A 67,523-nucleotide genomic window follows, 5' to 3' on the forward strand; every position below is an offset into this window, starting at 1 on the left:
GTCCTGTTACATAGACATACAAGCGACCTAACTGCACGTGGATGGATTTGCACGTGCATTGCTGTGGTATGCATCAGGTGGTGAGTCCCTGCTCCTAAGTGTCTACAGAACGTGGCTATAAGGCATGAACAGTCCTGCTAGGAAATCCTACAGAGAGCTCCTCCTTCCTCAAGAATTACTGGCACTTCTAGAAAGACAGGAAGATTTTCATTACATAGACTGTTGCCAGCTATACTTTCAGCCTAAGCCCATCCCCTTTCTGTTACTGTTATGTCAGGGGAGGACAGTGAAAGAAAGCAGCTCTTGGGATGATACATGGGAGGCACTGCTTCATTTATAACCCCACACAAATGCTGGAAAATGTTCAACTTTAAAAAGCATTAGGTTGGTTACCTTATGGGCCCCTGTGGACCAAGAAGTGAAATCGCATGAACACAAGGCATCTATTAATCACCGCAGTGATTCCACAGCGAGAAACAACCCCGATGGCTTACACAACTGGGAAGAGTTGAGAAAACCACCTACTAGTAGTAAGGCACCTCAAAAACATCTTGGTAGCACCTTTCTGTAGGGCTCCTCTCTTGACTCCTCAATGAATTCCAGTGTTTAGCTTGGATTAAAGCCCAGTCAAAACAAATATACAGTGGAGAATAACAATGGCATTGCTACCTAAACATGTGTACATCCTCTCGGCCACACTTGCAAACAGGAGACACGCAGGTGACCATCAGTTTTATAGTCAATGTTTACAAGGTAAAGAATTTGAAAAACTCAGCTTTCTGCGTTAAGGGAGATTCTAGGTCAATTCAAATGGTCTGGGATAATACACATCGCATATTTTCATTTCATATTCTGCCAAAAGCTGGAATGACAGCTCTACTACTTGCACGTGCCAGCCAGACCTTTGGCAGGGGGCTTTGCAGAACAGAGAGTACTAGAAGCTGCAACTGTGCTGAAAGATGACTTTTAGAGAATCAGAATTAAGGAATAGTTTATCTGGACTAATTAAAATATCCCCTCATTCATATGAGTCCTGTTTATGTTAAAGAATTAAATAACTTCAGAATGAAAAAAAAAAAAACATCTTTGCTGATTGATTTAGGTACTACTTCAGAGAATGGCGTAGGCTACAGCAAGCTTCTTCCATCAGGATTTAAAAACTAGAATAATTTATGACACCTTTCAGAGAAGCCATCGAGGTCACAGCTTGCATCAATCTTTCACAAAGATCAGCGTAGATTAAGCATGTAAAACCTCCCTATTTATTATGGATAACTGTATGCGTATATCTGTGAAATGTATGAAGATGGGCAACTTGTGCTCAGAGTTAGCATTTATCCACAAGCCCGTGCTATTTTTGCCACTTCCACATTTTAAGACGCCTTGTCTAACACGAGGCTGCTTCCTCAGTACTGAGCAGCAGACCTGAATGTTAAAGAGTTGACATTTTCTCTAATGGGGGAAGAGTGGAAATGGAGGTCACACCAATTACCTCAAAGCACTTGGCTGCCACAGCTATCTGTTCACCTCTGCAGTAAACAGACCCTCGTGGCTGGTCCATATGTGAAGTAATTCCTTTGAAGAGTGCTCCACACCTCAGTTCTCTTCAGGACTTGATATCAACAATGATAGTACTTTTTCTTTGGACTAACACTTGAAAGTTCAGGTCTCCCAACGAGACTCCCGTGCAGATACCACAATCACTTTTGGCAGTTTCAGAAATCATCCTGCCTTTCAAGGCAAAGGGATTTGAAAGACAAAAGATGTACAATTAAATCTAAAGAAATAACAATATGAAATAGAGGAGCTTATACCACAATTTCCTTGCGTAGCACAAGCTTACAGGACACAGAAGAAACAAATCTTTCTTTGTACACTATAATCTGTATTAAAACAGAAGCTTACAAATTCAACGAAACTCAATGTGTTAAGAAGTAACATTTTAATAAAGAAAGCAGAGCCATACTTTGCTCTTAACAAATATTTTGAAAAAGGCTTACAAAATTAAATCTAAGCCAGTTATCTGGTGCGTCTGCAGCTGAGAAAGAAGTGTCAATGCTCAAAACATCTGCTCAATTTGTGTTCTCTCATTTCTCACAGAGGAAGTATTAGCTTCCTGTTGTACAAGCGATTAAGAGAGCAATGAGATTATTGCTCAACAAAAGCTATTTTCATAGATGACTACAGACGCCAAGGCCGAAGAAGAAATTCATACAGAAAGCACCATTACCAACATGGAAGCCTGTGAAAGACACCGGTTTGAAGAGCACCTTTCTTTGTTGCCTCCCCACCTCGGTGTCAGCTAACCATGCCCAGCTGGTGCTGGCAGGGACACTTGTGGGAACAATGAAACCGAAGCGTTGTGGAAAGGATGCTCCGGTCAAACTGGAGCCAGCCAATGCCACAGACTGGGCAGCACGAGGACCTCGGTGTTTTCCATAGCGAAGGGTAAAAGGACAGTCCCAAAGAACTGGAAAAAAAAACAAACAGATCACAGCAATAAATGAATTCAAGTTCAAAAACTAATTTCCTTTCATAGGCTCAAGATATGAGCAAAGAAAACCTCTATCTTATAGTGTGTTGCTGCAGAGAAGTGTCTGACTTTAAAACCAAGACCAAAAAAAGAGAACCCTCTTCAGGAAGCTGCAGCTCTGAGCACAACTCACCTCAGGGACGTCCAGGGCTCAGCCGGAGGCCAGCACGCTGGGAGCACTCACAGGCCAAATCACTCGCAGCACCTAGGCAGAAGCAGGACACGTTAGGATGGTGTTTCTGTGCTGCCACCCTGCCAGTGCCCCGTGCTCACAGCATCAGTAACCAGACGGGGAGGAGGGCAGTGCATTGCCTTGCGTATTCAGGCACAGATTTTTTACAGGTCATCGATCCAAACGTGGAAAAACTGAACAGACAACCCGGCGAGACCAGCCCATTCTTCCAGACAGGATCCATATTCTAGATGCCATCTAAACAGTTCCAGAAATAAAGATTAAGCTAAAACAAATGGCGCACGCTCCCCTGCACCTTCTCAACCCATCCCCCCGGGCCTCGTCTTATCCTCACACAAACCCTCTTTTCATGAGGCAGCAGTGACAGGACTCATTTACTTTGAGGGTTTTACTTTGGCCCTCCTGGCTTCTATCATAACCTCAAATATTACATTAAAAAGGCTTTTAAAACATAACATTCACAACAGCGCAGGAGCTTTTCCTCGCAGCTAGCTTCTTCCCTGCCTGCGTGCGTGTGGCACCTTCACATTAAGTGCATGAGTTAAGATGTAGATTAGCAAGGCAAGAAACCTTTGCCCTTGGCATCGACACTCAGCTGTGACAGGAAACTTCAGGCTTTTTTTCTATGAAGTGTAGAACCACTCATTACACATTGGCAGGGAAGTGCACATCTCCAAACTATACACATTTTCTCTTAGATAAGCAAAAGACTCAAGTGTTTATAAATATGAAAAGTTCAGCAGCTGGCTAAAAAGTTAATTCTCCAGTCTCACTTAATGAGCTTTGGGGAAAGTGGTAGGGGGATTTGTTCAGAAAGTAAAGCAGATTGTCACAGAAAATAGGACTTGCCAGACTGGGCTCTGTTTAGTCCTATATTCTGTCTCTAGCTGCCTGCTATCAGGAGAAGGGCAAGGAATCCTCTAATGGGGAGCTACAGCACAACCAGGATGAAATATGTTTTCTCCTTATCTTGCAATCATAAAAATTAGCCAATTTTTAATTTAAGTCCCATGACTTCTTTCTTTGTTGTGAAAATATCAAGCAACCCATATCAAAATACTTTGGAACACGAATTGTCTTAGGATTTTGTCCAATTCCCTGCACAAGAACGTGTTTTCAGTAGGATACTGGAACACTGCTGTATTTTTTCAGTGCTTCAAAATGAACTAATACCAGTCTATTCCAGTAGCGTATATCGGAAAAAAGGTTAGGACTTAAAAAAAAAAAAAAATGGGACTGACTTGTCCTTAAGTTAAGCACGTTAGTTGTTTTCGGGAACTTCTGAGCAGACTTTTTACGGTGCCTTCTGTCTGCTGCGTCTGCAGTATTCACAGCAGACTTCTCAGTGCCTTTGTCACGGTTCGTAACAAGGAACTTTGCAAAAAGGACCTTTGCAACATCACCTTTGCAAGATCCTAGACAGCTACCCAGCCCTCCACCTACACAATTATTAAAAAAATAAAAATTCATACTGCATGGCAACAAGATCCGTTCGTCTCGTTTTGACAGAAGGTGTTTTTCAGCTTGCTCAGTGCGCTGGACGTACTGCTGTCATCCATTCCTGTACCTCCTCCCCTCTGTCACTTACCAAGGGAATTCCCAACAGCCACCGACCTGTCTCAGGCTGTCAGTAACGGTGTCTCTGAGATCACAAATTTAGCTGAACCAAACAGCAAGGCTGAGCCCTTCCCCACAGCACCCTCTGAAGCCCCTGCAGCCTTTTTGCAGATCATGGGTTCTCTGCCCCCTCATCACCTGAGTGCCTCCCGTGGCACATCTTCCCCTCCTCCTACAGCTGACCCATCTTAAAACTTGAGTTGCAAGAGAACTAATAAAGCCACAGTGGGCTCTAACTAGATGAGTAAATGCTCAGCACTTTGCAAGCATCAGTCCCTAGTGCCTGCAAACCCTTCCACCTGCACAAAACACCCAAATCCCACCGGCGCCTGCTCCCAGGGCCAGCAACTACGACGGAAGGGCTGCCATCAGTTTCAGAGGGAGCTGAACTGAGTAGGTGCCAGTGCTAAAGTCTTTTGTTGATGGCGTATTAGGTTGTATACATTGGAACTAGCAAATGCTTCATTGTGATTTTTGGCCACTTGGAATATTTTTAGCAATTTGCCAAGGTTTACCCTGTGATTTATTACGGAGGAAACAAACTCAAGCACTAACAAATGAAAATATGTAAACTCAGACTTTTAAAGTCAATAGAAAGGTATTCAACTTCTTAAAGCTGTTTAGAGGCATGCAGTTCACTAGATTCAATTGTTGGAAACAACAGTTTAAGAAGCAACTGAAATATAATTTAAGCAGTCGTATTTAAATCAGTTATAGTGAAAACATCCACATGCACAATACTTTTCAATTGTCATTCTTAAAACCATGCGTTAGATTTGCTTGAAATTCAACAACTCCAGCAATTTGCTAGAAATCCGTTTTGTACCACTTTTTCACTAAGGCCAAAGCGTTCCAAGTATCTACCGTCCAGAACTTTATCATCTCAAATGATTATATTTAATAAGTTACAACATAATGTTATGAAATAGTACTTGAAATCATGAAAAACACGGGGGTTTTATTTTCATTTAGAAAGTTTAAAGCCCTGAAGTTACCTGCAGGTATAACACTAGATACAGCACAGATTTTTATCCCAGTACTCTTGGGTGGAGCAGGGTGTCATTAAACAGAAGTTTCCATTTTCAGTACAAAATTCTTTTTAGGAAGAATTTCTTCAGAGACTGGTTAACATTGGAAGGGACTGCCCAGAGAAGTGATGGAGTCCCCATCCCTGGAGGTATTAAAGAGACGTGGATGTGGCACTCAGGGACACAATTTAGTGATGGGATTCAGTAAGTCAGGATGATGGCTGCACCTCTTGATCTAGGTCTTTTCCAACCTAGAAGATTCTATCAGAATTCATCTAGGTGCCACATACCTCCAAAGCACAAGACCTAATGTTTTATGAAGTGTTAGCATTCACCACAGCACTATCTATAGCTAAAATACAGAAACAATTTACAAAGGATCTGAGACAATCCAGGAATAAAATTGAAAGTGTGAGTTTGCTACTGAATATTGTTTCTTACAAGTTTTATGAATGGTTCTGAAAACAACAAGAATAGAATCAAGAGTACAATAACCTAATAATTAAGGTAAGGAAGACTATTAGTCAGAGCATGAACAAAATTTAACATTAATTCTTTCTAAAATAGCAGAATACCGGAAGACAATGTCCTTCTCAGCAGCCAATCTCAATGGATCAATACAGAATTCACTCCTTTTCTGTTTACCTAACAATGTAATTTCCACTTTTGCCAGTATGAAACTAGAACAGTGAGTGGCAAGAACCCCTTCACCTGTCAATTACTTGGTGGAATTATGCAGCAACATGCATGCTTCTTGATCATCTTTCCTGCTGAGCAAGCACTCTCCATCCTTTCCTACAGAACGTTAAATAAATACACTGCCAAATGACCAAACCTTGTGATTTTTTCCCCACATTTGGGCACGTCAATTGACATTCAAAATACCGTTATATAAAGCCAACTAACTTGTACAAAGTCTTTTTTTGGTGCAAGAAACCTAGCAGAGAGAACTTCACCAAGCAATTCTTTGTTAGCATAACATTTGACCTTGTATCTCTTTGGAAATCATACAACTTTGCTAATGCAGTCCTTACAGAATTAATCAAGCAGATAGTTAGACCCTAGTTACTAGGGATCCAGCCAATTATGAGCAGCACTGAAATTTGTCACTGGCATGTCCAACTACATTTTCTAACATAAAGATCAACAGAAACGTGGAGACGGGGCCCCACTCTCAGACCTGCATGATTTGGATGTTGTAGACTGGAATTACTAGCAAAGCTAGTAGCTGTCCAAGCAGCTTTTTTTTTTTTTTTTTTTTTAAAAAACCAACAGTAATACTGCAGAAGGAAGCAGGAAGCATGCTAAAAAGCCCTATACCAAGCCCTGAGCAGATGTAGTAAAACATGGCAAATGTCTGCGATATGGAAGCTGGCATCTTTGATTTTTAAAATACAAACACATGGGAAACGTTGGTAACATAGAAATGACAGAGCCAATACTTACAGCTTTAGCAAAAATGACCATCAGCTCAGGAAACTGGTGTGTAAGGAGTGCAAGCATTGCTGAAAAGGAGCACAGGCCTGCTGTGAAGTGGATGAAAAAGGGAAGTTCTTTCTGTGGGTAAACGGAGACTTCATGAAATGCTGAAAAGGGGAAAAAAAAAATATATTGACATTTGATAATCAAAGACAGTTTTCTGAATTATTTGCATAGTCTTACGTTCAATTCCAGACTTACGGAATGCATAAATTCAGCGTCAGGACTACTCTGCAGCACCCCATATTAAGTCCCAGGACTTTATTCAAACTTCTCAAAAATCTTCCCCTCATATCAAAGGCTCATCTTACTTATCGATAGTACACTTCCCAACCTTCTTTTTCACTTGCACGGGTTTTATTTCTGAAGCATTTCAGCCTTAGATTTTGGTACTCTTTTAACAGGACAGAGGGAAGAGTTACAAAATCCACAGGCTGTCAAAATCACCAAGATCATTTTAAACAATTCAGGTGTTTTCAACCACCTGAAGCATTAACTCTGTTATCTGCCCTTCCTGTGAGATCAAATGCACAGCGTGTACAGAACCACCACCACGTTATATATACATGCAAAGTAGCTCCTTAATACTTTTCAAAGATTTCTGGTTGGTAGACTACAGTAAATTTTTCAGAGCAGCTGACAGAGCAGACCTCAAAGCAAACAGTACCAGGACGAGGTTATAAATTCTCCACATAGCAGTTCCTTGCAATTTCCAATCTACGGTAACAAAATCACAAGAAGGTGATTAGAAAGGCTAAGGGGCTGGCATATGGAGCTTTCAGCACTCAAGACACTACAACTGCTTGCTAGCTGAGGACCTGCTTGGTGAATTTGCAATTACTTACCGGCCATGAATACCTGCAGCTCTAACTTTTACCCAGTGATTTTGAATGGTTTTTAAATGAAGAAAAACCTTTCCACAGACATAAGTAATTATGAAAGGGCTGCATATTTCTTCACAAGCTGGTTTTAAATCTAACAAAAGCTTCAAACTTTAAGTATATCTTTTTGAAAAATACAAAAACACAATTGCACTAATTCTCACTGTATTCGTTTTACATTTTGTACTTGTAGGGTTTTGATACACAACAGACTGAAGTCTGAAGACGAAACCTCAGTTACTGGTTCTGAATGTTGGCACATAAGGGAAGTTATCATTATAAAAGCAAGCCCAACAAAAGTGACTTGTGCTATTGCAATTCATAAGTGGCAGAGTATTGGGGTTCTGTTTTGCTTTTAAGTGTATGATTTTGGAGCACAACTAGGCAGAGCATTTGGAGTTCCATCTAGTCAGAGATGTTTAATGATATCCCAGAGATTATCAGTTCACTCATTAACAGACAATCAGCCCTGCTATGCCACGATACAGTACGACAGCAACACAGTCTTTACTTGAAAAATCAAAGAAATTACTTTGTCTACTAAGGAATAAGTGTCATGCTCTCATAGAATGTAGAATCTCACCTGATTTTTAAAACACAGATATACAATGTAAAGAAAGCCATAACCTAAGCTGGAAGGATTCCTTTTGCGCTAGTTTTTCCTACATTTGTTAGCTACAATCAAATCCAAAATAGGTAAGGACAACAAAAGGCAACTCCATACGTTCACAGCCATTTGGGAACTGTCACTAGTCAGATCAATCCAGGATTTTTGCATTATTAATATGGCCAACATAATGTTTTAAATTTATCTATTTAAAGTAAAGTATCAAGATTTCTTGAGGAAGTACTGCAATAAAAGTGTTAAGATGATTTTATTTATGGGTAGTTTTATATTTAAAACATAACAGGAATGCGTGAATGATCGTGTTGAAATATCTGCATGTGTTGGTGTTTAATTATGCTGAGAAGTCTACAAGTTAGGGTTAGTCACTAACCGAGGAATTCCTTCTGCAATATCCTGCGTAAGTGAGAAACGAGTAATTTAAAGCAGTCTGGGGGCAAATTTAAATTACACATTTTAAATATAACTTCAGGTTTGTTAAATAGAAACACGTATGTGCAGTTTTGCTTTCCACAGCTGTGGTCTCAGTGGGTCTGATGGTGCTTTTGCAGTAGCTCTTTCCAGTCCTGCGGGACTTGTGTTTCTTCACAAAAGGAATTCTATTAGCATGTACGATAAAGGGTCCAATTCTAATTTATATTAATGCTATTTTTCTAAGTATGATGAGCATAGGCATTAATGGTTTATTTTCAGGTTGCCTTACCAAAGCAATAAAACTTGCAGGTTCATACTTCCATGAAGTAATCTCAAAGTACTGGACATTTGGAGAAGACTTACTTTTCAGTGTTAGTATAAATCTATAAAATGATCTAAATGGATAAAAATTTCCAAGAAGCGTAGTGTCCAACAGATTAGTACGTATCACTGAATTAGTGACAGAAAACAAAATAACATCCTGTGAAGATTCTCTGAAGGATCACAAACACATTCTGCAAGATACTTGAATGAAGGACTGAAAACAAGCATTCCATCCTTGCTAAAAGGAAACAACTTCTCTACAACAGTTTTAAAAGAAGTCATGGATTTCATAAGTAATTTAAAGAACTGGTCCGATTAGTTGCTGTCAAAAATTGCCAAATGTAGGCTGATGGTACCACACGCAGACTTTATCTTTGAAGCAGCCATGATGTTTTTACAGAATCGAGCTAATGTTTGGCCTACACACCTGTGATATGCTTAAGAACCGTTTGGGAGGGACATCAACAAATAGCTGAATGCCCTTCAAGGGAAGCTCTTAACTAAAAAACATTGTAAAGTAAATAAAGAACAGCACAAATTGAACACGTCCTTCAGTTATGTTTTATTATCGTTACCGCTTATAAACCACTTACTTGGCAACAGTTCTCTGTCTGCTGTTTCTGTGCAACTTGGATAGGGATAGAAAAGATGACCTTTCTCTAGTGGGTACGGGATCATCCTAAATGCTGAAAAAGAGCGAATGACATTAGATCTGTATCTGAATCGAGCGATCAGATTCTCACAAACAAAACCAATTGTGATTGAGGTGAATAAAAGGCAGAGATTAGCCTATTGTACAGAAAAAAAAGGAGAGATACTTACTGCCCTCCCATGTACAGTGCAGCAGATTTAGAGCCCCTTCTATTCTCTTCCAGTGCTGGAGATGAAAAAAGGCATATGCTACTGCCTCACTGTCCCCTCGTTTCAGGATATGCTCTGGAGGTAGAACCAAACTTTTCATTTCTAGTAAGTACTGAAAGTAAAAAAATAAATAAATAAATAAATAAAAAGGAAAGCACACCTGGTTACATAGGATATTCCAAAATCCTTACTAATTGTGAAACAGGATCGCTTGAGGCATAGGTGAGCACCACACAAAGACCAGCTTCTACCTGCTGGTAACGCAGCTCAATCCTGACACCAGTCAGGCAGCATTTTCACAGCAAGTGAAAAGCAGCAAGTCACATCAGCATAGGCTCAAACCGGGGCTTTCACACATACAGTATCAGAAAAAAGCACCTATGTCAAGGCAAAAAAAATTCTTGTGGAATATACACAAAGTATAATGATACATGTACAATAGCAATGAACTACAAGTTTAGGCTAATAAAAAATCGTATTTGTGCTGATCATTTTAGCAGTGCAAGTTTCAATGTAGGAGGATAAATATTTGTTAGCTCCCAAGTATCAGCAGCAAATCAGAAAGCATCAGTATGCTAACCAAAGGAAGAATAAAAAGCTAAACCCAAAGTCTTATTTTAATGTGTTTTTTCAGTGCAATCACAAAGAATCTCTGCTTTCAGTTTTTAGTTCCAACTTTTTCCCTACATCAGCAGAACGTGATGCACAGAAGGGTTAAAGAACACAAGGATTTTCCATTTTCCTTGAAGCATAGGACATGCAATTTTGCTTCTTCACGTTACATTAAAAAAGAGAGTTATTCCTTTTGAACTTCACTTTAAAAAGCAGATGAGTATTTTTAAATGAATTGATGGTTTCAGCTCTAGTATGTACCTGTGGGTTGGTCTCTCCCAGCATACAGTGTCTCATTCAGTAACAGCCAAAGCTAATCCACATCTTTGATCAATGTAGCTGGCAATTCCTTTGACTGTCTCCCAAAGTGTAAGAATGCAGCTAACTCACCGATTTATTTCAGCAGATGCCACAAACTATGAGATTATTTACTAATCCATTTTGAGGACTTAACTTTTCCCATTCAGATTCTTGAAGGAATGTAGTAGGGGTTGTGCCCCGGCCAAATAAAGCACATTTACTGCCTGGCTAGGTTTTTCTCTTAGTGCCTTGGGCCCACACTCTGGAGGGTAATATTCTTGCTAATCCCCTCTAATCTTCTTCATTTTTTTTTTTTTAACACAGTAAAGGATCACTCACACAGGGCTGCTGTGGGAAAATGGTCTCAAATATCTGCCCTTTGACCTGACTCCTCATCTCTCCCCAGTGCCCAGTTTTCAATAGCCCTAACCACTTTAAGGGAATACAAAGTCGTGATGAAGCCCCACTGCAAGTATTGCCACAACATCCCAATGCTAAACTCTATGTTTGGGTGGTCATCTATAACACCCATACGTTACTACATAACCAGCAAAATTCCAGAATCTGGAAGGTTTCAATGTCCATACTTAACCATAAAACAGGCAAGGTATTAGCACTGAAAATGTTTTTTTTTTGTTTTGTTTTTTCAGATTTCAGAAAGTCATTCTACCCAATAAAAATTTAGAAGATACTCAGAAGATGATTGGAAATGAGTATTTCATACATTATCATAATGCAGTTACAGATCTCTAATTGGAAATGGCTTTAGAGCACCATTTTTCTAGCACTACAAAATGCTTTCCTTACTTTCCAAACAAAACCCATCCTTGTAAAAGCATAACTGAGAGCAAAGAGAAAAAGACATCTTTTTCCTTATGCAAAATGTTATGTGTAAAGAAAACCACTTTCATTGGATACAGAAGCAAAGGGATTTCTACTTTCTAAATTCGTTTATTTTCAGCCTATGGATCAGAACAGATTGCAAATTCAAAAACCAGTTTTTCTTCCCTGATAGTTCACTGCAATCTACTAGGCACGCTATTACACTTGTTTGTAACCTTCCCCTCTGCCTTTTTATTATTTGACTGTGAGAATTTCAGAACTCCGTGGAGTTCTCAATAAAATTCTGCCATGCAGTCTAATAAAGTAGTGTTTCAAGGTAACATTGTAATAAAAAACTCACCAAGAAAACCGGACAGATACAATTAGAAGGGAAGATCAAATTACTGGAACCTGGATTCAGTTTCCGCAATTGTTTGTAAAACTACTGAGCATATTTTGCAAACAGCCTGTCTGAAATTATATCTAACTTCTTTAAAAAGGTGTATGAGACTCCTGAAATAACTGAAGGACAAACAAAACTTAAAAAAAACTTTTAGACGATGATAATGCGTTATAATCTTCTTCCCCTAAAGGCAGAGGCAAAAGAAAAATCTGTCTGAGACTGTCTGAAATGAACTTGCTACGCTCTTGATCAGTCATGCAAACAAGCAGCAATTTCTCCCAGCAATTAGCTTCCCCAGTGCACATTCTATTGGATTGGACAGGCAGACAGAACAGAGTGGTTGGATAATTCGAGCCTTCATAGCAATAGTCATCCGGACTCCACCATCATTTGCAGAGGATTAGGTCCAGAACTAAGCCAACCTTCTGCATTCAAGGTTTCAAACTGAACACATCGATATTGCTCGTCCAGTAAAAAGCCACAAAGAATTTTATTTTCACACCATGCTCAGTGGAATCCACACCTTGGCCACTTCACATAATGACAGACGTTAAATGTAGAAGTACTGATTCTTATTGTTTAAAAACAAAGAGTAAGTGACAGATCTATCACTAACCAGAGTACCACAGCCTTACTTCTAAGCATAACATCTAAGTATTTTGAAATACTATGAGTGGTCATTGTTTGGTGAACTTAGCTTGGCTCAGGGATTTTACATGTCTAAATTTGTATTTGTTAATACTTGCCCTTACAAACAGCAACCCTCAGTAACACATTACTGGATTTTCCAACAAGTTAGACAATTTTAATTTATTTGTTTTTTGTAACAACACTACCAGAACATAAGCTATTACAAAAAACTAATTCTGGCAACCAAACCTTTATGATATAAATACTAGACGGTTTAATAACTCAAGCGCCAAAGTTATAATCAACTTCAGGGAAACATGAGGCTAAAAAGGCTCAAACAAGACGTTAACATAATATGACTTCTTTTAGAAAACAATAACGTGGTCCAATAGCAAATAAAATACTCTTACCTTTGGAACATGAGGGTTAAATTCCACAGCCCTGTGAATTGCTTCCACGGCATTTATTTCTGCTGTACTAAGCCCTCTTTTGGAGGCAGTTTCTGGGGAGAACCTAAAGAGGAAAATTCATATTGAACAAAAGTAATAAATAATAAAAGCCATCCAGATGTTTATTTTCTTTATAAGCTTGGAGTTCATTAAAAATTGACTGATTCATCAAGATAGATAAATGCTTCTAGGAGACAAACATTCATGCTAATTTAGGTATCTTGACTGTCATCCAAGCCCATATGACAAAGATATGTTAAACTTCGTGAAATTTCATGTCAATTACCCAAGTGATTGAGTGCCCAAGTCTTTCATAAGACTGATAGAATATCAGCTAGCAGGACTTAAAGCCGAAATCAGCTGCATAAATGGATCAGAATGAAAGTGAAATGCCATAAAACCCACCACAATTACCTATCACCCAGTCCACAAATTAAAGAACTGATGAATGCCACAAGCAAGATACTGAAAACAAGACTTATACAAAGGCACACATGCACATTGGTCTTCAAAAAATACATTGAACTGTATTAACTCTATGGATGCTTAAAATAAACCTTAAATTATGCTTAACTATACAGCTAATTATTATACATAACTACATGCATATTAAAATATGCACAAATTGATCTTAGAAATATAAATGTTACGTATTGGATTTCGACCTTTTAAATTCGTATTTTGCAGCATGACCCAAGATTAGCAACAAACCACTGTTTTCACCGTTGTGCTTGCTTACCTTTCTGAAACAGCTCTGGCTTTTAACAGGGCTGCTGTGTAACATATGGCTGCTGATTTTGGAAGACTAATATCTACGATAAAATAAAACAATTAGGCTGTAAGATTTTAAGGCAAGACAAACATTTGCAAACCCATTTCCTCTGAGCTTAGGGATTTTTATTTTGGTACACCATACAATAAATGTAACATCTGAAACATTTCAGCTTTGATTAGAAACTTTGAATTGCTGTGCACAAGTCTTCTTTCTGGTCACCAGTCAGATTAAAAACCCAGAGTTGTAGTTAGATGGTAAAGAGACTAAAACAAAGCAAAACACTGAAACTGAATTCAAAGAGAAATGTGTGTATAAATATACGCTTAAGAACAGCGTGCTTGTCCTGTATTAACCCACAAAGGTTTAAAATAAGCCTCCAATCTTTACCTAATTTTGCAACATTAACACAGAGTTTTACAAAATACTGAGAGACTGACTAGAAGCCGACCAAAAAAAATATTACATTACAGACAGGTAGACAAATTTTAATGAGAACACAATTTCCATTCTTTTCCAGTTGCATAGGAAAAAATTCTATTAGTTGTAGGTTTTATAGAACATCTGAGGCCAAGTTTGAGTTGACAATTATAGATTAGAATGTTAGCACTCCACGGTACAAGTTTACTTTAAAAGCAGACAAAGTCTGGGGTCTAATTCCCAAGTACCATGTTGTGTATAGTCAGATGGCTCTTGCTTTTTTTGTAAATCCCATCCTGGGCTTGTCCATCACTTACTAGAAGTCTGGCTGTCGTGTCAAGCAAAACACAGGGAGGCTATGGAGAGTTTGAAGTTCATACTCATTTTTCCAGATGCTTAGAAAAAAATCAGAAACCTTTTCTTAAGAAGAGTGTCACAATTTTTGATGCTAAGATAAAAAAGTACCAGGACAAAAAGCAAATGTTCGTTAAATTAATAAAAACCCACACAGAAGAACACAGATGATCAAATAAAAGAAACTGGGAGCTAGCGTGACCACATAAAATGTGCACAGAATTTTGACAAGAACATATTTTTTTTCTATTCCCTGAAGCTATAAAGAACAGAAACACAAGAGAGGACATATCGACTCCTTAAGGGCATTGAACAATTGCCAAATACATCCTGCTTCCATGTTCCTCCATTTTAGAGATGATTTAATGGACAGATTTGACAGCAGCACTTTGTACACTAATGATGTGGGCATTATCTAGGTGACAGAACTCCGAGGACAGTAAGAAGGTAAGAATATACTTTATTAGCCTTTCTCTAGGCTCGTACAACACCTGAAACGTATTACTCCAGATGCAAAGTGAAAGCAAACCACTGCCACTTAATGAACGAGAGCTTGTATACCACTAATCTCTGGCAAGCAGCATGCTTGTATGTCACTAATCTCTGGCAAGCAGCCTCACTATTACAGAATCTTGAAGCCAAGACTGGAGCACAACAGAAGGGAAGACTACCTTTTTCAGCCTATTTACATCAATTACTTAGGAGGCCATGTGCTAACTGAGAAAGGCTGATGAAATTAGGCATAACCATGGATGCAGAAGAGATTAAAAATTAAAATAATCCTTGAGCTGAGGCAAAGTGAGCTCCAAGATATCTTTACGAATTAGTGTTAACTTAACATAAAAGGTGTGCATGGGCTATAGGTCGCCTACATTTGAGCTCACAATTCAAAATAAAAGAAACAACCCACGCTCTGGAAACACCTACTTGTTGCTGATGAAGGGAATCTAAGTCAAAGAGCTGAGACACTGGTTAGATGTCTGCTTTCGGACAGGCAAACCTTGCCAGTTCACCTATGCACTCACACAAAGCCACCAGTATTTCCCAGTATACATCACTTACCATCATACTTCGCTAAAACTGCCTGGACATCTGCGTAAGCCTGTAACTCCAGTAGCGCCTCCAGGAGGTTTTCGTGAATATTCAGCATGCTGAGAAGTGGAAACTCTTTCATTAACTGCAAATGAGTAAAGAGAAATAAATTAGGCACATACAGATTTTCACTTGAATCCCAGAAATATTTAATAGAAATCAGCATAATAATTTAAGCTTTTTCAATGTTCTTTTCTCTTCTAGCATTCGGAAGTAGCACGTAAATGACATGAGAAGTATTGCATTATTTCTACCTTACAGTCACCAGGTTTTTCCTCTATTCACCTACTAGAAAATACATATACCAAGGTTCACAAAATCTCTCAGCCCAGATTTGCGTATCTCCCACAGTGGGTTGATTTGGTCAGTAACACTTTCCCATGTCAAAACAGCCTATGATAAATCTTTGGCAAGTGAAAGAAAAATTAGGAGGAGGCATAAAGCTGGCTGTTTTGACAGGTTAGTTGTTAAGCCAAGCACAAAGGAAACTGGACAACAGAGCTTTGAACTTACGACATTATATAACAAAAATTTGAACCTCAGATATGAGAAATAAAAAAAACTGTTCTCAAAAAAATCATAAATCGTGATGTGCAAATCTCATTGGGAAATAATTCAATTAGATTTACTATGATGCCTACAAAAGGATTTTAAACCAACAGTTTGAACGATGTGCCTGAAAACAACAGGAGTTGCTCCCATTTTTTTTTCCCTAAGTACTCACATCTCTCATCATTTTGACTGCTTCTCGTATTCTTCCAAGTTTTCTTGCACACATAGCTAGTCTTCTTTTCACATACACCAGTACATTGGTGTCTCTTCCTGATGAAAAAGAGGAAAACAATAATCTACCAGTTTTAACCCTTTACTCTTCCTCTCCCAGAAACACAACAAAAATCCCACAACCTTCTTCCTAACCATATGTAAAAGCAAAACATAATCACTACTGCTGTCCCAACCAAAGCCTGTCTAGACTAATCCCAGAAACTTTTATATATGCTAAATAACAATTTTTTTTTTTCCAAATCAGTGGTGTAAAAACAGAAGATGCTATGGCCAAATTTTACTTGTTCCATTAGCCTGCTCTACCTACCCTGCTTTCCAAGACAGTAACGCATCCAGCCTCAGCAAGACAACCTGTGATGAGTACACAGCACAACTGCCACTTTCTAGATGCATTTGGGTACTACGTAATATCATTGTGCACATGCATAAGCATACTAAAAAAGCAGGAAGCGCCTCACTGAATTGAAAAACAAAACTAGAATCACTAATTATTAATTTAGTTGTATGTTTCTGCTCACACAAAAATAAGTTTTTGATTTAAAAGTGCTTACTTAGCTGTGCTTCATGCTGTGGACTTTGGGAATGGCAGTTCTGAGACTTTCTGTAAATCATTTCTCCTGCTTTCAGAGCCTGCTTAAAGTACTTCTCAGCATCTACGATAGTTGTTGCTTCTTCCTCTGCTAGAAGAACATATGCAGTGGCACAACTGTAATAAGGAAAAAAGCCACAGATCATTCGGAGGGACAAAATTCACTATTTTTGAATAAATATAGAAGAATCAGAAACAGGGAGTTTTCACATACGTTAAGTATCTAAACATTGACAATATTAAACTACCAGATTATTAACTGAGTAATGTTAAAATTAGTAGCTCTATCCAGTAGATAGACCTAATTACACAACAACAGCCAGAGTACATTAAGAAATGGATCAGAGAAGTGCATTGGATTCTTTCATTTATGTTGTATGAGTATTTTTAAATCCCTTACAGGAATGGCATCCATGAACCTCAAATACAGCGTTACCACAATGCCACCACTGACACACGTATGATCTCATATTCAATTTAGACTCTTCCACTTCAGTATAAGATTTCTCCTTTGTTATTGCGATGGAATCTTTTCTAATAAAAGTGGAGAACAAAAGGTATTTTAAAATTTAAAACAGTTCAATACTTGAATGTAACTTACAGCCATGTGTGTAATTCTCACACTCACAGAAATCCTCCTTCAGCTGTGCAGAACTTTGCTAATTATTATTAGAAGACACTGACAGTGAGCTCAACATGAATCCATTTATTCTTACAGATTAGAAACAAAGCAAATGATCTTATACTCTAAACTTACTCATTGTTCAACTCTAAAGCCTGATACGCAGCTTTAATCCGGGCTTGAGGGTTTCTCTCTCGCCATGCTTTCTGCATTACTGTTGCAAAAACATTTAAAGACTGGTGAGACACAGACAGGCTGGGGAAACAGCTGGTAGCAAAGCAGAAAAGGCGAGGCAATGGCTGGCTGTTCGAGTCTCAATTCTGCATTAACACTGACTTCTACTTTGCAAATTCCTGTTTTCTGTGTGACTGTTGTAGGTAATAGTAAATAAATGTTTTAACTCCTGCAAGAGCTTCTAGCAAAAGCAGCAGAACCTTGTACCTTCTCATTATGTCACAAACCTAATCTGAGATAGCAACACCATCAGGAAGATTATTCACTGACCATTTGAAAACTCCTACACTGAGAAGCAAAGACAGCTTACATAACCAGACAGATGTACAATTTCTAAATTGCTACAGATTTTGGAAACATTTCCCAAGACTTGTTGAAAGCTTGGCAGGAGTGATCATTAAACACAGGTTCTTGCACAGACCTGCACAGAATTTTAATTTAAGCTTTCAAACAGAGCTTCAAAGAAACAATGGTAGAGGTAAGCGCTGTGTTGCACAGGCATACTTTAAGTATGAAATACGCATAAAATGCTTCAGTATTGAGACAGCTGCCAGATAATAAAGGGTTAAACAGCTTTTTTCTAAATTTACAAAGCATATCAGAGTGGCATAGCCAGATGGCAAAGCCAATTCAATATACACTGTATTACCACCTTATTAGAAAGCGTTACAGGAAGCAACTAAAAAGGGTGAAATCTATCCCTAAACCTTTCCCCACTATTCTTCCATTAGGGAAGAATGGGAATCCCAAACTGGAAGCCAGTTTCTAGCAAAAAACACTCAACTTACTTATAGCTACCATTTTCAGTGCAGAACTAGCAGCTTTCACACCAAGCAACAGTTCTGAAATCAGTCCAAAACCTTACGTTCGTGGAATTACATATCTGGCCTATCTCAAAGTATGATAAGAAAATTGAGGAATCTATACATGTTTCTTTTGGAACAAAACCTTCTGCTGTCCAGCAAGAACACCATGGAAAAATGTTTGAGTTTTCTTTTGGAAACAAAATATTAGTCTTGGCTTCGTAAGCGAGACAATACACTCCATTTGTGAAACAAAAACACATCACTCATCTCAAACATGTCACAGCTAGCTGACGCGTAACGCTTCCGGAACTTGACAAATTGGTAATAGCTAACACCTAGTCTGACAATAACCAGGTAGAGAGCATACTCTGCACTAAACATTTGGAATACAATGACAAAACAACGGAGACTGCACTATTCATTTTTCTGGTTCAAATGAGACCACTTCATTGGTTACTGAAAACCTGGACAGTATTCTCAACATCATGTTGTTAATTATTTAAAAAGCGTGAGATCTTAAAACATGTCAGGATCCTGATAGTCTTAGATAAAGCACAAAGTGAAAAACGTCTTTTCTCTGACACCACCTATTAAAGCTCCTAGATAGTAGAGAAAGGCTATTGCAGAAAATATTTGACATGACAGCTTGTACTACCTTGAAGTGTATTAAATATAGGCACTTTACAGACTCCAACTGTTATGTGTCTTGTGCATACGACACTGGTACCTGTATCTGAAGGCCGAAGGGCATCTGTGTCACACGTGAAAAAGTTCTGATGGTCTTGAGCAGACAAATTCATGTCGTAGTATGTCAGGGGCTCCTTCCCAGTCACCCACGTGTATCTTTCAATGGGAGAAAGCTCAGTAAGATGCATTGCTGATGCAAAGGAGGATATCTAACGTACTTAACAACGAGCTAGTGCAAATTTTATTATTGTTATTAATAAAAGACTGGAGTTGCTAATCAGAAGTTTTCAAGTACTCCTGTTCCATAATCTTAACAGTTTGCCAGCAGGCTTCCTGCAGAAGGAAAGTCTTTTTGAGGCTAATCAACTTGAAAAACTGCTTCCTATGAAGCAGCTTTTTCTACAAAATAACACTAGGAGACTTAAATACAGTTGTATCTGTTTAATAAGAGACATTTAAGATTCTGAATCAGTCTCAGCCTCTGAATAAAACAGTAACAGCTGTAAGATCATGACTTTCATAGTTTTTGAAAGAAGATGAAAATAATTCCGGGAATACTTTTCTCCTACTTTACTCTCAAATAAATGATGATATTTACAATAATATTTGCATTCTTAACATTGAAACTGCCAAAGCTTGGAGAGGTGCCTTTTAAACACAGGATTGGCATCAATCACCCCTATAATCTCACAGGTTTCAGCTGTCTCCCAATATTACTAGTACAAGCCCTGCAGAGAAGTCATGTGTATGCTCCCAGTTAATTTTAAAAAAGTACAATGGAAAGTAAGATAGTTAATACCTGCTATACTCTGCCCCTCTGAAAAGATTAAGAGGATTTCGCCACACCTTGCACTCTGAAAAGAAAGCATTTACTGAGTTAAGAGCAGAATTATTACCACCTTGATTTAAAATGCAATAATGCAAATGCAATCTTACTTTAAAAAGCAATTTTTATCTTAGATTTATTTGACCTGAGCACAATCATATAATCTTTATAATCTCCCTGAATTTCTGCTATCACTTAAATATTTTTGCTCCCCACCGTTGTTGTGGTACAAAAGCACATGTGCGAAAGATTAAAGAGTGCCATTTACATTCAAGCAATATTACCTTGCACATGTTTAGAATAGCTAATACCTAATGTTCCTTAAACGCTTTTAACTGAACGTGTGAGATATTTTCTAGATGACATTTTTAATAATGAATGTTTCAGATCAAAGATACATTATCACTTGATTTCTTTTATCATATTAATAAAACGCATCATAAGGCAGAGGCCTTTCCCCAGCTGCTACAAGCACTAATGCTGAGTCAAAGCCATTTAAAACTCAACTCATTTGAACCAGTCTCCTGCAAGCTTAATGAAAGCTGTTGGGACACATTAACAATCACCTGGCATATTCTGCCTGTTTGCCTCATTCTCTCCAACTGAGAACGCTGCTGGTGCTGGAGGGCTGTTTTCCACACCACCAATGAGGGGCCTCAGATGACTCACAGATACCTGCTCGATGAAAGAGGTGCCATATTTTCGGAAATGCCACCACTCAAATACCTGTTATGGGAGAAAAAAGCATCAGAAATTTCCTTAGGCAACACCCTTCCAACATCAACATCAGAGATGAAAAGCAAATTGCACAGAACGAGGACATCCCCTTGCAAATTATTACAGACAGGACTGATCTACATACAAATTAATACTACTTATCTGTTTCGGGCCTGTCTTGTCATGTGGAATTACCCCCATAACATAGAAGAGATTGGAAAAACATAAATATTAGCCTAATCATGTTACTCTCCCCCCAGGTTGTTAGGATAACTCCTAAACCCGTTCAGAAAGTGCCTCGATCTTATACACCAAAGCGTGCTGTACAGGGAAATTACACCCGCAGGCACAACGTGGACGTAGCTTTTTCACTTTACAAAATTAATCCCAAATAATAAAGCACGAAATGGACAGCTAAAAGAAGCCTGAGATCCTTAAAACAGATTCAAGTTATTTTCCTGAGATTCACCTAAACATACAGGATGCGCAGTAAAAGAGTACTTGTAATAAAACTGAAAAGATGCTCGGCAACAAGCTCCTTTGTAGTACAAAGGCACCCTCTAGAGTCCGACAGTTGCCTTTCCCCTTAGCCAAAGCACCTCGGAGGCGCTGGGTTTGTCCCAGAAGCGGGGCAGAGCGCGCTACTTACAAATATCAGCCCAGATATGAAAGAGGAGGTCACTGTGAGGGCAAAGTAGAACTTTGGAGTCAAAGTGCTTAAGAACACAGTCACTGCGAAGAGATACAAAAAACAAACAATGAGCAGAAGCGAAAACCACAAGGAGCTTTTTATTAAACACCGCGTGAAGCGCCACACAAACGCGGCGCAGCCTCACGGATCGGGTTACTTTAACGGAGAGCCCGTTTAGCTTATTCCTGCCGCTCCGTCACCGTGACGGCCGACAGGCTTCAACATAACCCCCCCCCCACAAAAAAAAAAAAAAAAAAGGTGTAAAATCCCAACGGGGCCGGTGTCAAACCCCGACAGGACCCCCCCGGCTCTCACCGGCGGCCAGCCCGTCGCGGAGGCGCAGCGGCAGGCGCAGCAGGGCGTACAGCAGCCCGAGCCCGGCGGCGGCGGCCAGCAGCCCCCGAGCCCAAGGCGCCGCCGTCGCCGCCCGCCGCCTCAGCAGCTCCCAACGCCGCAGCGCCGCGGCCGCCCCGGGACACGGCGGCCCCCGCCCGCTCCCGGTCCCGGTCCCTGTCCCCGTCCCAGTCCCGGTGCCGCCGCCGTCCGCCATGGCCGCCGCCACAGGGGGGACGCCGGGAAGGAGGCGGAGCGCGGCGGGAGCCGCCCTCAGGGCTCAGCGCTCACCGCTCGCGCCCCTCCACACCCCGCAGCTCAGCTCCGGTGTCAGGAGGGGACCCCGCGCCCCGTTAGGTGCCCCCCTCACACACACACACACAGAGCCCGGGGCCGGTGCTCACGGCGCCCCCCCCTTCCCCTCAGCACCCGTCCCGCCCGGCCCTAAGATGGCCGCCCTGCGCTGTTTGCCCTTAGCCAAGATGGCGCCGGCCGCGCCTCCTGCCCGGCGCCCAGCCGGAGCCCCCGGCATCCTCCGCGCGGCGCCGGGCCGGGCCCTGAGGTGCCGAGATGGCGGATCTGGAGGAGCGGGTGTCGGACGACGAGAAGGTGGGGACGGGACGGGACGGGACGGGACGGGGCTGGATGGGGCGGGGGGCGCCGTGACAGGGCTGGGGCCGCAGCCCCGGGGCCGCCGTGACGGGTCGATGCGGGCCGCCCGCCCCCCAGCGCGCCGCCGCCTCACGGCGGGGCTGCCTCACGGGGGTCCCTCACGGGGCTGAGGGGGGGGCTCGGGGCTCATCGCCCGGTGCTGGCGGCGCTCCGGGAGCTCCCCCCCCCGCCACAAAGGCCGGGGCAGCCTCCCTCAGGCGGGGAGCAGCGGCGGGGGGGAGCTGGAGGCAGCGCGGCCGCCTTCCTTCCCTTCCCCTCCCTGTGAAGAGGAGCTGGGTTTATTTATTAAAATTCCCCGGGTCGTCAAGGTTTGGCGATCGTTAAAGATCCGTGAGGTCGGAGCAGGGTTTAATCTTTCTCTTAAAGTGCCGCTTTCGGTTTCCTTATGGCGACTGAGCCTCAGAGGCCCCTCGGGTAAGGTTGTAGAGCCCAGGAGTGATTTTGGAAACGAGCATCCCACAGCAGGGGCTGCCAGCAGCACACACCGGCACCTGACGGGGAGCTGGGCAAACCTCTCAGCTGCTGGCATCTGGCTGAAAGCTCCTTCGACCCGCTGCAATGGAAACCATCGCTTCGTTTGCATTCGATCAGAAAATTAAACCAAAAGTAAGGTGCAGGTTGTGGCAGTGCAGCTTTCAGGGGAGGTGAGTTGGTGGTGATCCAGCAGGATTACAAAATCCTGTTTGTGGGCTGCAGCTGGACTCAGCTCCTAGCCTAGGGCCTGAGTCTGGGACCAGGTCAGCGCTGCAAGGCTCTGGGGCCAGCCTGGCTGTGTTCTCCTTGCCCCCACATTCACCTGAAATCCCCAGTTCTTCCCCAGGGAAGACACAGCCTGCCCTTTAGGACGTGTCTCCAAATATTTTATTTGTCAAAGTAGCTGGGATTTCACACGAAATTGGAGCCCGTGTTCTAGTTCGTGTGCTGGCTCAGGCAGCCTGACATCAATGTGAAGGAGCTCCATGGCTGGCACAGGTAGGAGGAGAGGTGGTGAGGGTTCTGAAAAGGAAACATGCAGCAAGATTCATTAAAGTACCCATTTATAACCACTCAGGAAACAACAAAGAAAATCAAATGAAAGAGCAATAAAGTTAATTCCTCCCCTCACGCCTCCCACCCCTGTAAACCTCACTTCTTTATTCTCTGTAGGTACATTTTAGGAAAGCTGGGGGTTCATTACTTTAAACCTCACTGCGGTGTGTCCTGTTTGGTTTCTGCTGCCATTTTACCAGTTTAAACTAGTATCGAGCAGCTTCCCCGTCAGCTACTTTCCCCATTTTAGAAAAAGGAAGTCAGTTTTGCTCGCTTACTGCAGAGCTACCTGAAATGGTAACGGTGGCCAGGAAGTAGGTCAGTGTGCACAAAATCTTCTTGTGCTTCTGCAAGCGAACATCCTGCTGCCGCGCTCACACCGCTTTGAAACAAATCAACTCCAAAAATGACAAGTAACAGTGGTTCAGATGCTTGACATTTAGGATTAGGTACTTCACAGTCTGTTTCCTGAACTCCAATCCTGATTTCAGTAGCTTGATATAAGTGCTTTGTATTTGATTGCTTCACAGGAGAGTCGGTGCACGGGGTGCTTTAACAGGGAGCAGTTTTCACGTGCACTGCTTGCTCATGGCTGGTTCTGCGAGGACATTTGATCGAAATGCAGAGCCCCCTTTGTGTTCTGCTCATCCTTCGAGGTGGAAGGCTAAAACTCCTGCAATATTTTTTTGTTCTCGTGCTCCCTTCCCCAAGGATGTGTCTATGAGAAACCATCAACCTAGAAGTCAACCTGTCCGAGCCCTGGTCCCTTCTGTGAAGGCTCCACGTACAGTACAATTCTGCAGCCACATCATTGTTGCTTTAGTGCATAGTGTCATTTTTATGGCTTTTAGGGGCCTTGGTTTTCCATATGTTGATTTAAACACCTTATAAAAAGTAATCTGTTCATCTGCAGAGTTAATTTGCAGTGCATGTTCCAGTGCAGCCCTCCCCCTGAAATGGATCTTGGCCTGAAGTGGCCATCTGTAAATGCCTTGGCGCAGTCTGATCCGCCTCTATTAGTGCTTACATTTGCACTTTCTCAGAAAAGCACATGGTATAATTTCAAGTCTTGCAGACATGAGGGCTGCCTCTCAGTGAAGTCCACAGAGGATAGAAAGCAGAAGCATCCTTCTTAATTACTGCTGTTATCTTCGTCACCATCCGAGCTTTCAGTAGTGAAATCTAACAGATGATGTAACCAGCAAGTCCTAACTCCAGTCCTTTAAATCGTGGACATTTTCACACAATAAGCAGCATGTTGTGAAGATTGCTGTATACTTACCAACCTTATCTAAAAGCAGAAAATCAGGAGAAAATGATTTTACGTTTTGCATGTTTGCACGTGACCTACACAAGTTATTGACAAGTTGAAAAAATTCAGTACATGTTTTTTTTCCCATTCATGCTGCAGAATTATTTCAGGCATAAAGAACATGTTTGGTTTTTTTTAATAGATGCTAATTTGGAAATCGATCTATTTTTATCTGAAGCTCTGCCCAGTGAGGACAGAGTTGTTACCCGATACTGCTGGAATAAGGCAATATGCCCTTTGTTGGGGAAGGTGTGTGTTTCCTTTCGTGGCTTACTTTAAATCATCGCAACCATCACAAGTGATGCCATCTTTCTAATTAAGAACGTGGAAGACTTGAAGCAGCATTTTTTTCCAGCTGTGGCAGTAATTCAGATGAAATAGTTGAATATATGCATAAACCTTTGTTTTACTGCTCAAATGGAAAGTAGGGAAGTAATCAGAGGTTTAGCAAATGTTCTGTAGTCATCTTCAATAAGCGTCCAGCTGAGCAAGAAGGCCTCTTCCACAGCCTTGGCAGCTGTGCTTGGGAGAAAAGTGACAGTTTTATCCTTCTAAGGTAAAGATCCAGTTTTGTGACATTTCCTGTTTCAAGTCTTGTCCAAGAAGATTTTATTCCCTTCTGTCTTGTAAAAACCATAAAAGATCTGGTTATAAAAATGAACTCTTAATGGTTTCAACAGGATCAAACAAAGGCCACCTAAACCCTAATAATCCAAGACAAGCACATTGGATTTCAGAATACAGTGAAGGCTTTTTTTTTTTTTTAATGAAAAAGTAAAAGAACCTTACTTTTGCTTTTACAGCTTCAAGGTTTACAGATACCCAGGTATTTTCCTGCCAGCTGGCCTTTTCACTTATTGATTGTATCAATTCCAGTTCCAGAGGCCTTAATTCTGTCAGTAGTGACAGCTCACGGCTCGGCTATGGTACAGTTTCCAATAAAATGCTATTTCAAGATCAGGGAAGGAGTAACACGCCAAAGAAGAAAGGTACCGAGTAACCCATGAGAGAACACATGCCAGGAATGCTGGCGCGCTATGGGGAGTAGCTCTCAGTTCTTTTTCTTACCCAGAGACTCCAAGCAGGCAGTAGCTCTTGAAGAAAGCCTAGCATGGCTTTGATAACAAGAAACCAGCACATTCTGAAATAAAGCCCTGGCCAGTTCCAAATTCAGCACCTTTTTGATAAGCCGGCATCATTTTAACAAGCTCTCCACTGTGTCCACCTAGGTTTAACGCCTAAAAGTTTGAGTATGTCCCCTCGATGTTTTTGCACAGGACACGTGCAGATGAAGAGCAGGTCCCTAAAAAGGGGCCTACAGGAAAGCAGGAGAGGGGCTCTGCCGGGGAGTGGGGTGACAGGACAGGGAGAAATGGTGTCAGACTAAAAGAGGGTAGGTTCAGATTGGGATATTAGGAAGAAATTCTTCACTCAGAGGGTGGTGAGGCACTGGAGCAGGGTGGAATTAGATGGTCTCTGAGGTCCCTTCCAACCCAAAGCATCCTGTGGGTCTGTTTCTATAATCAATAGACACACAGACACATGCTTAAACACAGCTCTCTAAGGCTTGGAGAGGTACTTCATGATGTGCAAGAACAGGCTTGGTTCACATTTCCTGGCCTTGTATTCCCAGAGATTATAATGCTGCACTTGCCTTTGGAGAGGGATTCCACCAGAAAAGTTTCTTTATGGTTGCTAATAGCTGGGCTGCAGCTTGTGCCCTCTGCAGTACAAGAATACTTCGGATGCACCAAAGGATCCTGCACTGGGAGTTTGCTGTCGTTCCCCAGGAGGTGTTTAGAAGGACAGAACAAACAGAGCCACACAGAATCCAGTGGCAGCTGATGTAATTGATTTACTGCTCAGTTTATAGAGGGATCAACCTCATCCTCCACCCATTGTTTGCTGTGAGTCAGCAGCATCTCCTTCAGCCAGCTGTAAGCAGCAAACGCGTTGCATCACAGGGAGCCAACAAGTCTTGCAGTGTGTCAGACACACCTTGGCAGCGTGATCATGCTGTAGGTTGCCATCTAGTTAAAGCACCAGTTTTACTGCAGTGGTTTCTTGTTCTTTATATATGTTGGCATTTAGCTTCCTGATTACTAGCAAAGACCAGGAAAAAAACGTTTAGAAATGTCACCAAGAGGGGGTAGCCAGCATTTATATTCTTAAAAAAAAGACGACTATGAAGGTTGAATAGTTCCCATTCTAACGGGTGCCCACATGAAATTTGATGTTCTTACTGAGTACATTTGGAGTTTCTTTGCACTGAAAAAATGCCTAGCCTTATGAGAATGAGGATTTCTACTTGGAAAACACATCTAGATTTCTCCCTAAGCACGGGGCTTGTTATTACTGCCAGATTTGGGTTTGCTGGTGAATTGCTTCAATGTAGGTTGCAGTGTGTATGAATTCAGTAAGCGATCTTTTGTCTTTAATTACTTCTCTGCATCATTGTAGGTGCGTATAGCTGCAAAATTCATCACTCATGCACCCCCTGGAGAATTCAATGAAGTGTTCAATGGTAAGTAGGTGAAGGAAAATGATCAGTAGCATTTTCTTCACATTTTACCTACTATGGGAGTCTATGGTTGTCATGATATATTGCTCTTAAGGTCAAGTAGAAGTAAGGGAAAAGCACGCACTCATTCTGTGACTACTTATGCCTGATGAAATGATTTTAATCATTCATGTTTTTGTAGTTGAAAATGAAGTAAAGAAACATTTGATCAAGAACCAATAACCTATCTGAACACCCTTTTTTCTCCAGATGTCCGGTTATTGCTCAACAATGACAATCTTCTCAGGGAAGGAGCAGCACAGTAAGTATTAATGTTTCCAACATAAAATGTGTGCTTCTCTGTGGTGATAATTTGACTTACAACCGTGGTTCTGTGACAAAGCAAGCCATTTGTTCTATTGAGAGCAGTCTGCTGTAGTTCGTTATCCCCCAACAAAATATATAATGAAAGGCATGGCTGATTCTTTTTAAAAGGCTTAAATTGGAATTTGTGGTGTAGAGGCCATATAAAACTGACAGGAAGGCAGTCTGCCAAAAAAGAGTAATTCTGCAGCAGCAGGAATGTCTGATCTTGTTGAAGCATGATTTGTTAAGCAAGTGAAGCCTGAAATACTGAGTAGTCCTAAGCCAGAGCTTAAACTGCCCTCAGAAAATACTTTCAGAATATCTTGTTTACCTGTGCAGCCTCATCAGGTGTCTCAAGGTTATGCATACAAGCCTTTTGATGCTAAGGTTTTACCTTGAGCTGTGAGATCAGTGAGCAGGTCTTGACAGAAGAAAATTGTTGTAAATATTAGTCTACTCATATTTGTTTACCTTACTGCTAAATTTTAGCCGGTGTGTTCCTGTTTTGCATTGGCTTGCTCATTATCCCTCAGGCTGCCTGCTGCTCTACTTTTGAACTCTGTACTTTCATGGTCATCACTAAATAAACCTGACTTTAGACCGGGTGTTTTTGTAGCTATCATCAATAAAAGGTATTGCAAAATCCTTTAAGAGTGCTAATGTGTATTATTTGCAAGTTTAAGGTGAAATTTTCTGTAGTATAAACCACACCATGTACTTATCCCTGAGTGAAGGTAAATGTGAATGTGCAGCTAAAATTCATGCTCTTAATTCTTAACAGTGCATTTGCACAGTACAACATGGATCAGTTCACTCCTGTGAAGATAGAAGGGTATGATGAGCAGGTAAGGGAAAGCTTCACACTGAATGTTTGTATTACTGCACTACACAGAAGGAATAAATGCATTGTGTCATCAGTATCTTTACTATTTTCATCCTACCTGCAGATCATCTTTCCTCCTTCCACTAGATCATCCTCATGTTACCAAGTTTTTGGTTCTTGTATAGAAGGCATAGGTGAAACATGGCCATAAAGCACTGTCTGTTACTGCCTGGTAACCAATTCACTGCTAAGTAAAGCCCCACACTGAAATCACTGCAATTCCAGTTCAAGTATGATCGATTAAAGATTGTTGTTTGTTTAAAGATTACTTACAACTCCTTACAGTACTACATCCTCTCAGTTCCTACTGTGATTCAATAGTGGATTCTTAGTGGTATTTTTGCTGTGGTCTGCATTTTAATCCATCCTCAGTTACCTAAAAAAAATCATTGTGTCTTAGAATATATCAATGTAATGCTGCCCAATCTATGTCAGCAAAGCTTTTCCCTTTTATAATGCTTCTTATAAAAAGACTAGGGAACATTCTTTTCTAGAATGGCACAAGCTTTTAGTTTTAACATCGTGATGCCTACACACTGAAGTATGACTTCTTACAGTTCGGTTTTGTGTTGTTTTTTTCTGAGAGCAAGAAGTACTACAGAAGATAGAAAGCTGGCTTGACCATCTGTTCTATTCTGAGCCAAGCACTGACCTAGCTTTCCTGGTGTCCCAGATATGTTCATGGGAGACAGATATTTTAAGAGGGCTGTCCATAGAAATAGCTTTGACAAGAGGAAGCTACTGTACAACCTGCAAAGTGAGCCAATGTTTGGGAAACCAGAGAAATCTGGTGAATAAGATGAAGGAGAAGGAAGTTACTGTGCCATTTTGCTGTCTGTTTACTTTATTTTGTAAGCCTCAGAAGTAGCCACATCTACCTCCCCTCCTCAGATCTACTACAACATGGAACGTGACAATAAACAGTCAATTCCAGAGAAAAATTCTTAGTTTCTTTCAGATATGGGGAAGAAAAACATCAAAATTTTAAAAACAAAGACTTTTTTGTATTGTAAGGTCCCCAACATTAAACTAAGTGTATATGTTACTGTAATACAGCCATTTCTGGGACAGAAAACTAGTGCAATGTTAACTGCAAAGAGCAGACAGCTCACAGCCTCACCACAACTACTCTTAGTTGAAATTATTATTGGAAATCCATATTTCTTTGTGATTTTATAGCTTGGTGACAATCTATTGAGACATGGATAACTATTCAAACAGACAAAACACATTTATAGCAGCACAAGAATATATTAATTTCTATTTCTTGTTTTACAGGTGTTAATCACAGAACATGGTGATCTGGGCAATGGCAGATTCTTAGACCCAAGAAACAAAATCTCTTTTAAGTTTGATCACTTAAGGAAAGAAGCAAGTGATCCCCAGCCTGAGGACACAGAATCAGCTTTGAAACAATGGAGAGATGCCTGTGACAGTGCATTGAGAGCTTATGTGAAAGATCATTACCCAAATGGCTTCTGTACTGTTGAGTATCCACCTTGTTTCGTTGAAAATTCTTTGCTCGGTGTCACTCAGTACTTTTGAGTGGACTTTGTAACAAGCAGTGCTTGAATTCTCCATCCTCACTAGTGTTTTTGCTAACTTTAACACAACAAATTTCAAAAAGGGTGCAAAGAACTTGGTATGCACATAGTGGTAGAGATTTATTAGACCACCTTGTTCATATTTATGACTGTCAAGCTCCTTAACACCTGCCATTAAAGAACAGGAGGCATTATTTGCACATAATTGCAAGCAGAGGTGCTGGACAGTGTAACTAGTGGTAAACATTCCCAATGAGATACCACAATACCAAGCCTCCACAGTGCTGCCAAGAACAGAAATTGCAAGTGGTTTTCTTCAGCTCTTGTGCCATTTTAACTCTTTTTCTGAATGCAGGTTTATGGTAAATCTATAGATGGACAGCAGACAATTATTGCCTGTATTGAGAGCCACCAGTTCCAGCCCAAAAATTTCTGGTAAGACTACTTAAACGGTGCATTCTCTTCCTTTACTAGTCCTCAAACAAACCCTTTCTCTACTGGGGGTCTGAAGGGCAAGTAGCCTTGGGCTTCCCCAGGAGCTCTGATTCTCATTCTGTAGTTTTCCTTGCAAGCCCTTGGTCACTTCCCTAAAGCTTTCAGTGAGGCTCAGTGACCTACCTAGAGAAAAATATATTAGCAGAGCTGAAGACACCCCCTTACATATTCCAAAGCATTGGAGCCAGCCTGTAATGAAGCTGTGCTGTGGTGAGCTGGGCTTCAGAAATGGAATTCATTGGCATATAAGGCCCTTCAATACTGATCACAAGGTATCAGGAATAAATTGCTCATTAATGTGGCTCTTTTTTGTCAGCACTTGCTGGAAATAGTTTACATGCTGTGATTGTTCTTAGGAACGGTCGTTGGAGATCAGAATGGAAGTTTACCATCACACCACCAACAGCTCAGGTGGCTGCAGTGCTCAAGATCCAGGTAAGCTGCATTGTCTGGCAATAACAGGAGAAGCTGCTTGCCTTACACTAATGCATTTGACTCAAAACAAGATGCTGAAATACAGCAGAGATGTCCTTCTGGAGTCAAGTTACTATTAAGCTAACAATTCAGGAAATCAATTCTTAAAACTTCAGTGTTTTGGGCATTGCTTACAATGTGGCTTATTATATAGCATTACCCTATATGCCTCCAAGTCTGCTTGACTTTGTACGGCTAAAACCTATTCCATGAATTCTTTTATAATTGCTCTTATTTCAACTCTAGGCGTTTACTTCATTAACATAATCTTGAACAGTGTTGACAAAGAATGAAACCTTCCTGCTTTTAGTCTCCACGTAAGCAGAGAAGACTGGCACAACAAAGCTGTTGTGTCATTCTGATAGTATTTGGGGGCTCTAGGGATTATAAAATGAGTGTTAATGATAACCTGCATTTTGTCTGTCTTTGTTTAGGTTCATTATTACGAAGATGGTAATGTTCAGCTGGTTAGTCATAAAGATATCCAGGACTCTGTACAGGTTTCAGTAAGTATGCCAAATTTTTTTTTAATGATAAAGCACCTATTTTGTTTCCTGAACATCTCATGAATTATACCATTGTATGACTACATTCCCTTGACTTTAATGTGATTTTAGAGTGACGAGTCAGTGTAGCTGTAGTGTTCAGAGTTGCATGGAAAACCCAGATTCTTAATTGCTTTAAAATTGTCTATTAAAAAGTGCCATCTCCATTGAACAGCTTATCTTATGAAAGTCAGTTAAAGATGGCAGAATACGCCCTTGTATATACATCCTAGGGAACTGAGATGTAAAAGCAGTATACTAAAGGAAAATAAATAGTCCTGTAGTACAGTAGAGGGAGCAATAGTCATAAAATCCCTATCTGTACCATGAAAACCTACTTCCCTTTTGCTCACTAGGGTGCAGTCCTGTTTCAGTTTGGAACACAAGCTTAAGCTAGTATCTTGAACTCTACTGAGACGTGTAGTGAGTGGAAGGAACCCAGCTACAAAGAGCTGCTGCCACCTCACATTATCCATTTCATCTATACTCAGACTGTTACTTAAGAAATCCATTGCATATGAGTTATTTTTAAACATATAAAGATCTCTTTTTCCCCTTTGTAGAGTGATGTCCAGACAGCTAAGGAATTTATTAAGATAATAGAAAATGCTGAAAACGAGTATCAGGTAAGATCAGTAGTTGTTAAGTAAATGCAATTGAATCGTATCAATTTCCATTTGCAGTTAAAGGAAGTATGAAAAATTGACCTCTGACTCCTTCTGACTTACTGTTATCTGTTCTTATCTGTTACTAAGAATTACTTTGAAAGGGGCATTAGTATTTGTTGACGGAATCTAGTTGTAAAGCTATATAACTATACAGCAAACTTGATTATTAAAGGGTTACAAATGATGCCCGGAACAAGCACGGAAGGGGAGTGGACAAGTCTAATAGTTTTCCTGACAGGTAAAAGTACTGAAAGGGAAATGTGTGGAAGCTTTTTATGTTGTCCCAGCCTGTATGCAAGAAGCAGATGTGATACAGATAGTTCGGGAACACCCATGAGTGTAGCAATGTCTCCTTAGGAGAGTTTCATAGAAACTCTTTGCTTGCACACACACAGGTGACAGCATTAACCAGTCAGTAGCATGCCTTCCCCTTGCAGAAAGGGTTTTGTGGCTTTAACAGATTCACTTCTCCAGAGTCTTTTTACTACTATAACTGAACCTACTTTTGCCATTGCAGACAGCAATCAGCGAGAACTACCAGACTATGTCAGACACCACTTTCAAAGCCTTACGCCGGCAGCTACCTGTCACCCGCACCAAGATAGACTGGAACAAGATCCTCAGCTACAAGATTGGCAAAGAAATGCAGAATGCTTAATGTGGAAATAAGGAGATTTATGAAATGTTTGTGTGCAAAAAACAAATGTGGTCCTATGCCAAGTAGATGGTTTCTAAACCAGTGCAGCATTTTTCTAGGGCTTTCAAAGTTAACAGGTTTTCTAGCCTCAGAGAAAACTGTGGAACAAATAGCGTTGTCTTTGTGTTTTGTGTTTCTTGCCGCATAAACTTCCTATTGTGACTGCATATACTGATAGGTTGTTTTAATTAAACCACATTCATGGTTCAGAAGTATAGCTGTTTTCAATCACTAATTGTACTGGTTGGAAAACTTCCTAGCTGGAAAAGCCCTACTATAAATACAGCTGAGGGTGCAGAGCATTTCCTTCACCTGTATACAGCACTCCAGGTACTCCAGTAAGTTTGTCAAATCTGCCAACAGCTCAAGGCGCTATGCTGCAAGATATAGTAATGCAAGAGACAGTAAGTGCTCCTATGTATCCTTACTACTGACCTCCACAAAGCAAGAAGCCTGTAGGCTTAACTTTTACTATACAAAATGAGTTTACAAAATCCATTATGGAAATCCCTTACAAAGCCAGCTCTTCCAGGGTCTCTTTTTAATCTGAAGTTTTGAGCCACGTTCTCTGAAAGTGAACGTTTTTGCTCTTCTTTCCCTCATGTATGTACGGTTATGGGACATCTGCATTTTTACAGACTGCAAGCGTCTGTGTTGGATCGCTGCTGATCCATGTAGACTGGATGAAGATTAAAATGCAAATGTCTACAGAATAATAGGTGTGTTGCGCTTTAATGCTTTGTGGCAGGTTCATAGAATTTGTATCACAGGTGTATGGATGGATAGTGTACAAAATAAATAAACTTGCACCAAAGTGAGAGAAATAACCTTTCCATTTTGTCTCTATTGTGGCCAGTTTCTTGTCATACTTAATGGGAGATTCTGGAATTAATCACTTCATTGCTCTCTAACTGCTTGCTCTGTGTTACTTTGTTTTTCTGTAAAATCAAGAATAGGTCCTATCAGTTTCTCTTAAGGGGAGGTTGAAGAGGCACGCGTATGCTTTCCTCAATTTAAACCTGGAAAGCTGATTCATTGCAAAGTGAAACCCCTTTGGTTAACTCACTTTTCTTTGTTTACACTTGGTTATCACTGGGCCTTTTTGCAGGTTCTGTTTTTTAAACTGGTTAGCGTCTTCCTATTTTTTAGTACACAAAGAAAGGGGTTGAGAAGATAGGGATGTAACTGCCTGTGCATTATGCTGGAGGTTTTGCACAGTGATGCCACAAATTAAGTGTCTACCCTGTGTGAGAAATTTTGTCAAAATAAAATATATTTGTATTTGCTGTTGAGACTGACCTTTCATCCTGCAGGCACCCTCTGTATAGTCTAGTAGAAATACACGGGTCTTTGTTTTAAAGCCATTTGTGTCTGTTCTTTCGTGGTCTCACTTCTGTTAATGCCTGGGGAAGGCAGAAGTGCAGGTGGCAGCCTGAAAGCAGGGATGGGAGCGTTTGCAAACCTTCAGACAGCGCTCACATCCTGGTACACAGGCCTGGGAACTGCGGCTCTAAGAACTTTTAGGTTGAAAGAAAAATAATCATACTGCTCTAATGAAGCACTTCACCTGGGTAAAACCTGAGTGTTTTTTGCTAATCACCTGGGTCTCGTTGCAACACCTTGTAGCCTCTTACACTCCACTTTTGAAACTCATTGCAGGACACACACACATATAACACAGGAACAGTACAGCGGGAAGGGATCTTCAAAGATCATCTAGTCCATACACCCCACGTCAGTTGCATTAGACAAAGCAAGGCTGCATGAGTGCTAGTGGGAGTTCTTGTCCTCTGCTCGGTTTGCACACAGCTGTGCTAAGAGCAACTCAAGGACAGCACTTCTATCACCAGCATCTGTAGCAACCGTTTCCTCCCTGCAGCTTGGAGATGAAAGGTGTGGATGAGTGCCGAAGGTGCTGTGGGCTGTGGCCCCAACCAGGCAAACGCTGCAGGAATTCCAGCAATGCGAGGCTGAGGGTTTGGGGGGGGAGTGGGGGCTGAGATAAGGCTGTGCACACAGCAGAGTTTTTATCTACCAGCACAGCCTGTTTCAAGGCTAGTCTTTTACCGATCCTAGTTTGTTAAATTGCGAGTTCACCCCCACTCATTCCAGTCTGAAGACAATTTTTATCTCCCTGCCCTTCTCAAACTTCAGCTAGCCAACTTCCAGGGCCAACTCATTCCCCCACCTACCTCCTCACCCTTCTCCCTCAGCAGCCTTCTCCACAGCAGCCTCAGCTGTCCCAGTCTCAGCTACTTCCCAGCTCCTTGGAGGAACAAAATTCAGCGCTGCAACTCACTGCGACCGAGCCGCTGAGCAATTGCCAGCGGTGACACACTCTAAAGCTGTTTGCTGTTCTCTGCTCGGGCCCTGAGGTTTCAGGTGAGACCAAGGCCAGCTAGAGGCTGACTCGTCCAGGCTCTATTTACCACTCAGAGCCTGACCCCAGGCCCAGCACAGCGAGCAGGCACCACAGCTCAACCAAGCCAGGGCAGCTGAGCACAGCCTGCCACAGAAAGAGCTTTCCTAGCTATTCATGAGCTCAAAGCTTAAAGTTCCAGGATTCTGACGGCAAAACGCGACAAAAAGTCTTATGAGCAACTTCTCCAAAAGTGACATCCATCTTTCTGAAGCCTCAGCGCCCTCCCACAGTGTGGGAGCCCTACCCCAGCACCCTCCCGCAGCCCCCGCAGCACGCTGTATCAGCAGCAGTGCTTGAGTCACAAAACCACTCGCCCAGACCCGGGGAGGCGAAGGCAGCAGGACTTACCCCGGCGTCCTTTGGCCGCAGAGAGCACGAGCTGCGAGCAGTCCCAGAGTCCGAGACCGTTTTACCAAAGCAAGCCGAGGATCCCCACCCTTAGCTAGGCAGAGCTGGAGAGCTCCAGCACGAGAAAGCAGAGACAGAGCCCAACACAGACCCAGCCGGCGCTGCCGCTGCCCTATTTATACAGAGCAGCTGCGGGAGCCCTGGGAGCTCTCCCCCCGTCGTTGGCTCGAGCGATGCCGCGCACCTGGGGGCTGCTCCTGCCCTCGGAGCCCTGGCAGCGACCCCGGTTGCCCCCCCCTGCCCGACGGGGCGCCCGCAGGGCTGGCCCGGCCCCGGCATTGCCGCTGCCCCCCGCTCCCGGCGTCTGCGGAGGGGGCCGAGCCCCGGGATCCCCCCCCCTCATCGGGGGGTCGGGCGGGGGATGCGGGACCAGGGGTCGGGATCGGGGTCGAGGCCGGGCCCGGGGGGGCGGCGGGGAGGCCCTGGGCGGGGGCAGCTCCCCCACGGCCCTGCCCCGGTCCCAAGCGGGCGGGTCCGTGGGGTTCGGCCCCTTTCGCTTTCGTTTCTCCCAGCGGAGCCAGCCCCTGCCCGGCACGTCCCGGCTCAGCACATCCCGGCTCGGCTCGGCACGTCCCGGCTCGGCCATGCCGCGGTTCAGCGTGGCGGAGGCGAGGCGCTGCGGGGAGCAGTTCGTGCAATTCCTGCGGGACACGGGCCGGGAGCAGGAGAGCCGCCGGGACGCGCTGCGCACCATCTACAGCGGCGAGTTCCGCGCCAGGTGAGCGCCGGGACCCCCCCACCCCCCTCGGGGCTGGACGGAGCCCCCAGCGCTGCCGAGCCCCCGGAGAGGGGGATCCCGGAGCCCCAAACCCCAAAGCGCCGGGGCCCGGCTCTGCCCGGCGGCCGCTCCCCCCGGGCACCGCGGGGACCTCTCCGTTCACCGGCCCCGTGCCCCCGCTCCCCTCCGCCTCCCCTCGGCCGTGCCGGGACGATCCCGGCTGCGGGGACCCCCGGCAGCCCCCCGAGCACGGCCGGGGCACCGCACACCCCCTCCTCGCCCGCTGACCCCCGGGGCAATGTCCCCGCCGTTCACCAGCGTTCACTGCGCTGCGGGAGGAGCTGCGGGGGGCGCAGCAGCCGGGGAGCCCCCCCCGTCCATGCAGGTGCCCCCTGGGCAGCCCCCGCTGCCGAGGATCCGGGGCCGGGGCTGTCCCTGCAGCGACAGGGGCCAGGAAGCCGTGTGGTGTCGTGGCACAGCGCGGTGCTGCCGGAGCAGCCTGCGGGGACAGAGGGTTTGCTACATCTGGGGGGCCGGTGGAAAAGCCCCGGTCCTTTTCCCTCTCCCTCCGTCCCCCAAAGCAGAGAGAACGTCTGGGGTGAAGGGCCTGGCTTCACCCCCTTCCTCCCCGCACCTCCCCGCTCCCCAGTGCCCAGCCCTTCTCGTCTCCACTTGGAACCTTCTCTCTCTTCTGTGTGCAGGACTGACACAAAGATGCCCAATTTCTCTTTCATCCTGTACGCCCTGAGGGTGACCCACCAGGCTCAGGTGCACGGGGAGTCCGTGCACTTCAAGAAGGTGAGGGAGGGCCTGGGCTGGGGCCGCGCTGCAGCTCCCGCAGCCCTAGGGACGGGCTCGGCAGGAGCCCCCAGACCCCGGCAGGACCCGGGCACGCACTGGGGGCCTGTGCCCGGCCCCACGCTGATGCTCGCTGCTCCTCGCAGGGGAAGAAGCGAGTGGTGGTGGCAGACCAGTACCGCAGACCCAGAACGAATGTAGAGACATCTGCACCCGCTGCCTCAGGCCAGCAGCCCAGCACCGGTCCGCAAGTGTCACCGAGCCGTGCCAAGAAGTGGTAGGACCCCCGGCACCCTGCCCGTGGCTGCCCACGGGGACCTGGGTACCCCTGCCCCAGCCAGGGAAGCCTGACCCCGCTCTTCCCATAGGGCCGAGTTCATCCGTGGGAAGCACGGGGTAGAGATCATCTCAGAACATGACCGGGCCAACGGGCAAATCCGCTTCGATGTGACACTCGGCCAGCCCCGGACGGTCACCGTCCAGGTGAAGAACCAGGGCACGGAGGCCGTGAGGCTGCGTAACTGCCACTCTCTCCGCCGCCTGCGGGAATTCTCCTTCCTGGACCAGCACGGGGTGACGCAGGGCCAGCCCCTGCTGCTGCAGCCAGGTACGGCTCCAGCCCCTGCTCGGTGCACGGCCCCGGGAGGGGACGCAGGACGCAGGCCCCCAGCTCTCCTCTCCTCGCAGGCGACACGCACCTCATCCAGGTGCGGTGCCTGACCAAGTACAACGGGTTCTTCCGCGCCGTGGTGGTGTTCGACTTCGCCAAGGAATCGGGCGAGTTCTTCAGCATCGGGCGCTCCGTTGCTGCCATCGCTCAGAGCCAGCTGGCCAAGGAGCTGGGGCCCACATCGTCCTTCGAGCCTTACCAGGCCAACCTCCAGCGCCCCGTCACGGTCATCACCGAGGAGGGTGTGCCCCCCAGCAGGTACGGGGTGGGCTCTGGCTCTTCCAGGGATCTTTCAGCCCATAGGGACCCGGCTTTCCAGCACCCGGGCTGTCTGTGATGGTGTTTTCGTCCCTGGGTGGTGGCTGGGGACAGCGCTGGTGACTTGCCAGGGCCATGGGTGGTCATAGCACTGGGGGAAACCCAGCCTGGCTGTCCCCACAGCACCGCTCTCTCCTCTACCCAGCTCCCTGAAAAACGAGCTGGAGAAAGAAATCCCACTGAGCACTTACCCGTACCCGAAGAGCCTCAAGGAGACAATCAAGCTCGGACCCAAGACCGACCCTGCCTCCAGCTGGGTTAAGATGCTGTGAGTGCAATCGGGCAGGAGCAACGCCTCCCCGGACTGCACATGTCCCCTCTGCTACCCCTGCGTCCTATGGGGCCACTGGAGCACGGTGACACCCCCTGCGCTGGCCCCTAGGTCGCTGCTGGAGGCACCGCTACATGCTGGGAACTACCAGCAGAAGTTCCAGCTGCTGCTGCACCTGGAGGAGATCCAGATGGAGGTGGACATCCGCCGCTACGACATGCAGGAGGTGACCATGGTGCAGGACAGGCACCTGCTGGTCCTCGATGTGAGTAGGGAGAGCTGCTGCAGCAGCCCCCAGAGGCTCAGGGGTGGCCAGGGGCTCGGGGTGGCCCTGGCAGCACGCTGGCATCATGTTGGCCGCTTGGTGCAGGTGCCCGGCGTGGCTGAGAACCGCCCGTCCGTGCTGAGGGGCGACCACCTCTTCGTCAGCCTGAGCAGCGAGCGGGACAGCTCCCCGCTCGTCCAGTACAAGGGCTACGTGCACGACGTGGAGCTGGAGAAGGTCAGGCTGGGCTTCTCCCCCAAGTGAGTGGTGTCCATTCCCAGCTGGGCTGGCGGGGCCCCGGCAGCCCCGCTCGGTGCCAAAGGCCAGGCACGGGTGGGGAAGGGCAGGGGAGGCCGTGGGGCAGCGTCCTCCGCGCCTGGCTCACGCCGCTCCTTCCCAGGTTAAAGGACAAGTTTGTGAATCAGCTGAAGTTTGACGTGACCTTCACCTTCAGCCGCCTGCCGCTGCAGGTCCAGCACCGGGCTGCAGCCTTGTCCATGAAGCAGGGCTTGGCCAGCCTCCTCTTCCCCTCTGCCTCCTGCAACAAGTCTCTCATCTCGGGCTCCTACCAGCCCCGGTGAGTCCCGGTGCCTGGGGCCAGCTGCCCCGTGGGGACAGGATGGGACGGGACGGGGGGACGGGGACCCAGCACGCTCAGCCTCGGCTCCCACAGCTGGTTCGACAGCAAGCTGCAGACAAACGAGGAGCAGCGCAGAGCCGTGACGCACATCGTGACGGGGATGTCCAGGCCGGCCCCATACCTCATCTTTGGGCCTCCTGGGACTGGCAAGACAGTCACCCTGGTGGAGGCCATCAAGCAGGTGAGCGTCTGGGGCCCAGGACCAGCTCACGGCATCGCTGCCGGCCCCGTGGGGCTCAGCGCCTTCACCCCCTCCTCCCCATCTAGGTGTGGGCGTGCTTCAAGGACGCCCGGATCTTGGCCTGCGCCCCTTCCAACAGCGCCGCCGACCTGCTGTGCCAGCGCCTCATCACGGACATCGCCCCCCGCTACGTCTACAGGATCATGGCCAGCTCCAGGAGCTACCGGGAGGTGCCTACAGAAATCAGGGTAGGTCCGTGCCCCTCTGCCCAGCACCCCCCTGGCATGGCCGGGCTGGTGGCCCCAGGGGAGGGGGCTCCCACCTAACCCCCCTGTTCCAGCCCTGCTGTAACAGGGACGACGAGCAGGACTGCTACGTGTACCCCAGCAAGGAGTTCCTGGGGCGCTACCGGATCATCATCACCACACTGGTGACAGCGGGAAGGTCAGAGTCCCCACGTCCATGGGGGTCGCCTCGTGTCTGGGCAGTGAGGGGCTTCCCTGCTGGGGTGCAACGGGGGGGGACGCAGGAGAGCGGTGCAGCCCCGGGGAGGGTGATGGTGAGGGGAGGAAGGCTGGCCAGGCAGGCAGCACCACTCACGCAGCCTCACGCTGCCTTTCCCCAGGCTGGCATCGGCCAACTTTCCCCCAGGCTATTTCTCCCACGTCTTCATCGACGAGTGCGGCCACGCGGTAGAGCCGGAGAGCGTGGTCGCTATCGCTGGTGAGTGGCTCCCGGGTCAGCATCATGGCCCCCGGGGTCCCCCTTTCCCTTCCCCACCCCGCAGCCAGCACTGAGCTCCCTCCACCCAGGCCTCCTGACTGCCATGGACCCGGAGAGCAACCCCAACGGGGGGCAGCTGGTGCTGGCAGGAGACCCCCAGCAGCTGGGCCCTGTCCTGAGGTCGCCGCTGGCCAAGGAGCACGGCTTGGGTGAGCGAGGGCAGGGGTGGGAGTGACGCCGGCGCCCGAGTGGCACGGCGGGGAGCCACGGGTCTGGTGTGCGCAGGCACCTCGCTGCTGGAGAGGCTGATGCTGCACAACAAGCTTTATGAGAAGACAAGTGATGGCTACAACTCGCAGTTCGTCACCAAACTGCTCTGGAACTACAGGTGGGGATGGGATGAGAGTGGGGCCGGGATGGGGAGCTGCCCCGCACTCCAGCTCCCCTTCCTAAGGGTGTCCCTGAGCCCTGTGGTGCCCCAGCCTGTGCGGGAGATGGGGCAAACCCCACACAGTGCCCGGGGAGAGCATCGGGGCCACCCCCTGCACGCTTGTCCCACCTCTCCCAGGTCCCACGAGGCCATCCTCAGGATCCCCAACGAGCTCTTCTACGACAGCGAGCTGAAGGCCTGCGAGGGCGACGAGTTTGATATTCGCAACTTCTACTGTGCCTGGGAGGAGCTTCCCAAAAAAGTGAGGGGGCGCCAGGGCAGGGGCTGGGAGGAGCCCCCGAGCTGCAGCCCCGCTGACCCCAAGTCTCTGCGCCCCCAGGGCTTCCCCATCATCTTCCACGGGGTCTGCGGGGAAGACCAGAGAGAAGCCAAGAGCCCCTCGTTCTTCAACACGGCTGAGATCGAGATCCTCGTCCAATACCTCAAGAAGCTGCTGCAGAGCCAGGGCAAGCGGGGCTGCCCCACCATCTCGCCCAAGGAGATCGGCATCATCTCTCCCTACAGGAAGCAGGTGAGGGGCAGGCGGCAGCGGGGGGCGGCGCAGCCCCCTCCCCAAAATGCTGCTGCAGCGTGCCGCGTGCCTCTGCAGGTGGAGAAAATCCAGAAAGCCATCACCACCCACGACCCCGTCCTGAAGGCGCTGCCGGACATCAGGAAGCTGAAGGTAGAGAGGGGCCCAGCCCCGGTGCAGCTCAGCCTGGGGGGGTTCCCATGTGCGGCTGGGGGAGGCAGCGGTGCCCCAGCAGCCGCTCACCCCCACCTGCCCCAGGTGGGCTCCGTGGAGGAGTTCCAGGGCCAGGAGCGCCGTGTCATCCTCATCTCCACCGTGCGCAGCTGCAGCGAGTACTTCCAGCTCGACCAGACCTTCAACCTGGGCTTCCTCAAGAACCCCAAGGTACTGCGCCCCCCGAGCAGCCCCCTCGGCTCCCCGCTGCCTGCAGCCAGGCGGAGCTGCTGTGGGTGCAGGATGCGGCCCCGGAGCCCGGTACCGGGAGATGCTGCTGCAGGGTGAAGCCCTCGCTCTTGTTCCCTTCTCCAGAGACTCAACGTGGCCCTCACCAGGGCCAAGGCTCTGCTAATAGTGGTGGGCAACCCGGTCGTCCTCAGCACGGACCCCCACTGGCAGAGGTGAGCCTTCCCCCCGGCTGCCCCCTGCTGCTGCTGCTCAGGGCCGGGCTCGGGGCCGTGCTCAGCCCTTGCTGTGCCCACCAGGTTCCTCAGGTACTGCAAGGAGAAGGGTGGCTACACGGGTTACCCCTTCGAGGAGGAGAGCCCCGAGGAGGACAGCCTCGCGGCCCACCTCAACTCCCTGCACCTCAGCACTTAGCAGCCAGGTACCCCCAGGCTTCACGGGCCGTCCTTCAGGAGCTCCGCACGCTGCTGACCCGTGGGGCTTCCCCAAAGGAAAACCCCTCAGCGGGAGCAGCCCCGCGGAGCTCCTGCGACCCCGACCTGGCCCCTGGCTGCAGCAGCCTCCTGCTCCCCCCACCTCGTCCTTGGGTCCCCCCCGGGCTCCCCACGCATCCCTGCAGAGCCCAGGCTGTGCGTGCGGAGCCCTGCCCGGGGTCCCTGTGGCAGGGGAGAGGTGACTGCGGCTGCCAGCCGCGAGCCTGACCCAGACCGCAGGGCTGAGACCCCCCCCCCTTTGCAGAGTGGGACCACGGACCAATTTTATTTGGTTTTAATCAATTTTTGATACAGCCAAAGAAAGCCAATTGCCTTTGACTGCTCTCGCCTGGCCCCCAAGCTGGGCGGTGTGCGGGCACACAACCTTCTTTCCCCCAATAAACAGAGAAAACACTGAGAGCGTTGGTGTCAGTCCTGGGGGGCACGAGGGGCACGGACCAAGCCCAGCAAGGACGGCCCGCAGGAGGCCACGGAAGCAGCGCTGCCATTACTGAAATACCACTTTGCATTTATTCTCCCAATTACACAGTTCAATTTACTGGTGCTAAGTCCGTAGCGATTCGGCCTCGGAGGCGGCTGGACGAGGCCCTGCCCCAGCACTGGGCCCGGGGGGGGCACTTCTGGCAGCAACTGGGCCTGGCTCCGGCTCCTCGTGGCATGGCTCTGCCCGGACAGGGCTGAAGTCCCTATAAAACCCCGGTGGGACCGTCCCAGGCAGGGGCAGAGGGCCCGAGCAGGCCGTGGCCACAAGCCGTGGGGGGGTGGCCAGCAGCCCCCGGGCCATGAGCCCTGCCCAGTGCAGGGCACAGGCGAAGCCGGGGGGATGGCTGTACAACAGGGTGCCACGGAGCTGCCGAGCTGAAGGCATTGCCCCCCCGGCAGGGCACGGGGCTGCCCGCCTACCTGGGGCAGCTCTCGGGTGGGATGAGCTCTGGCTGCGGTGTCCGGACGCTGCTCGGGGCTGTGCCCGCCTCGCCGGCCGGCCGCTCACAGCAGCGGGCAGCCCCTGCGCTTCTTGTTCTTCCTGACCTGCAGCCCCGCGCGGGTGGCCATCTCGAAGACTTCCCGCACGCCCTCCTTCGTCTTGGCCGAGCACTCGAGGTAGCCGAAGGCGTTGATGCGGTTGGCCATGTCTCTTCCCTCCTCTGGCTTCACGGGCTCCTGCACGGCATTGGAAAAGAGGTTTGGGAACGTCGCCCGACGACAGCAGCGAGAAGCACGGCGACGGCCGGCGGGGCATCCCCCAGTGCCTGGACTGGGCGCTGCAGGAGGGAACCCTGGGGAGGTGGCACAGGGAGAGGGGCCCCCATACCCCGGCCCCTCGCACACCCCAAAGCCAGGACCCCCCGACAGCCACGCGCCCGGCCGCAGCGCGTTCCCCACCTGCTTCATCTTCGCCAGCTCCCGCCGCGTGTGCTCGTCGTTCCGCAGGTCCTTCTTGTTCCCCACCAGGATGATGGGCACGTTGGGGCAGAAGTGCTTCACCTCCGGGGTCCACTTCTCCGGGATGTTCTCTGCAGGAGGCAGCACACACCCCCTGAGCCAAGGGGCATTGGGGTGCGCAGCAGCACAGTCCCAGCCCAAGCTGTGCCCTCCCCATGCTCCTCAACCCCGTGCGTTCCCAGCATCTTCTCAGAGCATACATAAAGCCAGGGGGGCAGTGGGGAGACCTGACACCCCCAAACACAATGGCACGGGGTCTTCCCAGAGCTCAGGGTGGCAGCAGGAGCTCAGCCAGCAGCACCCAGCTCTGCAGGACCCCACATTCCCCCTCTTTCCCTGGGCCCTACCGAGGCTATCGGGGCTGTCGATAGAAAAGCACATGAGAATCACGTCCGTGTCTGGGTACGAGAGGGGCCGCAGTCTGTCGTAGTCCTCCTGTCCGGCCGTGTCCCACAGCGCCAGCTCCACCTGCGGGGCAGAGGGATGTGGCTCAGCAGCTCGCAGACCCTGCAGGCAGGCTGTGGGGCCCGGAGCAGCACTTTTATCTCCCTCGGCTGTAACCAGGGTCCTCCTCAAACTGGGGCAGGTTCGGGGTGACCCAGAAACCCAGGAGCCGCAGGGCTCCCTCCCAAGCACTGCTGGTGCAGGGAGCATCAGAGCCACCCGAACCTCGCTCCTTCACCACCCACCCCACAGAACCACGGGAAAAGGGGGATGGGGCCAGCTCCGGTGCCCCTCACCTGCTTCCCGTCGACCTCGATGTCAGCGATGTAGTTCTCGAACACCGTCGGCACATAGACCTCGGGGAACTGGTCCTTGCTGAACACGATCAGCAGGCACGTCTTCCCGCAGGCACCGTCTCCCACGATCACCAGCTTCTTCCTGATGGCTGCCATCGCTGCGGGACCAGGAGGGGACGGGTGAGCAGGGCCACGGCCACAGGCAGCCCGTGCACCCGCTGCCTCCTGGCCCCAACACCCCGGGGTCTCTCGTGCAGCTGCCCCAGGGAGCACAGGACCAGGCACGACGGCACACCTCAGTGTGAGCAGCTTCCAGGGCAGCAGGAGAGCAGCCCGCAGGCACTGCAGGGAGCAGTGCAGCTGGAAGCAGCCCCACATTTACACCCAGCACTGCGTGCAGTGGCCCAGCCTCCATGAGCAGTGCAGAGGCTGCATTTGGGGACCCCCTGAAAAAACACCTTACCGGGACGAGCCCCTTTCACCCCGTAGCACTGCAGAGGGTGGCTGCCCAGCCCCGGCCACCAGCTCTCCCAGCTGAGTTTTCTCGCTATGCCCCCAGCCCGGGCACACGGGCTGTGTGCTGACCTCAGTCGCACACACCCTCTGGCTTTATTTTCAGATTAGAAATTCTTCAGGGTGTCACCCGGGCATGCTCACTGGCTCCGAAATAATCAGCTCAGTGGCAGGAGCGCGCCAAACTGAGCTTTTGGGGCCCTGAGCGAGCCCAACCTGCGCCTGGCACCGGGCGCTGGGCTGGCCCCTTCCCAGCCCTGTCACAAAGGAGCCTTTGCCACCCGGCCAGGAGCTGGCACCGGGGCAGGGGACGCTGCCAGCCACAGCTCAGTGAGCGGAGCCGAGCCCCCCAGCCAAGCCGGCTGCCCTCTGCCCCCAGCAAAATGGCTGCTCCCCCATAAGAGCACGCCTCGCATCCCTGAGTTAGGGACTGCGACCACAACTGAAGCTGGGAACGGCCCAGCAGGATGCCAGGAAACGCCTGCCCTGAAGCCTGATGGAGCAGCAGGGCTGGGATCGCAGCCCTCTGACACCTCCAGGCCCCAGAAACCTCGGTCTGGAGCCCGACCTATTTCTTAGGCCCCCTTGTGACACCATTACTCCTCCATCCCCGCAGAAATCCAGGGCAAGGCGCACGATGACAGCTCACGGTTTAATCCCTGGGCGGGCACGCACTGCTCTGAGGGCCGGGGAGGCTGCAGCTCACCAGAAAGGTGTGGCAGCCCTGGAAAGGAGGTGTTTGCTGGAGGTGCTGGGGGGATTCAGCAGCCGTGACCCCGCGGCACCCACGGCTTGGAGCTGCCACCACTCCCCCAGAGCCTGCTTGGGATCCTGGCAATGCCCAGCGCTGCGCTCAGCCGGAGCCCAGCACACAAACGGCTCCTGTGAGAGAAGCTGGCGACTCCCAGGGCGATTACACACACACCCTGCCCCGGCATAAAGGAAGGAAAAGAGAAAAACACGAGCGAGGCTGCATTGTAATTAGCTGCAAGCGAGGGATTAAGAAATTAGACACTGCGGCTGACTTGCATTTCAAAGCAGGCTGAGGAGAGCTCCTCTTATCTGCACGCTTAGCAGGTCACCGCCAAGCTGCCTCTGCCCCACGGAAACCTCCCAGGGCTGTGCCCCACTCCGCAGCCTCCCACAAATCCCCCCAGGGCTCAGCACCACCGCAGCTCCCGCAGACCGAGCAGGAGGCAAAGGTCTCATCCAGATACGGGCTCTGGCTCCCCAGCTGGGCCAGGGTCCCCCCTGTCCCCCTGCATGTGCAAACAGCCGGGGAGGGCACCAGGAAGAGGCACCACGTCTGAGTATGGAGCCAGGGCTGGAGCAGTCTCCTGCCCTCAGGGAGGGGGGCTTGTGTCCCTTGGGATACGAGAAATGCGTCACCCCTGTTGCAAACCATCCTTCTCGTCTGGGCAAAGGCCCATCCGCTCCCCTGCCACCATCTCCGCAGCACAGGCAAAGGAAAGCTCATGGGCAAAAAGATCCCCCAGGAAATGCCCTTGCCCACGGCAAAATGGGATTTGGTGCTTTGCGATTCTGCACCTCAGAGGGATGGAGGAGGAAAGGTGCTGTGGGAAGCACTGGTATCTACTCAGCACAAGGCCAGGGAACAGAGAACAGCACAGGGAACAAAGAACAGCAGCGGAGGCAGGCAGCCCGCGTCCAGACAGGGAGACGAGGTCTGCCCGTGTCGAGCCTGCAGGATATCGGACCTGAGATCTGATCTGTGCACAGCCACGCAGCGTGCTGGGGGCTGCTGGCTCAGCCCAGCCCATTCCCACAGCCCCCAGCAGGAGCTGATGGGGACAGGGCTGGGGCCGGGGCCGGCACCCACCCTGAGCAGGGGGGGCCCCAGCAGCGCCTCGAGCCCTGCCCGCGGGTGACTCACGGGGCAGAGGCCCCGACCCGCCCAAAATCTCCGCACAACTCATTCCATTACTCAGCCGAGCGGCCCAGAAATAGCCCATTGCTAATGCGAGGCCGGCCTCCAAAGGGAGGGCGGGAGGAGGCTGGGAAGATTTTGAACTCTTCTACCAGTAACACCCGGGGTCCCTGCGAGGGCTGCTGCCTGCCCACAGCCGCAGCAAGCCTGGCACACACAGCACCCAAGGGTGCACTGGGAGCAGCGCTGCGGGTGCCTCAATGCAGACACCTCGTGCACCTCCACGGGGTGCATGAAACGCAGCAGCACCTGCCTGCCTGCACCCGGTGCTGAGCAGCACCGACCCAGCTTTTGCAGGGTGCCAGGGCTGCAGCTGACTGCCGGGGGTCACCCAGCCCGGCCCTGAACGGGCAGCACCTCCGGCAAGCCAAGAAATTGCAAAACGAAACAAAATTGCTCGGCTCCATCTTCCAAGCAGCTATTCTAAAGTCATCGTCACAAAAACAGCGAGGGCTCGGGCACAGCTGTTACGTGATCAGCCTCCCCCAGCCTCATGCCTCAAAAAAGCAAAGTTCCTGCTGAGCAGGAAACGGGGAATTCCTCTGCAGCAGGATGCATCTTTCATCTAGTTTCTGTTATGGGATCTCAGGAAATGGCAGAGGGAGGCGTTAAGGCTTTGAAGAAGGCACCGGACCTTCGCAGGGACACCCGGCGCTCCCCATGGCCCCACTCTGCAGCCCCCCTCACCTGGGACCAGCAAGCAGGGCAAGGCAGAGGCCCAGCAGTCCTGGAGCCTCTAGGACCAGGGGCTCACGAAATGCTCAGCACCATCATTTGGACCCCGCCACTTCAGGCACCGAGTCCACTACGTCCCCAAAACCACAGAGCTCGCAGCCGGAGGGGGAAGCCAAGGGCCCGGCTCCTGTGGCCCCGGGCAGGGCTGCGGCCCCAGGGCCCCCCCGGCATTACGGGAGGAAACGGAGCCTTTGAAGGGCCTGAGATAGGTTTCCGTCCACTCGGCCTTGCTGTGTCTTCAGCTCCTGCTGAACTGGCGGCGGTTTAACAAACAACAGTGCCCTGGGTACTCAGGCATCCTGGGTACTCAGACTGTTTTGATTTAATTTCTGCTTGGGAAGGAGCCGAGCTAATTGCAACACAAACCAGGTTCAAGGCTAAAATATTCACGAGGAATTCAGCTGGGTTTCAAATCCCCCAAAGCACAGGCCCTCGGCCCAGGCGGCGCAACCCGTAACGCAGCCGAGATCCAAGGGAGCTCGCGGCACCCAGAGAGCACGAAACACCAGCAGGGAACACAAACAAGGTTTTCTACCCAGAGCAGCCGAGGACAGGCTGTCTCCACTTCTAAACATGGCTTTGTGTGTGCAAAGGGCTGCTGCCACAGCCCCAAACGCGCCAGGCGAGGGCACATCAGGACAGGCCCCCAGGAGGGAGGCAAACAGGAGCCGCTTTCGGGCAGGCACGGGGCGGTGCTGGCGCTGCCGGAGCCCAACGGGGCCAGGGCTGGTGGCAGCAACCCCAAAAACCCCACTGGGGGGAGGCTCCCACCCCACCGAGCTGCTGTGTGCAGCTCTGCAACAACAAAGCGGGGAGCCTCACAAGAGTGTTTCACAGCTCCTGTGAGCCCCAAAGCTAAAATCATTCCAAGGGGACTGAAGGAGTTTGGGGACAACAGCAGGGGGACGTAGCTGGTGCCTGAATCACCCGCAGCGAGTCCCACAGCGCCGGACAAATTCCTGGCTCGGGTATCTGGGGGATTCTTAAACAGCAGCAGAAAACCAATCCACCAGCTGGAAGGGAAGCTGGAAGGCAGTGCCAAAGTGAAACACCATGGCAGTGAGGCCCCGCTCTGAGCTCCTGGGCGTATCTCGGTCCCGAAACCCCGAGTGCTTGTGTTTGTGGGAAGCCTTGTGCCTGCTGCTCGCTGCTGCCAGGGAGAAACGCCGTGGAGCACACGGCTCTGACCTCAGCCCCCTCCAGCCCTTAGAGCAGCGGAGCCCCTCCGGTGCCAGCCGGGACCCCCTGGGCTTACTGCCCAGCAAATCCCACACGGCTTCTTTTGCAGGGCTGGCAGCTTGTGTGCGGATACCCAGAAATCAACACATCCTACAAGCACTAACAGGAGCAAGGAGCCTTACTGTAATTAACTTAAACGCCTTCTGTCTCACGATGGCACCCAGGGAAGCGAGAGCAGGATGACCACTCCTGGAGCAGTGAATACACCACACGTGCACAGAAGCTCTGAGACGAAGCTGACAGTTCTGCCTTCAGGACAACAGCCACGGACTTTGGACTTTTTTGCATCATTGGGCTAAAGAAGGCGAGCTAACTTTTTACATGTTGCTGCTGAACTAGTAAAGTTACCGATTGTATTTTATTTTAGTCGGACACAGTGAAAGCAATACGAGCACAATACGTGGCACAGCAGGAGCAGGCAGCAAGGAACACCCCCCGGTGAGCCGAGGTGGCAGCGAGCCCTCCTCCTTCCCACCTTGGGCTCTGTCTGGTGTCTGTCTGCCTCCTGTCCTCACCTCCTTCCCCACAGCACATCCTACTGCGGCCATCCCGCATCCCCCACCAAGGGCCAGCCTTCCCCAGCGCACAGCAGCACCGGGACCCCGCTGAAAGCTTTGGTGCCCCATCCCGAGCAGATGCCCGGAGTGGCGCAGTGCCTCACAGCCACTGCCCCGGAGCCAGCCAACGTTTGCTAACACCTTCCTAACCCTCCGTGTCCGTGGGCCTCCCCAGTGCAAACTGCAGGCAGCCAGGCAAGGCGGGTTACACGCCCCGGGTAGGCTGTTGGCAGAGAGCAACTTGGCTCCTTCTCCACTCGGAAGAGCGTTTCCTTGCAGACTCCGAGGCTGGCAGGAGCAGCTGAAGGCGTGCAGTCAGCCCAGTGCCCGCAGCTAGCAGGGGAGAGCCCAAGGTGCGCTGAAACAGCCGGGACCCCCCGACGGCGCCTGGAGGCAGGGGCAGGGGGCGCAGAGCCGCCCAGGGCCGGCCAAGGCTCGGGGGGCTCCGGGGAGGCTCCGGGGGCCGCCGTGCGCTGGGGCAGCGGCGCGCTCATGCTTTAGGAATGCGCCCCTGCTCCTAAGACATAACCCAGCTGCCTGCAACCCCCCCCCGGATAAATGTTTAACGCCGAGCTGTGCGGCGAGCAGAGCCAACTTCGTCCCTTCTTCTGGAGGGGCCGGGGCCGTGCGCCCCCTCGGGCCGCGCCGCTGCCCAGGGCAGCTCCCGGGGACCCCCCCGAGCTGGGAACCCCCCCGAGCCCGGCTCCTCCCTGCGCCCAGGACCCCCGCCCCAGCTCTGCCCCCCTCCCGTGCCGGTGAGCCCCGACCCCCTCCAAGCCCCCCGGCCCGGCGCTGTCCCCCCCCCCGCTCCCCGCGGGGCTCCCCCGGTCCCCGCGCCCCGAGCGCTGCGCGCACCTCGCTCCGCCGCCGCTCCCGGTCCCGGCTCCGGCCCCGGCTCCGCAGCGAGGCTCGGGCGGGGCCGCCCCGGTCTGGGGCCGCCCGCGGGGGGCGGAGCGCACGGGGCCGAACCGAGCCGGGCCGGGCCGGGCTGGGCTGAACCGGGCCGGGCTGAGCCGAGCCGGGCCCCAGCCCCGCGCTGCCCCCGTCCCCGACGGGCTGAGCCCGGCTCCCCTCGAGCTGCCCCCAGCCCAGCCCCGTGCGCCCCCTCCGAGGTACCCCCGGGTGTCGTTACCGACGGGAGCAGAGCGGCAGCCCCGGTACCGGCCCCCAGCCCCCGTCCTCCCGTCTTGGACCCCCCCGGACCCTCCCCATATCCCCCCGATCCCCGAGGCGCGGGCAGGGAGCGGCAGCCCAGGTCCTGGCCCGGGTCCCGGCTCCCGCTCGGTTTCTATTTTGGGCTCTCGGGGACGACTCCTCCGTAATTTGTCGAGCCCCAGGCCAGGAGCTGGCGCCAAAGGAAATGTTTTCGGAGGGAGAAAGGGAACCGCAGGGGCAGCGCTCAATGCAGCCCGTGCCCGCCTCGCCCAGCAGCTGCGGGAGGCTCCCCGCCAGCGGCAGCCGAGAGCGACTGGGGGAACTGGGCTGCACCAACTGGGGGAACTGGGCTGCACCAGCTGGGGGAACTGGGCTGCACCAGCTGGGGGAACTGGGCTGCACCAGCTGGGGGAACTGGGCTGCACCAGCTGGGGGAACTGGGCTGTGTGGGTGAGCATCGACCCAGGAGCACCAGGACGGCGGGGTTGTGAGCACAAGGGTGCTTCCAGCAAGCAGCCCACCCAGGATGTCCCAGCTCCACAGCCACAGGAGGGGGCCCGTGGGCAGGGAGACCACCGGGGTGCTCACCAGCCAGGGCCCCTTGGGTCACCAACCCCTCTGTCCCCATGTGTGAGGGTCTCAGGGGGCTCGGGCTGGTGCAAGGGCAGAGGGACGGCAGCTCACACGATTACCAAGCCTGCCTACACAAATTAATCAGTGCTAATTGGCTTTTAGGTAAGGCTTCTTTGCAGGAGTTCTGCAAGCGAGTCTTTGCGGTGGGATTGCGAGTGGCACCTTTATTTAAACAGTGCTAGGCCAGGGCAGCTGCTCCAGTCCCAGCATCTCCCCCTGCTCCCTTCAGCACAAAAACATCAACAGGTTAAAACCCTCGCTGGATGGCTTTCAGTGCCACTGAGTGCACCCAGTTTATTTACATCTCGCTGATTACAAGGGACAAACACTCACCGGAGGTGACACCTGCCGAGAGCTGGCCGCACCCAGTGCCAGCAGCACACCAACTGCGGGGGCCACGGCGCCTTCCAAAGCGGGGACCAGGGCCCCGCTGGCCCCCCTCACCCCATGCCAGCAGCCCTGGTGTTGTGCTGGGATGTGACACTCCGCGGAGGTGCAGATCAGAGGTGTGCAGGGTGCAGAACAAAATACCACGGAGAGAAAACTGCTGCTGCAGCTCTGCTCAGCACCGGTCTGAGACGAAGGAAAAGGACCGAGCTGCCTTTTTTTTTTTTTTTTTTTTTTTTTTCTTTTTTTTTTCCCCAGTGACAACCAAGCTGCTTTTATTGTGGGTTCCCAGCCCTCAGCTAAGCAGATCCATGCAGCGTGTTTAAGCTGTTAAGCTTGGCTGAACGGGGCTGCTCTGCAACTGCTGCTCAGCAGTGGCCAAATTAGAACCGCTCAGGAACACAGACCTACATTCCTACCAACCACCACCCCGTACCGGGAAATAACTCAGACGCTTCCCAGCTCAGCTCTACGGTTAGCAATAAATAATTGGCTCTAGAAACACAGCAGTGATCCAAGGCATGAAGAGATGTGGTGGGCAGAGCCCGTGGCACAGCCAGGGGCTGGCAGACACGTGCAAGTGCAACAGCTCCCGTCCTGCCAGGTGCTCGCCGTGCGCCGCAGGGACCGAGCGCTGCCACGTCCTCCGAGACCAAGTGCCCAGAGGAGCCCAAGGGGGCAAGCACAAGGCTGGGGCATCAATCGTGAGGCTCACCCCTTACCCCAGCACCCCCAGGTGGGCTGCTCGGGGCTGGGTATGGTTCCAGCTGCCAGCAGGGCCCCTCTCCAGGCCACAGCCATCCGGACGCAGCACCCAGCCCAGCAGCAGCAGGTTCAGTGTCCGTGGTGCAGACTTCACAGGGCAGGGGGCAGGAGGTGACTGCAGCAGCAGGCACAGGGCTCACCAGGCAGGAGTGCTCGGCCTCCCAGCCCCACACCTGTAACCAGCACCTCTGGGCCAGGGCGAGGCACCAAGCACGTGCTGAGAAGCCGGGGAGCATTTGGGCTCTTCACAGCAATCAAGAAAGTGGCAGCACGAAAAACATTCCCCAAGCCCCATCCCCGCTCTGTCCACGGCCCTTCCATCTCTGCAGGGTGCTGGGATGCAGCAGGTGAGGGGGGCTCTGGGCAGGGGCTGGGGGGTGGCTGCAGGCTTCAAGTTTCTCCTTGTGGGCAGCTCAGGAAACAAGCGCTGAAGGGAGAGGTGCCCCGAGGCAGCGCCGGGTCCTGCTCGCGTCCGTGCGGGCAGCGTGAGCCCCTGTGCCCCGGGTCATGGGGCATCACGTGTAGTTCCCCGGGCCCCCCAGGGGGATCACGAAGACGGAGATGTCATCGCCGGAGCCCAGCCTGTCGTTGGGCAGCCGCCAGCCCCGCTCCTTCAGGACCCCCCTGGAGCGCACCACCAGCTCCTGCGCCACCATCGTGTACCTGGGCGGGCAGAGCACGGCGCGGGTCAGCAGCACCCCAGACCCACAGCCAGCAGGCTCCGAGGCACCACGCTGCCAGCCCCAGCAGTGAGGAGAAGCTGGAGGAGCCAGAGGTGCAGGAAAAGCTCCCTCAGAGCCACCCAGACGTGTTGTGTCCTGTGGAGCAACAGCCCCAAGGCCAGCGGGTTCGTGGCCACGACGCTGCTCCAGGGAGCAAGACCAAGGGGGATGTCACCTGCAGGCCACGCTCGTCCCCTCCCCACTCGCAGCTCACCTGCACGGGTCATTGGGCTCGTAGCTCGTCAGCACCTCCATCACCACGCTGGCCACCTCCTCATCGTTGGTGACATCCCAGAGCCCGTCGGTGCCCAAGACCAGGACGTCGTCAGGGCAGTGCTCGTACTGCGTGAGGTCGTAAACCCTCACCTGGGAACCAGCGGGGCAGGACACGAGGGTGAGGGCAGAAAAGGCTCGCGGACAGCCCCCCAGCACCACCACACGCTCCAGTCCGGGCACCCCGACCAGCTCCAGCCCTCACAGGAGCCCTCGGGCGAGGAGCAGCCAGAGCCAGGCTCACCTCCGGGAAGCAGGACAGGAAGGGCTTGATGTGGATGTTGGAGCTGAACACCTTCAGGTCGTGGTCTCCCAGGCCACGCGTGACCCCGATTGTGGCCATCACCCGAGCCTGGATAAGGCGAAACCAAAAGAAAGCGTGAAGCTTTTCTTTTTTCTTTGGAGGGAGGCCACCAAACCACCCCCCCTCCGGGCAGGGGGACCCCACCCCGCACAGCTCATGCCCCGCACTCCACCTTTTTGCCTTCCCCATAGATAAGTGGAAACTTCAGGTCGTCCTCCTCGATCTTTTTGTAAGCCCTGGTTAAAGCAAGCCAGAGGCAGCGTGTCAGCAGGCGGGCAAGAGCTTCCAGCACCTCCCCTGCGCGCTCGGGACGCGGCCAGGCGTCCCCGGACAGGACACCGGGTGCCTGGCACACCCCAGGGCCCGCACGAGGAAGGGGGCTGGAGCTGGCAGCCTCCCGGGGGGCAGCAGGGTTACCAGCCGTTCATGTTTTGGTCTCTGTACAGCATCTTCTTCCCCAGCTCCTTGGGCTGGATCCTGCGGGGGAACTCGAGGTGCGTGAACTCCTTCCCCAGCAGCTCGGGCCTCAGGAACGCCTGTGGGACGAAGCAGGGGGCTCAGCCGTGGTGCCAGGAGCGGGGTCCTGCCAGCATCGCCCACCCCCTGGGCTGCCATCGCCCACCAGGCACCCCAAACCACATGGGGCAGCCGGCACGGCAGCCTGCCGGGAAATGGGGTGGGGGTAACATTGGCTGCTCCGACCCCAATGCCAGCAGGGAGCGGTGCCACAGCCTCCGAGCCACCCTCCTGAGCTACACCCAAGGAGAGGAGCAGCTCGAGGTGGCCACACCAACTCTGAGTAAGGACACCTCTTCCCCAAGAACACGTCCTGGCTGTGGAGAACACGTCCAGAGCTGTCACTGTGCTGCTCCCCCCCAGGGACCCAGCCCTGGGGCCACCTCCCCAGCACCCTGCGGGTGTCGGCCTCAGCTGCATCCCACAGAGCCCCCGCCCCACAGACCCCAGCACACCCTGAGCCAGGCAGCCCTGGAGCTTCCCCGAGCACAGCCTGCAGGCACCAGGGATCAGGATGATGCTGGAAAATGCAGGTGGAGGAAGAGAGGAGCTGAAAGGAAGGGGAAGAGGCCTCGGGGAGAAGGGCGGTGTTGGTGCAGAGGCACGGAGAGCCCCTCCATGGCCTGGCCACCGCACGGCCCCGCGCATTGCCGCCGGCCGGAGAGGATCCTGCTCACAGCACTTTCTTCCCCGTGGTCATTCAAAAATAGATTTGAGAAAAAAACGCCTTAGTGTTTTTCCAAATACGCTGCAAGCCAGGAAATCCCATCCAGCAAGACCTCCTCCAGCAGAAACGCCTCCTCCTCCCCCGTGCTGCCGTCAGAGAGGTCTTTATAACCTTAAAAAGTCTCATTGTGCGGCACGGGAAGGTTTGTCCAGGACGAGCAGGAGAGGGAGCTTTCAGGAAGAAAGCTAGAAATCCGCCGGCACACTTCAGCTGCCCCCCAGGGGGCATCCAGGCACGAAAGTAGGACTGAGCACAGCGCTGTGGCCCCCCAAATGCACGAGGGGACACCACGGGTGCGGGGCACGGAGCCGTGATCCCCTGCAAAGCAGCCTGGTGGGCACACAGGACATGGTGCCACCACAGGAGGGGACACCGTGTGGTCCTGGGGCAGGAGCTGGACACGATGGGCTGAACCAGCTCCAGGCACTCCTACCAACACGGTGCCGGTGCCGTGCCAAGAGCCCATTATTCCCAGTCCCACGGCAGCCACGGCACAGCCAGCGGGGGCAGCTCCCGAGCAGCACCCCCCGGCCAGGATGGATGGGTGCCCACAGCCCCCCAGGAACAGCCCCGGCAGGGAGCACGGGGGACTGCGGAGGGGCCGGGAGGTGGCTCGGCAGGAACGAGACGAGAAGAAAGGTCTTTCTTACTAAAAACTGCAGCCTCTGCCTCTCTGTCTCTGGAGTAAACTCCCTGGACATTGGAATGATTTCCCCGTTACGGATGATAATGGCCCTGCAATGAGACATGGAAGGATGAGATTAGAGAGGAGGAGAGGGGACGGGGCGGGCTGGCTGGGTGCCCCAGGGGCACAGCGTCCTCCCCCCGCTGCGGGCCCTCTGCCCAGCCCCAGCTGCAGGGACTGCGGCTCCTGGCTGGCACAGCCGGAGGGAGGACAGGAAAATGGAAGGGAAGCAGGGGGCAGAGGGGATGGAGAGCAAACCAGAGGAAGGGGTATGGTTAGAGAGGGAGCAGCACGAGGGTTACAGAGCCTCTGTTAGCGGGGAGCTGCACACAGGACAGGCAGAAGCCACCAGCGGCAGGACGGGGGTGCAAGCGCCCAGCCCGCACCCACTCCAGTGCTGCAGGTTAACAAAGTGTTTGATGGGTTACACAATGGCTGCTTATGAGATGTTTCCGGGGGTCTGGGGGCACCGAGGATCTGATACCCGTGACCCATCTGCCCCACTCGCTGTCCTGTCAAGGGCTGCAAATCCTCTTCGGGGACACAGAGCCCGGGTGAGCCTGGCTCTGGAGGGGTTTGGTGCCCGAGGAGGGAGCGCAGAGCCTCACCCAGCTGCACAGCCCCACGGCCGACTGGCAGAGGCCGAGCACAATCCCTGCTCATCGCCTCCAGCCTCTGCTCGCGGCCCCTGCCCACGCCACTCTGCACACCCCCAGCAGCAAGGCACCGAGATCTCCTCCGCCATCCCAGGGCAAGAAGCGTTCAAACCAGCTTCGCCCTCCGTGTCAGACGGCATTGCCTTCCTGCTGATTCTTGCGGGGTATGAACGCACCCAGGAGCGATTACAGGAATGCACCCAAGGAAATGCATTTGTCAGGCAAAATCCTGGGCCTCCAAGCTCCCTTGGGCCTTGTCTGCACACAGATTTGCACGTCCTGCTGGACGTCCTGCAGCCCCTCAGCACACCAGGCAAACGTGGAGAGCACGGCACGGCACGGCACGGCACGGCACGGCACGGCATGGCACGCTGTCCTCAGGGCTCATGATCAGGCTGCTCCTGCCCTCCCCCAGACAGCCCCAGCTCCTCACCGCCCTGAAACTGGGGCAAGCCCTGGTACGGGGGGAAGGCTGGGGGCTGTACCTGCTGTCACCAGCGTTGGCCACGTAGAACTTGCCCATGAGGTAGACGGCGGCCAGGGCACAGCAGCCCCCGGAGATGCTCTGGGACGCCCGCTCCTGCTCGATCTGGTCGTCCTGGGGAGACAGAGAGCGGGTCTGAGCAGCACGAGCAGCAGCCCCCACCAGCAAGCAGAGGTCCGGGCAGCCCAAAATTGCATCCTGCTGCTCCGTCAGGCTGTGGCCGGGCACCTCGCCCCACGCAGCCTGGGGTCCTGTGGGCAGCAGGGGCACGGCTTCCCCGGGGCTGTGGAGAGGGCAGGAGAGAACAAGACGGGAGGGGACTGCTGGAATGAAGTGTGACCAAATCCTGCACCCACACAGGCCCCGAGCCCAAAGCCTCTGTGCCTTGAACCCCTAAAACAGGGGACAGCAGCACACCAGGGCAGGAGCCGCCCTGCTGGGAGCCCTCGCTGCAGACCTGCCTCCTGCTGGAGGGGACAGAAAGCAAAGCAAACGCCCCCAGCCAGCACCCAACGAGTGTCCCCGCAGGCTGGGGATCACTCACCATGTGCTTGAAGGCGTTCTCGATGGCACCGATCACCAGGCTCTCGTGAGACACCGCTTTCTCCAGGTGAAAGCGTGGCAGAGCATCGCTGGGGACCTCTCCGTTGTCCTCTGTGAGGGGTGCCCGGCTCAGCTCAGCTGCGCCAGCCCTGGCGTCATGCTGGAGGCAGATGGGAGGCGGGGAGGGGTCCTGCAGGATGTCCACCAGGTCCCGGAGCTGCTCGCAGATGTGCAGGTGGAGCCTTTTGGATGCCATGACGGCAGCACCGCTGCCCGCGTGACCATCAAACAAAGCCCAGTAGTGGAAATAAAATCCCTTCCTGCCCTGCGGGGAGAGAGAGGAGGGTTCAGCGAGTGCTGTGGGGAAGCAGACGATGGGGAGCAGGGAGTGGGGGCTCTGCCTTGCGTGTCCCAGCCCTGCACTGACACCCAGCACCGTCTGCGGTAGCTGGCTCCTCGGGGACAGCCCCCAGGGGCACATTGGCCAGTGTCTCCCAGTGCCAACCAGCCCCAGGGCACAGCAGCTGCTGTGGCTCTCACCCCGTGCGGCTCTCACCCCATCCAGCTCCCCGCTGCCATCCCCGGAGGGCTGGCGGCCCTTGGGGCTCGGCCTCCTCTCCACAAACACCACCTCGCAGCACGCCTGGTCCTCGTTGTGCTGGCTCTTCCCCGCATTTATCACCCTGCAAGGAGGGAAGGAGGTGTTAAGGCTCGCTCTTTCGCACCCAAAATATCAGGTTTTGCCCACGGGTACTCCAGAAAACCCGACCCTAATTCACTGGCTGAGAACAGGGGTGAGCCAGGCCATGGCAGAGGCTCCCCCAGCAGCACCTCACCCCCTTGTCCCCATTCCTGTCCCCTTCCCTGCTCCTCACAGGGGCTCCCATCCCGTCCCACACAGCAGCAGCGAGGTGAGCAGAGGTCCCAGGCTGGCCACGGGGGCTGACCTGGAGCAGTGGCAGCGCTCGGTCCCCCCGCAGCACTGGAGCCAGGGACAGCGGCTGGCCAGGCACCCGCAGATGGAGGTGGCCAAAAAAAGGTGGCCTTGCCGCAGGTCCCCACCGCTGCTCCAAGCAGAGAAAATGCCTGAAACCCTGCAGCAGCCTCAGCACATGCACAGCCAGCCTGGGCTCAGACACTGCGAGGGGATTTTGGCCTCACTGCCAGAGCAGCACCGCTCAGAGGGCGCAGGTGGCTCAGAGGGGAGGAGATGAAAATGAAACCGGCAGAACTTTTGCAGAACGACTCGCATCGACTTCTTGCAGCTTCTGCTGGCAAAGCAGATTTCAGCTCCAGATTGCCAAACCTGCTCACGGGGGGTGGGGGGGACGAGGCAGTAAATGTGCGCAAGAGCTATTTGGGCACGGACTTTTCAAGCGGTTTGCAGAAAGAAGTCTCGGGACACAAAGAGAAGTCCTGCTGCTGAGCAGAGGGCGGGTTGCCTTCGTTCCCCCCAGAGCCTGCAAGGTTCCTGCTCTGCACAGATCGAGCATGGGGCACTCCTCCCCCAGCAGCTGGCACCTCGGGGGGGTCCCAAGGCCCCGGGTGGACCCGGCTGCGTGCAGGATGCGGGAGCAGAGCGGTGTCACCGAGCAGTACCGGCGGCCTTGCCACCTGCCTTCAGCTCGGGGGCGAAACTCCCCCTCCAGTAAAAGGAGAAGAGAAGCGGGCCCTTGGAGGGGAAGTGGGAGTCAGGTCCTGCTCCCAAACCAGCTTCAATTCCCTCCTCCCCCCTCCCGGGACCTGCTCGAGCAGTTCCTTCCCCCCCGGTGTCGGTTCCCGGTCTGTGACAGCAGCACCGGGCACATCGGTGCCAAAAACAGCGGAGCTGGGAACGCGACGAGCAGCCCCCCCCTGGCTTCCCCTTACCCATCCCATCCCTCCCCCGGCCCCGACCCATCCCTAACACCCCCCGGGGCATCCCGCACAGCCGGTAACGGGCGGTGGGGTCCAGCCCCGCGCCCCCCCCCCCCCAACCTCCAGCCCCTCTCACTCGGCGTAGCCCGTGCTCCAGGGCAGGCGGCGGCGGCCGTCGCGGGGGCTCTGCACGGCCCTGCCCGTGTGGTCGTCGGCCCGGCGCAGCTCCTCGGGCGTCAGCTGCAGGAAGGCCGGCCGGCAAAACAACGCCGCTGCCCCCCCGCTGCCACCACCGCCGCCACCACCGCCGCCGGTCCCCGCTCCGCCACCGCCGCCGCCGCCGCGCCGGGGCTCGGCCGGGGGCTGCGCGCCCGCCCCGGGGCCCAACCCGGCCACCAGGTGCCCCACCGCCGAGCGCACCCGCAGCAGCATGCCGGGCCGAGCCGTGCCGAGCCGAGCCGAGCCCGGCCCCGCCCCGAGTCCCGCCCCGGTACCGGGGCCGCCGCCACCGCCACCGCCCTCCCCCGGCGGGAGCCGCGCTCCGGGAGATGCTGCAGCGCCCCCCGGGGTGCCCGCAGGCCGGGTTAGCCCCGGGTTAGCCCGGGTTAGCCCGGGTTAGCCCCGCTGCCGGCCCCCTGGCTCCTGCCCAACGCGGAGTCGGGACCGGGGGGAGGCGAGGTCAGTGCCGCAGCCCCCCCGGGGCGCCTCTGGGGACCCCCGGCGGGCAGCTCGCCGCTCCTCCCGGTGCTCCTCCCGGTGCTCCTCCCGCTGCCAGCCCCGCAGCAGCCTGCAAGGCGCGGGGCAGCGGCCGGCAGCGCTTGGAGAGGCCGCGGGAGGCGCAGGAGCAGCAGGGAGAGGGACACGCGTGTGCTGCCCGCCGGCTCCCCCTGCCCACGCGTGCCCGCTGCCCTCCCCGCGCTGTGCCGGTGGGCGGAGGGGCGTCCAGCCTGGCGCTCCCCGGGCTGCAGCAAAGCCACCTACTCCTCCGCCACGGCATCTGCTTCCCGTGGCAGGTGCTTTGTCACTCTCCCTGCGCTCCCCGGTGAAACCCAACCCACTCGCAATCGCGCCAGGCTATTAATAACGAGCCAGCCTGCAGAGGAGCTGCCGTGACTCAGGGCTGGGAGCAGAACCTCTTCCTTCCACTCAGGCTGCAAGAGGCCGGCCCCGGCTGGGATGCAGCTCTGACTGAGCCGGGGTAACGCGCTGCTGGAGGAGCTGGCAGTTCTGGCGGTGTCTCTTGCACAGCCTGACCTCAGCACCTGCCTGCCTCTGGGTTCCTATGACAACAACAAAAAACCCGCTGAAAAAGAAAAACCACCATGTTTCCCTGCTGTAAAGCAAAATTGAGTTTGTTTGCTAGGACCTGCGTGCTCCAGTGCCCTCAGTTCTCCAAGGGAGCTGCTTTCTTCTTTTCTGTACAGGTCTTCCGTGCTGCAAGGTCTGAGCAGAAGCACCTCACTGCTAGCTCCATAAAGCTCTGAGTGCTTTAGCCTGCACTCTTGGCTAGACCTTGCTTAATTATAGCAGACTGTTAAGGTCAACCTATGGATGCTATTCGGTACTCCCTGTATTCCTTTTATCCCTAGCTTCAAGTTACTCAGCAGTCTGTCACATTAAGGTCCCCGCACGCCCAGACTCGTACCTCCCTTCCCAGTCTGCTTTCTGATGCCTACTCTCAACGCCCCTGTTTGAAGCTCTGGCTTCATTTCTTGCCTTCTTTTGCACCACCTGGGTGTCCCCGCTGTTGTTTGCCTCCAATTCAATTATTATCCCCTGCTCTTTCTCCCACCCTTTAATAAGGGTGCCACAGGAACGAGGGAGCCCCGGGGGAACTGCTGCTCTGCAGCTCCCTGAGCCGCAACACGGCTAAGGTCAGGCTCCTCGCTGCATTTCGCCAGGGGTTCAAATTTCACCGTGCCTTTTTATCTGACCGTAGGGACCTCTGAACCTCTGCTGCCGGCCGGGAGCTGGGCGAGCACCTCTCCTTGCTCAGCTCTTCCTCCACCTCCCCGCTGCGCCCCCCGGCAGGATTCGCGTGCGCCCCTTCCCCTGCGCCCCCCTCCAATGCCTGCCCCTTCCTTTGTGGCTCCGCCGGGGGGACGCGGAGCTGCAGGGGGGGGCGCGGGGCTGCAGGGCGGGCGGTGGGCGCTGGGGGGCGGCACAGGCTGCGCCACGGCCCGGGAGCGCTCCCGGCCCCCCCCCCCCGGCCCTCCCCTCGCGTCCCTTCTGGCCGTGCCCGGGCCCCGGGAGCATGCCCTGTGCCGCCGAGGTCGCGAAGCAGAGACCCGGCAGGGCTGTTCCAGGATGCTTTCCTTGGAAAGAAGGAAATGGAAGCGTCCAAAACGCCTTCTGCGCCAGGCGGATCTTGTTCTGTAGGCTTGCTTTTTCCCGTTACGCTGAGCACTACGCAGAAGGAATGGTCTGACATCAAAGCACGCTGCAGGATTGTGCCCTGAAAACAATGCGGTGCTAATAGCTGTTTTCCAAGAAAGAGAGCTACGTTTCCTCCCATTCATCGTGCCCGCAAGCTCTCGGCGAGGTTTCCTCCTTGTCTGCCGTCCTGGCGAGCCCTTTCCCGGTGCCGCCTGTGTGTGTGCCGGGGTTCGCAGGGGGTCACAGGCTGAGTCAGGCTGCAAGTGCCGGGGAACAGCTCCAGGAAAATCCCCCGTGGCTAACTGGGACGTCATCTGCTCTGCCTTTGCATTTCCCACTCCGGGATTCCCTCCTGGGGTGCCCTCTGCCCCCTGCTCCCCGGCTCAGCCAAGCCGCCCGCCCCGCCTGCACCAGGGGCTCACCCTGCTGGAGACGGCTCCGGGTGCCCCCTTGCTTGGCAGAGCTGCTGTCCTGGAGAAGCCCACCAAAAGCCATCGGCTTTCTGCTTCCAAACTCGGTCCTGGAGGCATCTCCACCCCCAGGCTGTAGCGAGCTCCTTCCAGCACAACAGAACTGCCGCAGCTCCCCTCGAGTGGGCGATTGCTTGCGTTGATCTAAACCCAGGGGCTCTGTGTGCTGCTCTGCATCATCTGAGGATCTCTGCTCATGCTAAACACTGACTAAAAACTAGTAGCAAGGGAATTGGGCTTAAAGTTTGCCACTTTGCTTCATTTCTCGTGCAACTGCTCATCATTAAAAAAGCCTTTCTAATGTTCATCATTCCTATGCATTGCTGGGCCCCAGAGGAGATGGGATGAAGCCAGGGATATCTGAGCTGTAATGCACTTTCTGGTAAGAAAATGTGAAAGAATGACATGTTGGTGGCATTTAAGCCAGTATGGAAGTAAATTAAACATCTTGATCATAAAAGTACCAGAGGATGTTTTAAAATAAGCTCTTTGCAGCAGTGCATTAGTCGACTGCACAGCTTTACTGTGTAATGAGCAATATATTAATTTATAATTAGTGTAATACAGAGAAGCTCAGCAAATAGCTCTGCACTCTGGATAATTCATCAACAGAAGAAGCAGCTCTTAATGGTTTCCAAGGTTTGCCTGTCCCCTGTAATTGGGAAGTTCAGAATTTATTGTTATTTCTTTTAAGGGATAATGTGAATGCAACCACACATCTTTATTCCATGTCTGTTCCTGCTCGAGTGCAGAAAAGCCCTGGGAGCACTGCAGCTCGGGGCTCGTCTGCGACCCCTTTGCAGCTCGTGGCAGACCAAAGGACCCTGTTCAGGTGCATATTTCCTGCAGGCTTTTACCACCTCCCTCTGCTGCAGAGGGGGAGGTCAGCAGGTGAATCTCCTCGAGTCACTTGGCTTTTGCCCCTTCCCTGATGCTACCAAGACTGACTTACCCCTTCCACACCGCCCGAGGGATCTTTGCGCTAAAATCTGCTCTCAAAGGCTTCAGGGGAATGCACAGCCCCCGCCCCCTCCCTTCCTCTTCGGTAAAATAATGGACTCCTTGAAGAGTCATAGCCAGGAATGAGAACAATGTTGAAGACTGCTGCTGGGAAGTCTAACAAGAAGTCAGGGGGGAAGAGAAATTACCCTGTTCTCTTCCACCGGAATTTAAATGAAATCTGTTTTACTGAAGTCTTAATTCTTCCCCTGCGTTGAAATGCTGTGATCTGGAAAGCAGCAAGTTTGTACTTCTATACTATTACATCAATAAAGAGCTTGATTTTGTATGCTTCCTTATTGAATAATCTGCCCTAATTTAATTGGAATTTGGCTGATGTGAAAGGTGGTTTTGATTGCATTTGCTCTTGATCGTTCCCATTAAAACTTTGTGATCTGGAAAGTAATATGTTTGTATTTACTTATCACAGCAATAGACTTGAATTTGTGGACTCTCTGTCAAGTTACCTGATGAATATAAACAGCAGATTTAATTTTGTTTCATATCGATTTTTGCCATTATTATTAAAACTCTCTGATCTGAAGGGTAAGATGCTTGCATTTCCTTAATATCTTCTAACTGGAGTTTGGATTAATCTCGCAGAGCTTTTCCCCTTTCTTTTGAGCAGCCAAGTCTAATCAACTGGAACCTAACCCGATAAGGCAATTTTCCCCCTTAAAAAGGGGGGAAAGAAGCTCAGTTCCATTTAGTGACATAGCAGATGAAGTGTGCTCTTATCGAGGGCTTCTTAATACCAGGAGTACTTTTGCCTGGCTTCCTGCACGCACTTAGGGTGCCTCTGCCCAGGGAGGAGGCCAAGGAGGCAGCTGCATCGGGGCTGCCTGGGGCCAGGCAGTGCCTCCGTGCTCAGCTTCCTCCAGCACTAATTGTTTTCACTGATCTGGACCGGAGACGCTATAAATCAAACCAAGATTAGAAAGGGATGAGGCTGGGCTTCTGCTGCGGATACGTGGAGGGGAGAGAAACCTTCCCAGTGGGGAATACTGTCTGTCCTGCATCCTTTCCTAGGAAAAAAAAAAAAAAATGATAAAAAAAAAGCTGGAGACATTGGATGGAAGGCCTGTGGAGACAGAGGTTGTGGTTTGCTCTAAGTGGCTGCAGAAACTGCTTGGATCAGAGAAAGAAAACCAGGTCAGACGATGAGGCTTGCCAGACGCACGGAGCATGAGAGGAGCTGGAGCCACAGCCCAGGGGAGCAGGATGGAGCCAGGCCGGGTCTGGTGTGCACCAAAGCCACAGGAGAGGGTGCTGGATGGCAGCAGGGAGCCCTGCTGTGGGGCAGCCTGTACAATCCCAGGCACTGCGAGCTCCTGGCAATGGTGGCCTGAACGTGGCACTTCACCGGAGGGCTCAGCAGAGCCCTGTCCAAAGCTGGTGCCCTGGCTGGGGAAAGGGGATGTGGAAAGGTTTTGGTGATCTCACGGAAAGAAAACAGCCATGAGATCTGCAAGCTGCCCACGTGTGGGTTGTCTGAACAGCTCCTTGGTCTGTGGCTCTTTGCTGAGACCTCCCTCCTCCGGGTTACCCCATCCAGTGCTCCCAGCTGCCTGGGGGCATGAGAGGTCTGGGAGTAACCTGTGAGCTGTCCTCAAAACACCAAGACTCAAACTGTTTGGGCTAAAGCAAAGAAAATAACTTACACCTAGTTCCAACCTGTCTCCCCAGCTGACCTGCAGCTGTGAGACCAACTCCTGCCCCTTCAGTGCCACACGCCGATGGCAGCAATCTCTGCGAAAATCTGACCTGGCTTTGCTTGTCTGCTGGTGTTTTACAGCCTGCTGCTGTCCCTGGTCAGAGCTCTGTCCTGGGGGGACCCACAGGGTTTTTTGGGTCCAGTCTGAGAGCTGCTGTGGGGGCACATCCATCCCCGGCCCGTTTCTCGGTCCCTTGTGCCAGGCGTGAGAGCGTCCTGCGGGGCTGGGCGCGGATCGGTGCCGGTTTTGGAGCTGTCAGCTCTGAGAAAGCCGCGGCTTTGCTGGGATCACCGGGAAGCCGGGGTCCTGCTGTTCGTGGGGGCTGCTGCGGGAGGGGGCCCCGCTGTCTGTCCGTCTGTCCGGTGCCGTATTTCGGAGGGAGGGACGGCTCCGGGCTCAGGATGCTCTCCGCTCTCTGACTGATAGCACCGACCGACCGGGGCTAACGGGGGGGGGCGGGCACGAGCCTTTCCAGCACGGACGGGGCCGGGGGGGTTGGGGGGAGCACCGGCAGCTCCCGCCGGTGCCGGTGCCGGTGCCGGTGGCGGTGGCGGGGCGGCGGCAGGCGGCGCTGCGCCCCTTCGCGCCGGCGCGGGCACCGGGGCCGCCCGGCTCCGCGCCCCGCCGCCCCCGCCGCGCCCAGCCCCGCCGCTCCGAGCCGAGCCGAGCCGAGCCGAGCGCTGCCGCCGCCCGGCGATGCCAGCCGGCCCCCGGCCGAGCGGCCCCGGGTGCAAGCGCTGACGGCGGAGCGCACGGACGGCGGCCATGGGAAGCGGCGGCCCCGGCCCGCACGGACGGCACCGGCAGGTACGTGCGGCACGGCCCGGTATGGCACGGCACGGCACGGTATGGCACGGCACGGCCCGGTATGGCACGGCCAGAAAGTTGGGGGCGAGCTGCGAGGGCGCCGCGGACCGGGGCCGAGCGGCAGCGCCGTCGGGGACCCTCGCCCCTGCCCGCCGCGGAGGGTCCGGGATGCCCGGAGCGGGGCCGCCCCGTCGGGGCCGTCACCGGGGAGCCGGGCCGGGGAAGGCGGCGGTGCCGGGAGCCTTCCCCCGGGGCTTGCCGCGGGGGGCTCGGGCGTCGGGCACCGACCGCGGGGCTCCGGAGGCGGTGGCCGCGTCCCGCGCAGCCCCGGCCGGCCTGGGGGGGGTGCCTGGGGCCGGCCCCGCTCCGTGTCCCGGCGGTGCGGTGATTCTGCCGGACCCGCAGTTTGGGGAGACAAAGCGCTGCTTGGGAGCTGAGGGGTAACAACCGTGCTAAAAAGCATCCTCCTCCTGGAAAGGGAACTCGAGACCGACCACTGCCTTCCCTGGGTGCAAGCTGCCCCTTGCAGCCAAAGCTTCGGGCAGCAGCGGGTGGGATGCGGGCTTGGATCTTCCTCTGCTTTGTTTCTCGCTGGTACAATTCCTTTGGCAGGGGAGGATCTGCTTCTGGCTCCCTGCTGGCTCGGGGGTGCAGGAGGGGAGCTCCTTGCACTGCTGGGGCTGCGAGGGGGGGCACGGGTTGTACCAGCCCCATCCCGGAGGCAGGCAGGAGCGGGTGCGTGCTGCAGCACTGGGCAGGGAGAAGGAGCACCGCTGGACCTGCCGTGCCCTGCTTGTGCCATCCCCATCAGCACCGTGCGAGGCTGGGGGGCCGTCAGCCCCCTGGGACAGCCCGTGGCCGTGTGGGGTGGCCGTGCCCTGGGACAGCCCCACCGGTGCTGGGCACCCACACCCAGAACCCGCACGGGTGAGAAGTGGAGCCTGCCGGGGAAAGTTGAGCTGTCAAGTGCTCTGCCTTCCTCCGCTGACTTGGCTGCTGCTGACCTTGGGCTCCAACACCCCGGTGCGTGGCCGTGCTCTGCCAGAGAGAGGTTCCTGGTGCTGGATGAGGCCGAGGTTAGAGCTGTCAGCAGAGCTGACCTTCAGAGCGCCAGCAGCAGCTGGAGGATGGGACTCACCGAGCAAGGGGGCAGCAATCAGGCACGTGCTTGGGCTGAATTAAAGTTAAAAACTCTCCTGCTCACCTTGGCTGGGAAGGAAACGCTGCGGATGCTGGAGGAATGAGGAAGGAGCTGGGAATCAGCCAGCACAGAGGAGAGGAGGGGAGAGCACGCCTGTGGAAGGAGTGCTTTGTGCTCCTGTCAGCTCCCCTGCTGCCTCCCTGCCGGGTTGCTGAGCACACGCCTGGCGCTGCCCTCGTGGGCACAGCCCTGCCGGGTGCTGGGGCTGTGGGGCCGTGGGGACAGACCCTGCAGGCATACCCAGGGTAGGAGCTAAAGTGAAAGGTATGGAAGGGCTCAGCTCAGCCTGGAGCTCAAGGCGGGCACGCCAGCCCCCTCGTGCTTCCCCCAGCTCTGCAGCTGCAGCCTCAGTAGCTCCAACTTCCCACCCTTGCCTTTAATTAAGCATCATTAGTGCTGTGGAGGGAGTTCTCTGTGGATGAGGGATCTGTGGATGTAGCCTGTCTGCTGGCTGGCTCTGGTAACCCAAAGCTGTGGGTATGAAGGGTGCTGCTGTTGTCAGGCTGTGTCCAGGGC

At 51.9% G+C, this 67,523-nt stretch overlaps 6 protein-coding genes across 8 annotated transcripts in view; 3 read left to right on the forward strand and 3 right to left on the reverse strand.

The window, feature by feature from the left end:
• Positions 1-1,965: 1,965 nt before the first annotated feature.
• Positions 1,966-22,317, reverse strand: ST7L (suppression of tumorigenicity 7 like). The gene is made up of 16 exons (XM_032202997.1): positions 22,083-22,317; positions 21,726-21,808; positions 20,926-21,085; positions 20,333-20,387; positions 19,574-19,689; positions 17,942-18,020; positions 17,147-17,301; positions 16,534-16,631; positions 15,780-15,894; positions 13,911-13,983; positions 13,133-13,235; positions 9,917-10,067; positions 9,688-9,780; positions 6,818-6,957; positions 2,667-2,738; positions 1,966-2,470 (listed from the first exon to the last, which is right to left on the reverse strand). The coding sequence occupies exons 1-15, from the start codon at positions 22,315-22,317 to the stop codon at positions 2,685-2,687; spliced, it is 1,710 nt and encodes a 569-aa protein (XP_032058888.1). The 3' UTR covers positions 1,966-2,470; positions 2,667-2,684.
• A 311-nt stretch (positions 22,318-22,628) lies between these two features.
• CAPZA1 (capping actin protein of muscle Z-line subunit alpha 1) lies at positions 22,629-34,649 on the forward strand. Its single transcript, XM_032203179.1, has 10 exons — positions 22,629-22,709; positions 27,574-27,637; positions 27,884-27,935; positions 28,761-28,824; positions 30,141-30,347; positions 30,762-30,841; positions 31,258-31,336; positions 31,810-31,881; positions 32,484-32,546; positions 33,106-34,649. Exons 1-10 carry the CDS (start codon positions 22,671-22,673, stop codon positions 33,244-33,246), a joined length of 861 nt encoding a protein of 286 aa, XP_032059070.1. The 5' UTR covers positions 22,629-22,670; the 3' UTR covers positions 33,247-34,649.
• Positions 34,650-36,699: 2,050 nt separating this feature from the next.
• Positions 36,700-42,477, forward strand: MOV10 (Mov10 RISC complex RNA helicase). The gene is made up of 21 exons (XM_032202999.1): positions 36,700-36,833; positions 37,535-37,631; positions 37,778-37,908; positions 38,000-38,238; positions 38,319-38,559; positions 38,765-38,887; positions 39,002-39,155; positions 39,261-39,415; positions 39,556-39,732; positions 39,829-39,976; positions 40,063-40,224; positions 40,317-40,420; positions 40,602-40,699; positions 40,789-40,908; positions 40,985-41,087; positions 41,268-41,391; positions 41,470-41,661; positions 41,740-41,814; positions 41,920-42,045; positions 42,190-42,278; positions 42,363-42,477. The coding sequence occupies exons 1-21, from the start codon at positions 36,700-36,702 to the stop codon at positions 42,475-42,477; spliced, it is 2,907 nt and encodes a 968-aa protein (XP_032058890.1).
• A 408-nt stretch (positions 42,478-42,885) lies between these two features.
• RHOC (ras homolog family member C) lies at positions 42,886-50,624 on the reverse strand. 2 transcript variants are annotated; one of them, XM_032203151.1, is made up of 5 exons: positions 50,588-50,624; positions 44,741-44,898; positions 44,348-44,468; positions 43,941-44,071; positions 42,886-43,718 (listed from the first exon to the last, which is right to left on the reverse strand). In XM_032203151.1, exons 2-5 carry the CDS (start codon positions 44,894-44,896, stop codon positions 43,545-43,547), a joined length of 582 nt encoding a protein of 193 aa, XP_032059042.1. In that variant the 5' UTR covers positions 44,897-44,898; positions 50,588-50,624; the 3' UTR covers positions 42,886-43,544. The 2 variants fall into 2 exon arrangements, with proteins under 2 accessions (XP_032059042.1, XP_032059043.1); XM_032203152.1 differs by lacking the exon at positions 50,588-50,624 and adding an exon at positions 45,204-45,245.
• Positions 50,625-51,780: 1,156 nt separating this feature from the next.
• On the reverse strand, positions 51,781-59,871 carry PPM1J (protein phosphatase, Mg2+/Mn2+ dependent 1J). Its single transcript, XM_032203317.1, has 10 exons — positions 59,576-59,871; positions 58,139-58,265; positions 57,584-57,907; positions 57,041-57,153; positions 55,865-55,949; positions 54,389-54,507; positions 54,144-54,207; positions 53,912-54,019; positions 53,609-53,760; positions 51,781-53,335 (listed from the first exon to the last, which is right to left on the reverse strand). Exons 1-10 carry the CDS (start codon positions 59,869-59,871, stop codon positions 53,188-53,190), a joined length of 1,536 nt encoding a protein of 511 aa, XP_032059208.1. The 3' UTR covers positions 51,781-53,187.
• Positions 59,872-65,674: 5,803 nt separating this feature from the next.
• The window catches only part of TAFA3 (TAFA chemokine like family member 3), a 20,077-nt gene continuing 18,228 nt past the window's right edge, over positions 65,675-67,523 (forward strand). For both annotated transcript variants that reach the window (XR_004254202.1, XM_032203320.1), the window contains exon 1: positions 65,675-65,806. The gene's annotated coding sequence lies outside the window, so the exon portion shown is untranslated. The remainder of the gene's footprint in view (positions 65,807-67,523) is intronic.

This window comes from Aythya fuligula, chromosome 25 (genome assembly GCF_009819795.1).
Source record: "Aythya fuligula isolate bAytFul2 chromosome 25, bAytFul2.pri, whole genome shotgun sequence".
Lineage (NCBI taxonomy): Eukaryota > Metazoa > Chordata > Aves > Anseriformes > Anatidae > Aythya > Aythya fuligula.

What these genes read in the sequence shown, in the direction of transcription:
- MOV10 (XM_032202999.1), top strand. Translation starts at nt 36,700, where the DNA reads ATGCCGCGGTTCAGCGTGGCGGAGGCGAGGCGCTGCGGGGAGCAGTTC. An exon ending in AGCGGCGAGTTCCGCGCCAG is followed by an intron (nt 36,834 to 37,534) that starts GTGAGCGCCGGG and finishes TTCTGTGTGCAG; the next exon opens with GACTGACACAAAGATGCCCA. An exon ending in CGGACATCAGGAAGCTGAAG is followed by an intron (nt 41,815 to 41,919) that starts GTAGAGAGGGGC and finishes CACCTGCCCCAG; the next exon opens with GTGGGCTCCGTGGAGGAGTT.
- RHOC (XM_032203151.1), bottom strand. Translation starts at nt 44,896, where the DNA reads ATGGCAGCCATCAGGAAGAAGCTGGTGATCGTGGGAGACGGTGCCTGC. An exon ending in CGACAGCCCCGATAGCCTCG is followed by an intron (nt 44,072 to 44,347) that starts GTAGGGCCCAGG and finishes TGCCTCCTGCAG; the next exon opens with AGAACATCCCGGAGAAGTGG. An exon ending in AGCTGGCGAAGATGAAGCAG is followed by an intron (nt 43,719 to 43,940) that starts GTGGGGAACGCG and finishes AATGCCGTGCAG; the next exon opens with GAGCCCGTGAAGCCAGAGGA.
- PPM1J (XM_032203317.1), bottom strand. Translation starts at nt 59,871, where the DNA reads ATGCTGCTGCGGGTGCGCTCGGCGGTGGGGCACCTGGTGGCCGGGTTG. An exon ending in GGCAGAGGCTGCAGTTTTTA is followed by an intron (nt 54,508 to 55,864) that starts GTAAGAAAGACC and finishes TTCGTCCCACAG; the next exon opens with GCGTTCCTGAGGCCCGAGCT. An exon ending in TCTATGGGGAAGGCAAAAAG is followed by an intron (nt 54,020 to 54,143) that starts GTGGAGTGCGGG and finishes CGCCTTATCCAG; the next exon opens with GCTCGGGTGATGGCCACAAT.
- CAPZA1 (XM_032203179.1), top strand. Translation starts at nt 22,671, where the DNA reads ATGGCGGATCTGGAGGAGCGGGTGTCGGACGACGAGAAG. An exon ending in GGGTGTCGGACGACGAGAAG is followed by an intron (nt 22,710 to 27,573) that starts GTGGGGACGGGA and finishes GCATCATTGTAG; the next exon opens with GTGCGTATAGCTGCAAAATT. An exon ending in ATGCTGAAAACGAGTATCAG is followed by an intron (nt 32,547 to 33,105) that starts GTAAGATCAGTA and finishes TTGCCATTGCAG; the next exon opens with ACAGCAATCAGCGAGAACTA.
- ST7L (XM_032202997.1), bottom strand. Translation starts at nt 22,317, where the DNA reads ATGGCGGACGGCGGCGGCACCGGGACTGGGACGGGGACAGGGACCGGG. An exon ending in AAACAGGCAGAATATGCCAG is followed by an intron (nt 20,388 to 20,925) that starts GTGATTGTTAAT and finishes CTTTCTTTTCAG; the next exon opens with AGTGCAAGGTGTGGCGAAAT. An exon ending in GCTTTAGAGTTGAACAATGA is followed by an intron (nt 17,302 to 17,941) that starts GTAAGTTTAGAG and finishes TCCTTATTACAG; the next exon opens with TTGTGCCACTGCATATGTTC.